This window comes from Thamnophis elegans, chromosome 5 (assembly GCF_009769535.1).
Source record: "Thamnophis elegans isolate rThaEle1 chromosome 5, rThaEle1.pri, whole genome shotgun sequence".
Classification (NCBI taxonomy): Eukaryota; Metazoa; Chordata; class Lepidosauria; order Squamata; family Colubridae; genus Thamnophis; species Thamnophis elegans.
Genome location: NC_045545.1, coordinates 80,359,576 through 80,431,664, shown reverse-complemented (window position 1 = coordinate 80,431,664; position 72,089 = coordinate 80,359,576). Strand labels below are relative to the sequence as shown.

Genomic DNA, 72,089 nt, shown 5'->3' with positions numbered 1-72,089 from the left:
GTGCAAGGTTGGCCTGGATCCAAACCAATTACCTACAGCTAAACCTAGAGAACAATCGTAGAACTGTCCAGCAACAGAAGGGCATTTAATATTTAATAATAATAATATTCACTTTGAAATATATTGTGACATTACAGGTAGTCCTCGACTTATGACCATAATTGAGCCCAAAATTTCTCTTCTAAAGTGAGACATGTGTTAGGTGAATTTTGCCCCATTTTAAAACATTTCTTGCCACAGTTGTTAAGTGAATCACTGCAGTTGTTAAGTTAATAACATAGTTGTTTAATGAATCTGGCTTTCCCACTGATTTTGCTTGTCTGAAGTTTGCAAATAGTGATCACATGACCCTGGGACACTGCCATTGTCACAAATATGAACCAGTTTGCAAACATCCAAATTTTAATCACATGATCATGGGGATGCTACAATGGTCATAAGTATGAAAAATAGCCATGTCTCTTTTTTCAGTACTGTTGTAACTTTGAACAATCACTAAATAAACTGTTGTAATTTGAGAACTAGCTGTATTCAATTAAGTTGGTCAGATTAGTTGTTTTATATTTTTTTTCATTGTTTTAACAATGTGTTGGGTTTTGTAGACCACCAAGAATATTTGGAACGGGGAGTGGGGGGAGAGACCATTTCAAAGTTAATTAAATAAATTAATAAATACCTGCGACTAATTAACACATAAAAACTACAGATGGCCTAAAATATGCCCACCATTATTGAAGGATAAAGGCATTAAGTGCAAGGGTAATAAAAAAAAAAGGTTCCATAGCATTATTTTAATGCCTTTTCCTAAAAGGCATACTCTTAACCGTGTGAAATGCTTTGAAAAATTGAACAACTGCAGATGCAAGAAATGCTATTGCTTTCTTTGTCCCTTATTTTCTTTCATGTCTATGGACCCGTCTAATTTAAGTTCCCCTTTCTAACCAAACAGAACTCCTCTCCATTCATGGCGATTCCAAGCGATAAGAAAAGTTCCCCCTAAAGTGTTTCGCTGTTCGAAATATTCAAAACTTGGTCATCAATAGGCATGGACAGGTAGTTTGGCCTGCAAATTCTGTGAGTTCCCCAACCTACAATAGCATCCAAAACATCTGAAGGAAACACAGATTGTTAATTGCTGTCTAGACAGTTTATTGCAGCAATAAGATCAAAACACAGAATTGTGAGGTTTGGGGGTATGAATCATGCAGACTAAACAATGGTTTTACTGCATTTACAGAGAAGCTGATTTATAATGCTCTCCGTTCAGCAATAAAATCTTTCTATAGGTTATACCAAATAAATTTCGCCTCTTTCACATCCTCTTGTTATAATTCTGTCACCCTGATTTCTGAAGTATGCTTTCACAAACATCTGTGTGGAGGTCTTATCTAAGATTACCTTTCATTCCATATTAAATATATAGTCTATCCATCTAATCTTGCGCAAGAAAGCTACTTGTGTTTTTTGTGACTGTAGCTCTCCTGTGCTTTAATTGGTTTTATTGTTTCAGTACTGCTAACTTAGCACGCTCATGTGAGATTCATTTCTGGTTTTTTATGTAGGGTAGCAACCTAGAGGATAGGCTGGGAAACTGAATGCTCAGAGTTCAAATCTCTGCAATTTTTTTTTAGACACCATAAACCACATTTGTGATTACAGAGGTGAAAGCATGATGATACTGATAGACATTACGGGGAAGGTTATAAAGTTTAGATGCTGCTATCTCCAGATTTCTTATTATTATCATTCTGTGCTATTTATTAATTGCATTTTACAGCTTTGCCTTTTTAGTGTTCTCTGAAACATTTCCTGTTCAGATTGATAATCAAGCTCAGAGAAGAAATGGATGTAAAAATATAATAAAAAATAGTATTTACAACATTTTCTATGATAATGTACATATTATTCTTAGGTTTGCAGCTTTCACAAACTACTTCATACCATAAAAACTACATTGAATCACAAAAATATACATTACAAAGCAAATTAATGCAATGAATTGTAGCAGTACTCCATTAACTTATTAAAAATATGGTCCATTTAAAATAAAAAAATTTGCAGAATGACAGAGAGAAACTCAAGGCAATAGCTGAATTCACATACAAAACTGCTAGGATTTGTATAATTTACAAAGCTATGATGCCTGGTTGTCATGTCACTCTCATACCATATGTTATAATTTTGCAGGCCACAATGGCTGGGTATCAAAATATATTAACTATATAATTTCTTGGAAGGGACTTATGTTTCAAATATATTATTGTGATCTTATGTTACATTTCAACAATCGGAAATGTATGAAGAGCTTTGTATATTTGGGCAATTGCAACAAAGATGATTTTGTATTCTCGGAAGGTTTATGGGTAACAGATTTTTGGTTTAATGACATGTGTCAGCTCACAACCTTCACAACAGCCTTCTGTAAAAAAGAGGCAACATTGAACAATACGATTCCTTTTTATATATAATGTTTATTAAACATTTTCACAGAATTAAGAAAAAGAAAAAAAGATGCATAAACAGGCAACTTCTGTTCATTACAACAAATTTATTATCTTTCCTCCCCCTTTAAAGTTATATAATAATTTTCTACTTTCCATGTTGAACCTTTTTTAATCAGCAAATCGATAAATCACCAGTTCCTCTTTTGCCATTTTCAGCCAAAGATTCATAAGAGGTTGTCAAACAACGATTACATAGGATCCACACCAAATTTCCTATTTAAAAATGAATACATTATTATTATTCTCAACAACAGAATTGTATCACAGCGGCCAGTTGTTTCGCCGGATTTGGCATTGATTATTAGTCGCACCCCACCCAGGGGCCTAGGATGTCGTAACGTATTTTCGTAATATGCGTGCGAATCCAAGCAGTGCGGCTTTTTGCATTTGACTGATGGTGATTTTGTCAATTTTTAACTGTTTTAAATGTAATTCCAGTGCTTTTGGAATAGCACCCAGTGTGCCAATTACCACTGGAATTACCACTGCTGGTTTGTGCCATAGTCGTTGAATTTTGATTTTTAAGTCCTGGTATTTCGCGATTTTTTCATGTTCCTTCTCGGCGACCCTGCTATCACCTGGTATTGCGATGTCTATGATTGTGACCTTATTTTTCTCAACCAGTGTGATGTCTGGTGTATTATGCATCAGTATTTTGTCCGTTTGTATACGAAAATCCCATAAGATGTTGACCATCTGATTTTTGGTGACTGTTTCAGGTTTATGTTCCCACCAGTTTGTTGTTGTTTTAATATTATAATTTTTGCACAAATTCCAGTGGATCATTTGTGCTACTGAATTGTGCTGCAATTTATAATCAGTCTGCGCGATTTTTTTACATCAGCTGAGTATATGATCAAAAGTTTCATCAACTTCTTTGCAAAGTCTGCATTTGGCATTATTATTATACAATTGTATCACAGTGGCCAGTTGTTTCGCCAGATTTGGCATTGGTTACTAGTCGGGCCCCACCCAGGGGCCTAGGACGTCGTAACATATTTTCGTAATATGCGTGCAGATCCAAGCAGTGCGGCTTTTTGCATTTGACTGATGGTGATTTTGTCAATTTTTAACTGTTTTAAATGTAATTCCAGTGCTTTTGGTATAGCACCCAGTGTGCCAATTACCACTGGAATTATCACTGCTGGTTTGTGCCATAGTCGTTGAATTTCGATTTTTAAGTCCTGGTATCTTGCGATTTTTTCATGTTCCTTCTCGGCGACTCTGCTATCACCTGGCGGCATCATCATCATCATCATCATCATCATCATCATTATTATTATTGTACAATTGTATCACAGCGGCCAGTTGTTTCGCCGGATTTGGCATTGGTTACTAGTCGGGCCCCACCCAGGGGCCTAGGACGTCGTAACATATTTTCGTAATATGCGTGCAGATCCAAGCAGTGCGGCTTTTTGCATTTGACTGATGGTGATTTTGTCAATTTTTAACTGTTTTAAATGTAATTCCAGTGCTTTTGGAATTATTATTATTATTATTATTATTATTATTATTATTATTATTATTATTATTATTAACTTTATTTATTAAACATGAAAATCAGCCAACTGAACATTCAAAAATGCATTACAAATACCAGTGACTGGTGCTAATGGTTGATACGGTTTGCTGCCAGCATTCTAGGTATCAACCAAGTACTATGTAGCTGTGTAGTTTCGATGGCCAGGTCGTGATAATTCATTATTTTTTCTAGTTCTTCACCTTCTCATTTTCAATAACTTTTTCCACTTTATGTTCCCATGACTTTCTGGATACAGGTAAATCATATTATTTACATAATGACCAGTGGATTAATTTAGCAACTCGGTCATGTCTAGCTTTGTAATCAGTTTGTGTGATTTTGCTGTATTCACATATTGAATGTGCAACAGTTTCGACTTTGTTATTGCAAAGTCGGCAGTTTGGGTTGTCAGTGGATTTTTGTATCTTTGCTTTCATGGCGTTAGTTTGTAGTGCTTGTTCTTGAGCAGCCAGTATTAAACCTTCCATTTCTTTCTTGATCATTCCCATTTTAAGCCATGTCCATGTCAAGTTGTCATCACATTTTTCTTCAATGTTTTTCAAGTTCTGTCCATGCAAAGCTTTGGTTTTCCCTCTATTTAATCTGTCATCCAGCTGTTTTTCCTTATATTCTGCCTTTGTTTCTGTTGTTTTTATGCTGTTCTCCGTTTTCACAGCCTGCAGCAATTTTTCTGTACTTTGGTGCACATAATCATTCAAACTTCATTTTTCTTCTTCTACAGTTTGGAGGATTTGCAATAGCCCTCTGCACCCTATTTTTCTTGGCATTGTTGTTGTTGTTGTTGTTGTTGTTAATCTTTGCTGAGATTCACAGATTTTGGGGCTGGTTGGTAGCTCAACAGTTCGAGTCCTAACCAAGGACCTAGGAACTGTTAAGGTAACGTCGGAGGATATAAGTTGTTCCAAGTAGGGTGGTTTTTTGTAGAGTCAGAATGTTCAAGTCAGGTAAATTTAGAATTTTTAAATAGCATGGTAACCATTTAAGTATTGCTCCAAGGGCTCCAATTACAATTGGGACAACACATGATTTCTTTTTCCACAGTCACTCAACCTCAATTTGCAAGTCCCGGCATTTCGTGATTTTTTCTTGCTTTTTATCTTCAATTCGTGCGTCACCAGATATCACAATGTCAATGAAACAAACTTTTTTTTTCTTTTCAACTATTGTTATGTCAGGTGTGCCTGTCAGTCTGAATTCTGAAATCCCACAAAATCTTGACTTTTTCATTCTCTAGAACCTTCTCAACCTGATGTTGTTTTTGCTGTACTCAAATCCAAACTTCTGGCACAATTTCCAGTGAATGATCTTAGCAACTCAAGTCATGGCATTGTAGGTAGTCTTTATAAAATTTTGCTGCACCCACTGATCAAGTGGTTGACTGTCTCATCTTTCTCATTACAGAGGCGACATTTGCTGTTGGTGGTAACATATTGAATTTTTGCCTTCATGTAGTTTGTGGCTAAGGCTTGTTCTTGAGCTGCCAAAATAAAGCCTTGTTTCTTTTTTCAGTACTCCTGATCTTAACCAGTTCCACATTAGCCTTTGGTCAGCTTTGCCTTCAATACTTTTCAAGTATTGGCCATGTATAGCTTTGCTTTTCCAATTTTCAGCTCGCTTCTCAATTACTTCTTTCTTGCATTCAGCTTTTGACTTAGTTGTCTTCAGAAGGCCTCCTTTATTTACTTCCTTAATCATTGGTTCTTCACTTTTCTGGATGTAGTCATTCAAGCTGTGTCTTTCTTCTTCCACAGTCTGCTTTACTTGTAGGAGTCCTCAACCACCTTCTGCTCTTGGTAGATATAATCGGTCAACATCACTTTTAGGGTGCAGGGCATGATTCCTTGTCATAAGCTTCCTTGTTTTTCTGTCCAAGTTGTCCAACTCCATCAGTCAATTATTCCTGCAGAGTATCGGATCACAGTTATAGCCCAGGCATTTATTGCTTTATTGATTACTAGTATTAGTATTAGCATTATGATTTGCTATCATTTATTTATTTATTTATTTGTTTGCATTGTTTGGGTTGGGTTGAGAGGGAGTGATTGGGCCAAAGTAATCCAGCCGGCTTTCATGGAGAAGTCAGGACTTGAACTTATGGTCCCCTACTTTCTAGTGTAGTGCCTTAACCACCACTCTTGGGTAAAAAGAGAAAAACCTGCTCATGAAGTTAGGAAGTTGAATCTATAATATTGAGAAAATCAGCTCAAAATGGAGACAGAATCTTTAACTTTCACAGTAGAAACTATTGTATTGATTTTCATTCATTTGTACCAGTGGTGGGTTTCAAAAATTGTTTGAACCTACTCTGTGGGTGTGGCCTCCTTTGTGGGAGTGGCTTGCTGCCCATGTGACTGGATGGGAGTGGCTTGCCGCCCATGTGACCGGATATAAAGATGCCGACGACACTTGTCAGAACCACCTTAAATTACCTCACACACAGCACTGGCATGCAGAAAAATATGATGTAAACTTGTTTTTTAAAAGGCATCTTTGGTTTGCGTTAAAACAACTTCAACACACGCAATGTTCTGATTGCACCACAAACGCAGTAGTCATCCTTACCTTTCACAGAGGCACTGAGTTTTATAAATATGAGCATGATAGTGTAGAATAATCATATCCAAGGACCAGTGGTGGGTTTCAAAAAATGTTGGAACCTCTTCTGTAGGTGTGGCCTGCTTTCCGGGTCCACTGGTGGAACCTCTTCTAACCGGTTCGGTAGATTTGACGAACCGGTTCTACCGAATAGGTGCGAACTGGTAGGAACCCATCTCTGATCTGTACATATCTTACAGACTTTCTTCTTTTGTTGCTGGCCATCCCAATAAATGGCATCACCTACAATAAGGCAGGGACATGGTGGTTCAGTAGCTAAGACCCTGAGTTTGTTGATCAGAAAGGTCGGCAATTTGGTGATTCGAATCCCTAGTGCCGTGTAACGGAGGGAGTTCCCGTTATTTGTCCCAGCTTCTGCCAACCTAGCAGTTCGAAAGGATGTAAAAAATGCAAGTAGAAAAATAGGAGCCACCTTTGGCGGGAAGGTAACAGCGTTCGGTGCATCTTTGGTGTTTAGTCATGCTGGCCACATGACCACGGAGATGTCTTCGGGCAGCGCTGGCTCTTTGGTTTTGAAACAGCGATGAGCACTGCCCCCCTAGAGTCGGGAATGACTAGCACATATGTGGGAGGGTGACCGTTACCTTTACCTTTACAATAAAGCAGGATTTCAGCTTAACAATCTTTCAGTTTCAGACTTGTGTTAACACAAGGATCAATTGCCTACTTTTCTCACTGAACAATGCAGTCAAATTAATTTCACCTATTTGGTCAGAAACTATGGTAATCTACCTATCTATAAAACATATTCTGATAAACTGTCTTTACAACCAAAAGGACTTTGCAATGTCTGTTCGTATCACCGGGGGGGGGGGGAGGCTCATAGCTCTCTTTCACCTTAATGAATCAGTGAGAAAATCACATAGCTGATGAAAACAAGATTGAAGAATCCCTTTGAATCTTAAGCAGGAGTATTAGTCCTCCAGATCAGAAAAGTGAAATGTTTTACCTTTCTATTAAATCTAACCTAAGTGTTCTCACATGAATTATGAACATAGAAATGGCCTTATTTGTGGACACTTTTACTTGCACTGGTTGTCTCAAAGTGCTTTTTCAAAAGGCAACTGGACTTTCGTTATTTTTTCCTTGAAGACATTTTGCTTCTCCTCCAAGAAGCTTCTTTAGTTCTGATAAGAAGCAAAATTGGTTCAAGGAAAAAACAAAGAAAATCTAGTTGCCTTTTGAAAAAGCACCTTTCAGACAACCATGACCTAGATCAGTGATGGCGAACCTATGACACGCGTGTCAGTGCTGACACGCGTAGCCATTTGGGGTGACACGCATAGGATTTCATGCGATTCATCCTCGGCTCCTGCACGGCCACCGAGGATGAAAGAATCTGTGCTGGAGGAACGGGGGGGCGGGACGTGTGATCTCCCCCGCCCACACTCACTTACTGTATCTCCGCCGCCCCTTTCTGAGCGCAGGTGCTGCTGGTAAGGCGTGTGTGCCGTGCACACACACGTCATCAGCGTGGCGAGGGAGGACCCGCAGGAGAGGAGCGCGGGAACAGTCTCTCCAGTCAGGCCGGCACAGAGAGTCTACTCCTGGGACTGTCGGTTACGACCGCACCACAGCAGGGAACAGCGGAGTGCCAACGGGAACTGTGAGCGCCATTAGCAGCAACTATTGGGGTGCCATGGACTTGTAATTGCCCACAATAACTGAGATAAGTGAGGGGGAGGTTGTGTTAGCTTGTTAGGCTAGTTAACCCCTAATTGGCTATCTATAATTCTATCTGCTGTCACTGGCCCACTGATGGAGCACCCAAAAAATAAAAAACAAAGGTTAAGTAAAGGGAGTGGTAGTGGCAGTGGCCGACCCTTTCAAGAGACATGGAGCGAGATGTATGGCATTATAGAAAAAAATGGCAGATCATTTTGCGTTCTATGTACTGAAACGGTAGTAAGCAGAATGTGGAATATAAATAGACATTTTGAAACTAATAATTCCCAGCTCTTGGAAAAAAGTGAGGATGAAAGGAGGGAATACATTTCCAGGAAGCTACACCTTTATAAGAGCCAATCTAACTCCATCCTTAAATTTATGAAAGGCTCTACAAATTTAAACTCTGCAAGTTTGAGCATTGCTCACTCCATAGCTCAGCATGCAAAAGCGTTTAACAAAGAAGTTACTAAGCAGGTATGTTAAATAATTTGTTTTTGGTTTATTAAATACAATTATATATTGCAATTATACATTTTTGTAGTTTAAACTATAAATTGCGCAAAATTATGTTTTTGTCGAAGTGACACACAACGCGAGTTATGCTCGATTTTTTGCCGATTTTTGACACACCACGCCAAAAAGGTTGCCCATCACTGACCTAGATGATTGAGAATCTCCATAAATACTTGTGATGAGTATTTTAATGATACGGATCAGATACATTTCTTTCCCATATGATCATTCCAGAAAAAAACAGTGACTAAAATTACATTCCCTAATCCCATTTCTTAAGAAATAGGCCATGTAGAAAATGTATAGGACTGCATAATAAATGTGAAAACTACAAAGCCACTTCCTCCTTTACATTGTTTTTGTGTTTATTGGTGTTACTTCCTGAGGTAAAAAATGCATGAAGACAAACTGTAAAAATCATTTCTCTGCTTATTTGTTAAGGAAATATGCTGTTCTTTCTTATTCAATTCTTAGGATCTCAATACAAGATTAAAATACCTAAGTAAAATAACACATAATGTATAATTTCATACATGATTCTAAATAGAAAGTATGCATATCCTGAGGCAAAAAAGCCAATTAGGGTTCTGCATATTTTTACATTAAGGATGACTACCACCAAAATGCTTTTGATTACTTCAGAAGCTTCAGTGTAAAATCGAATACAGAACAAAGTTCTCAGAAGATCTTCGGGTAATAAATATAATCTATAAATATAGAGAATATTCTGGATACAAAATCGATCTTCGGAAAACAAAAATAACCACAAGATATTTAAATGAAAAAAAAAATGTTCAGGGGTGGGGGGGGGAGAATCTGTTTGTTAAGATAGCCTATTCAGCGAAATACCTTGCTTTGCATTTATAAAATCTATTAGAGATCACAAAAGTCTCAGAAGATCTCTGAGTGACTCTTCAGATTGGAACAAATGTTGTAAAAAGATTCCAGAAATGTCTCTCTCGGCCCCCGGTCCCTTTGTTCTATATTTTTCCATGGAGCCAACCAATTTTCTTTAAATCTTGCTTACTGGAGTTTGTTATCAAGACAGAAAGAAGCATCAAAGCCACAAGTCTCTAGAGATTTTCTGCAAGACTCGAAGGCCATAAATACACATTTAATCGAAATACAGTCTTGTGAAGTGCTGGAGAACTGTATTAAGAACTTCATCAGCTAAAGAAGCCCCAGATAATCAGGGGGGAAATAATCCTGATGAAGGAGCAGTAAAGGAGAGGAGAGGGGTTTAGTAATAAGGTGGGCACAAGCACTATTCCTGTTTTTTCTTAATGAAAATTGACTCTGCTCCTTAGGTGGGAAAGGTTTGGCTTGTTTTAATTGGAGATGCCACAGGAGTGTTATTTGATCAAGAATGCTTTCCACAGCTGTTGTTTCTTTCTCTCTACCTCAGTCAACATTCTCACAGCAATAATTAATTTAGCACCTATCCCCAAACACAAAACACACAGTCCAGCATTGGAGAGATCTATTTGGTGCAGAGTTTCTTAGTCTTGTTCCTTAAAAGCATTTCCCAATGCTATTTCTAATGTCAATCTTGTGTATGAAGACTATAGCTCCAAATTAGTATCAGAATTTTCCAGTACATCCCCATGCTGCCTGGTTAAGGAAGCTGCACTAACCCCAGTTATAAAGGCTACAATTACCTTATTTATTAATATATTTATACCAGAGGTGGTATCCAGCAGGTTCTGACCAGTTCTGGAGAACCGGTAGCAGAAATTTTGAATAGTTGGAGAAGCAGTAAATACCACCTCTGACTGGCCCCGCCCCATTTATTATCTGCCTTCCAAGTCCCAGCTGATCGGGAGGACATGGGGATTTTGCAGTAACCTTCCCCTGGAGTGGGGTGGAAATGGAGATTTTACAGTATTCTTCCCCTGGAGTGGGGAGGGAATGGAGATTTTACAGTATCCTTCTCCTGGAGTGAGGAGGGAATGGAGATTTTACAGTATTCTTTCCCTGGAGTGGGGAGGGAATGGAGATTTTACAGTATCCTTCTCCTGGAGTGGGGTGGGAATGGAGATTTTACAGTATCCTTCCCCTGCCATGCCCACCAAGCCACGCCCAACCGGTAGAACCAGTAGTTAAACAAATTGAATCCTACCACTGATTAATACCCTGTAGAGTTTATTAATATATTTATACTCTGATTTTTCCTGGGACCCAGTTTGAGTGATAGCATCTAAATGATACTGACTAATGTCAAAAGAAAACTAAGCCTAGGAATACCCAGAGCTGTTGGTTAGGCTGGGTTAAAAATGTTCTCAGAAGGCAGCAGGGGAAAACTGTATCTGGGATCAACTCAAGTCTTTCCTTATTTCAATCCTGTAGTAGCCTTGGCCTAAGAAGTGGTGCCTTTTGTGAATCCAACCTAAAGAGGTTCTTGCCCTTACTAGAGCGAAGATCTATTTTAAAGTGATGCATTTTACAGGTAGTCCTCGGGGTACGACCACAATTGAGCTTGAAATTTATGTTGCTAAGTGAAACATTTATTAAGTGAGTTTGTCCCATTTTACGACTTTTCTTGCCACGGTTGTTAAGTGAATCATTGCACTTGTTAAGTTAATAACATAGTTGTTAAGTGAATCCTCATTGACTTTACTTGTCAAAAGTGGACACATGATCCCAGAACACCGCAACCATCATAAATAGGAACTGGTTGCCAAGCATCTGAATTTTTATCAGGTGACCATGGGGACGCTGCAGTGGCCGTAAGTATGAAAAATGGTCATAAGTCACTTTTTTCAGTGCTGTTGTAACTTTGAACAGTCACCAAATGAACAGTTGTAAGTCAAGGACTACCTGTACTCGGGAACATGTACAATTTAGTAATAATTAATATAATATTTTATACTTTGACAATGATTAAAGGTTGAGACCTGCATGATCCATCATTTATCAAAATAACAAAAGCCGCACTGCATCATTGTAAACTCTTTTTCTTCTGTGTACATGTCACAATGCACTTACAAAAGGACAGAGTTAATGCTGCGTTAGCATGGCATTACTTTCATCGTGCACACATGCACACACAAACACACATGAAATAGATATATCTGGAGTGGGGGTACCGGTTGCTTCAAAAGTTTTCCAGATATAACTGACTGTGAATAATTGCCTGCAATTCATACAATGAATTATAAACAGCAATGGTAAATGTAGAAAGTCTAGAAAAGGGCATCATGGAATGTTAGTTCCAATAACCAACAAGCAGTAAGGAGCCTCTGAATGAATAGAGATAGATGATATAGATCATAGATAGATGAGATGGATGGATGGATGGATGGATGGATGGATGGATGGATGGATGGATGGATGGATGGATGGATGGATGGGTGGGTGGGTGGGTGGGTGGGTGCATGGATACTTGGATGCATGGATGGATGCATAGATGCATAGATGGATGCAAGTATGGATAGGTAGATAGACAGTAGATAGGTAGATAGGATGGACAGACAGATGGAAATGGGCAGGTAACATATTTATTCTTTCGTCCTTCCCAGGTTAAAAAAGGAGTTTTTATCTTCTGCTGAACTTTAGGCTTGGTTTCAACAACCAATCACAGGCAGTAGACATCTTTCTAAGTTAGAACTAGTTTTGTTTCTCTATTTAATTATTATAGTATACCTTACTGTGTCTCCAAAAGGTGCAAGATTGGATATTTGTTATTCTTGCTTAAGAGTGAAGCAACTAACACTTCACCATCTAAGAATGGAACGGAGCCAATAGCATAGTATCCCAAAAGTTCAGCTGCATCAAAAGAAAATCATTTATAGTTTGCATGTTTAGATAAAATGAAACAGTGCTTAGGGTGCTATTTCTGAAAAAAACATTCTGGATCCAGTGCTAGATGAACCTAAAATGCTTTTGAACTGGGCATGATTCCCACTGACCTCACCTCATAAATGCCATGCCATTTTCTTAGCACTGTGTATACCTATAGTTTTCTTTTTAAAGTTAATTTTTATTTAAACAAGTTTTTACAGAATAAAAATACAAATTTCTATTGCATACAAGGAAAAAGAAAGTAAACCAAAGTAAAAGAAAAGTGATAAACAAACAGGAAAGGAAAGGAAAGAAAGAAAAAGAGAAAGATATAAAGGCATGACTTCTTTAGAGCAGTTAAAAATGCATTTATATTTTATCCTCATAATGACTCCCTTCTTCTTATATTTTACCCTTTCTAACCATCCACCCATAAAACACAAGCTTATTTTTTTTCCATTCTTATTTTATGGAATAGAATATTCTCATTTATTTTTCCATTCTCTGTTATGTCCATAAAAGACTTTCAGTCACCAACAAATTTACTTATTGCCTTTTCTCTAATCAAATAAATCAATTTTGCCATCTCATACAGCTCTGGCCTCTAATCCACTTACAGGATGCATTTTTTGCACTTTCCACTCTAGTTTACAGCCCTGGGATTTCTAGTTTGCCCTCCCAAGTACTAACCAGATCTAACTTCTCTTAGCTTTTACAGGTCAACTAGGTGCTACTGCATAGTTGAACATCTGTACAACTTGGAAACACTGAAGTGGAAGCAATAGCCAAAGAAGCAGTGGCTATTACTCCAAGTCATTTCTGTGACCGATTTTTGGTCTTCGGGGCAAACAACATCTGGATTGGGCCAGTTTTTTCTCCTCACCTTGCCTGACCACCTGCCTTCCTCCCCATCAGTAAGAACAATTCTTCTTTTAAACAGAACTGTTCCTGCCGAAAGACCACACTGGCTCTCAATTGCTTGCAGGGCTATATTTATGCAAACAAAATAGTAATTTCTACAAGCAGAAAGGCCAGATCATTTAGTCTCCTATTACAAGCCATTCTTGTGTTTATACCATTCTGTTTAGCTTACGCCTAATGCACCTCCTTGGTCACGCGCCCCCCTGTACATCCCAAGAAATGTTTATGAAAATTCTGTATAAGCAAAATATTTTACTTTGCCTGGGGAGAAGTTCAGATACAGAACAGTTGCTTCCCAATAAAGAAGCGGAACCCGCTCCGTGCATCTCTTAAAAGGAAAACATACATACACAATTCAGCCCACCCACAGGTCTACAGCTTCCCTTTTTTTGTGTTTTTTTTTTAACAGCATGTCAATTCACAGAAATTTCTCTTTGGCTTTGTTTTTATTTTATTTTATTGCTTTTCAATGGACAAATATTCCTTAGAATATAATTTTACGTTTATTTTATTTTTCAGTTGACAAATATTCTCCCAAATAGCCCAAGCTTAACAAAACAAATAAAACCAGTTTGATATTGATATGGTGTTTTTTAGAACAATTCTTGGCTTAAATAGATCTACTCTAAAGTTCATGATGGTTAACAGGCATGAAACATCTAAATGCTTAGAAACTACTGTCCCAGGGCATCTACAGAAGGGATGAAAAAAAAGGCATGATGACAGTTGTTCCTGTGCAATTGAAGGTCTACACCTTTTTCATAAACCATTTCATACATACATAACAAAAATGGGATTGTGGCCCATATTGTGACCATATTCAGGTGCCGGGCTAGCTGCATATTTTCCTGAAATAAAGGTGGCCAGCTACACTTATGCCCTCATCATTTCATGGACATTGTATATCCTTATACTCATAGATACCATATTTTTCAGAGTATAAGACGCACCTATTTCCCTCAAAAAAGGGGGTGAAAATCTGGGTGCATCTTATACACTGAATACAGCATTTTTTTGCCTACCGAAACCCCATCCCCTTTGCAAAAATGGACATGCAGAGGGTTTGGGAGGCTTGCAAAGTGCTCCTGAGGTCTGGGGAGGGCAAAAATGAGCAAACAATGGGCCGTTTTTGCTCCCCACCCCACCCTCTGGAGCACTCTTCAAGCCTCCCAAAGCCTCTGCATGCCATTTTTCATTTTTTGTGAAAAACGGCCCATTTTTTGCTCGTTCCCCCCCCCCCGCAGCCCCCAGGAGCACTCTACAAGTTTCCCAAAGCTCTGCATTCCCCCCCACCCTTTTTTTTTTTTTTTGCAGAAAATGCGACCTGCAGAGAGTTTGGGAGGCCTGCAGAGTGCAAAAACTTTTTTTTTTCAATTTACCGCTTCAAAGTCATGGTGCATCTTATACTCTGGTGCATCTTATAGTCTGAAAAATACAGTAAGTATGAAACACTTGACATGAAAAGTATGTAAACCATACAAATAGTACACATACTGTACAGGTAGTCCTTGACTTACAACTGTTGCTTAGTGATCATTCCAAGTTATAATGGCACTGGGGGGAAAAGTGACATGATTGTTTTTTGCACTTACGACCATGGCAACATGGTCATGTGATCAACATTCAGGCGTTTGACAACTGGCTCATATTTATTACCGTTGCAGTGCCCCAGGGTCATGTGATCACCTTCTGACAAGCAAAGTCAATGGGGAAGCCAGATTCACTGAATCTGCCCTGTTACTAACTTAACAGCTGCAGTGATTCATGTAACAGCTAGGACAAGAGAGATTATAAAATGGAGCAAAAACTCACTTAACAACTGTCTCCCTTAGCAACGTAAATTTTGGGCTTGACCCCTGAACATCATTGAATATTACTGAACATATAAAGCAACTTGAAGAGGTGTGGATAACCTCCCGGTGAATTTAAATTGGTTGGACTGATTATTGATGACATATTTAAAATTGTGACTTGGAAGTTTTGGCTTTTTGAATTAATGAACTCTGGACAGTGAACTAAAAAAGAGATTGACTAAACACAGACGCAACATAAGATGTAAGTGAGGAGAACCTAAACAGAATGGAGCTTTTTCAAAATATTTAATCATATGGCAAGGGTCGGCAACCTTAAACACTCAAACAGCCAGAAAGGTCCTAACCAAAAGTCCCCCATTCAATTATGGAGCTGACTGGAAGTCCGGTTCTCCCACCATAGAGTCTCCTCCTAGCGTGGCATCCTTTTTCCTTTAGCTGTTCTAACCGAAAGCCCTATTAATTGTGGAGTTCACCAGCGACAGGGAGCCACAGCAGAGGGATGAAAGAGCTACATGTGGCTCCAGAGCAGGTGCGGGTTCCTGCCAGTTCTAACCTCTTCTATAGAAGAGGTTCCACAAATCTACAGTGCCACTTAGAACTGGTTCCATCTCCCCCATCCGCACATCATCAAGATGAAGAGTGAGAGGAGGAATTCTGGGAGTTGAAGTCCACAAGTCTTAAAGCTGTCAAGTTTGAACACCCCTGGGGGGGTTTCTAAAGAGTTAGGGGTGCAAGGGTCTTGTAACTTGACAGCTTTAAGACTTGCATGCTTCAAATGCCAGAGTTTCTGGGCCAACATTTTGGTTGCTAAGCAAGAGCGTTGTTAAGTGAGTTTCACCACATTTTATAAGTTGGCCACACCCACCCAGTCACATGATTGTCAAACCACTCCTACTCTGTCACATGGTTGGCAAGCCACTCCCACCCAGTCACATGGCCAGCAATCCGCTCCCACAAAGCAGGCCACACCTACAGAAGAGGTTCTAAAAAATTTTGAAACCCACCACTGCTCCAGAGCCACAGGTTGCTGACCCCTGCTCTATGGAATTCCCCCCGCACATTAAAAAATATAAGATTATACTTCTTACTAGGACTATTAAGACATTTGTAAAATCACTTGGGGACTGAGGCACAGGCAGTAAGAAAGTCCTGTGATGGACGACTACGTTCTGATGATTTACAGTATTTGGTGGGCTGGATGATTATGATTCATTTTTATATCTAGAAGTTATTAATACAGTTGCTTCCGATTTAATTTGCTGATACTGCCTTTATATTATTGCTGTGAGCCACTTAGAATTAGCTGACTGAACTACCATATAACTTTTGCAAGGAATGAACAAATAAATAATATAATGCTTTCGGGATATCCTAGGACCATGATGGCGAATCTATGTCACACGTGCCCGAAGTGGCATGTGGGGCACCTGACATGTGCGACATCACCTGTTCCTCTTCTGGGTTTCTGGCGTGCATGTGCATGCAACATCAGCTGGCCTTTGCATGTGCAGCAGTGCTGGAAACCAGAAGAGCTGGTCTTCTATTTTCTGGTGTGAGTATGCACACTGGCCAGCTGATCAGCACATGCGCATATGCGGCAGTAACCAGAAGACTTGCCAGCTGGTGCGCATGTGCGCGCTGGAAACTGCAAGTTCATTTTCCAGCATGCACATGCCCCTTGGGCAGCTCCTCTTCCTGGTTGTGACTCAGACAAGCCTGTTCGGCACTCATTGCCATGCGCCCGCAGGCTCTCTTTTCGACCCTCGGTACCAAAAAGGTTTGCCATCATTATCCTAGCAGCTGATTCTTTGATTTCTCCAATACACCTGGAGGCTGTGGGGTAGGAAAGGCTAATTTAGTATTGTTTCATTGCCCTAACTAGATATTTTCCCAACCTTAAAGGGGCTTTTCCGTCTGAGCAGCTAGTTTCATTTCTCTACTCTGTTCTGATTATCTTTGAAATGGAGGTCATCAGGAAGAGCTCCAAATCAGAATTTTGATGAGACCAGCATAATCCACTATCTCGCTGAGATCACGGTATAAACTATAGCCTTCCTGGACACTAGTTAAGAACTTCTGTTTTTCTGCCTCATTTCAAGAAAACCATATTCTTTGACATCCTTTTAAAACTCATAACTGCAATAAATCAAAAGCAATTTGGCAAAGTATTGGGATGGCAAGAGGCCTGATTGGATCTGCCCACTTAGTTAAGTTCACTCTTGCTGAGACATCTTTCTGTTTATAAAATAGCTGTCACTTTATTGGGATTAATATATCATACTGACATACCATTCTCTTTGAGTGTCACAATAAAAATACATTTTAATGACAGGCTCACCTGTTAACTTTCCTATTTGCATTCTTCCCGTCCAAGATTTATGGGGTGGGTTTGTTTTTCTGCTGTTTGCTTTTTTTTCCAATTTTTTTTAAGACCTTTCTTGCAAAGTAAACTTGTATATGCTCACTTGCAGTCTAGTTAAAGTTAGCCATGACTGAATCTTCAGTTTTATACACATTCATTTGGAACTGTATAAACTGGCATCTGAGTTAGACATGCACCAAATAATATTAGGAATCAATCATTGTTTTCTCCAGCCAATACTCAAGGAAAGTATTCCTTGCTAAACTAAGCTGCCAGAGGTCTTGTAACAACAACATTTCCTTTATATAGCAGTAGCAATAATAGCAATATACAGTACTTGTTATTCAGTAATGTATTTTTTTTCAGCTCTTTGCAAGAAAAAACCAGAAACCTGAGGAGTCACTACCAGGGAAAGCTACACAATACCAAAAGCACAGTTCCTTCTATTTCTATTCTATTTAGAAGACATTGTGAGCTGTGAAGGTAAAAAAATAGTACATTGACATTTTTTTCAACCAGACACTGCTTTTCATAATAGTTTTTGGCAAAATTGTTTGTTGCTACAGAAATAGAAGTGGGGGAAAATGCTGTCAAAATTGATCCTGTTTCTTTTATGTTAATGGCAAAATTAGCAAATAAAATTGGTTCCTCTTTGATAGAAGAACCACTTGGTTATAAAATATCAAGCAGAAAGTTGGGTAATTTTTTTTTCTTTGAAAACAATTTCCTTGAAAGGGAAGGTTTCCAGATGGATGTTCTAAATAGAAATTTGGGGTGTTAGGAAGTAATGGTTGCCTTGAGTTCACTCACCTAGAGATGGGAAGATACTAGTTTCCCCATCAGTGAGGAAATTGGAATATTAAACTGTTTCCATTTCAAATAATATCTCAACAAAACCAAAACTGAATTGGTTAGGGCTTGTACATTATGAAAAGCTTAGAACCAAACTGCAGATCCAATTAAAATGCTCTAGTTGGTTTTTCATACATCAAGGCCACAGATTTTAAGAACAATGGAGCAGGGGTGAAATTCAGGTTCTAGTTCGGAGAATTGGCAAACACCACCTATGGCTGGCCCCAGAGTGGGGTGGGAATGGAGATTTTGCAGTATCCTTCCCTGCCACACCCACCAAGCCCACAGAACCAGTAGGAAAAAAAAATTGAATTTCACTACTGCAATGGGGGTCTAACCTAAAGAACTGTAAATATTACATTTTTTCAGTGAGTGTGCAAAGCGGCAGAATTAGACTAACTGCACTGGCCACACCTAGTAGTAATGAATAGCTGAATCTTGGATCACATGTTTGCCATACTGTCAACTGATCTGAAGAATCAAATTTTTTCATTCAGAGTAATGCTCATTTTTCTCAATTTCTTGAAAATAAGTGAGATCAGCTACGTTTTTGGCATGTTTCATCTCTTCCCATTGCTCCATGCATATTTTGAATATACCAATCTTTATTGAAGATTTATAAATTGCTTTGTTCAATAAGTCCTACCACAGAAACTATGAAATGTTAAATATTTAAAAAAAATGAAAATGGGAAGACTGCAAATGGAAATTCTGATGGTCACAAACCAACCTGTATAAACAATGAATTCCATATAGGGCTCAGTTCTTTAAATAAAGCACTTTATATTGTCTTTGCATAGTACTAAATGCCCCAAAATACTAATAAATAAAGAGCAATGCACAAGATTTAGTCAACCCACTGATTGTTATAAGTAGCTCAACTGGTATTAAAAGTCACTGTTCACAAAAATTCCAATGCATAAAACTGAATTTTCAACATTACTTCATAAATAAAATATTCACCGGTGGATCCAGTCTTGCAAAATCATAATTCTAACATTTGCATAGAGCCTTCAGTCAAAGGGGTCACTTATATACGGAGTCCTGCACTTGTGAGGGCAACTAGGAGTGATTGTTCCCAATGAAATCAAAGATGGCTTGGTCATCCTTCCTACTTCCTAGCAAGACTTGTCAAGCAATTTACTGATAATATAGTTCCTATGCTACACAGTGATAGCTAGGCTTGTCTCAAAGAAAAATAGGCTAGAAAAGTCTACTTACTGTATTTTTCAGACTATAAGACACACCAGTGTATAAGACGCACCAAGATTTCGAAGAGGTAAGTAAGAAAAAATGTTTTTGTCCTCCTGGGCCCTGAAGAGCACTCTGCAGGCTTCAACAGGGCTGGGGTAAGGCAAAAAGGCCTCCTTTTTCACCGAAACGGGGGCATTTTTCCCTTCCCCCACCCCTGCTGAGGCCTGCAGAGTGCTTCTGTGTTCAGTGGTGGTTTCAAAAATTGTTCGAACCTATTCTGTTTGTGTGGCCTCCTTTGTGGGAATGGCTTGCCACCCATGTGACCAGATATGGAGATGCCGATGACACTTGTCAGAACCACCTTAAATTACCTCACACACAGCACTGGCATGCATAAGAATATGATGTAAGCTTGTTTTTTAAAAGGCATCTTTGGTTTGCGTTAAAACAACTTCAACACACGCAATGTTCTGATTGCACCACAAATGCAGTAGTCATCCTTACCTTTCACAGAGGCACTGAGTTTTATAAATATGAGCATGATAGTGTAGAATAATCACATCCAAGGACCAGTGGTGGGTTTCAAAAAAATTTGGAACCTCTTCTGTAGATGTGGCCTGCTTTCTGGGTTCACTAGTGGAACCTCTTCTAATCGGTTCGGTAGATTTGATGAACCGGTTCTACCAAATAGGTGCGAACTGGTAGGAACTCACCTCTGTTCTGGGGGGGGGGGGGCAAGCAGAAACATCCCTGTTTTAACAAAAAACAGGCTGTTTTTCATCCATTTTTCACAAAAATGGGATGCGGGGGGGTGGGGATTCAGGAGGCCAAAAGACACACCAACATTTCCATGCTCTTTTAGGGGGGAAAAGGTGCGTCTTATATTCCAAAAATATGGTATGTTTAAATTCTGTGTGACTTCTTATCAAGGAAGGAGAAGGAAGAAAATGGGATAGGAAATTCCAAAATCAAACACAGAGTTTCAACCACTAAAACACATTAATCCAGAGATGGGATTCTGGGATGATTCTCATCCTGAAGATATTTTGAGACAGAGAACACAAACTTCCCTTGGTTGCTCCTCTTGTGGGATAAGAATCCAAACAAATCCCTCCAGGTCCATTTTACACCTCTATATGTTCTGCTCTATATGTCAAGCCTGAATTTGATTTGGGTGTGGGATTGTTTGTATCTTTGGGTATTCTAATATGAATTTAGTTTGACACAATTTAGAGCGTTATTTATTATTAAATATTGTTGTACCTGAATTTTCTGATTTTGCAAAAACCACCTTATTGTTTATATACTCAAACGTTACAACTCTTAAGTCTTTAGTTAAGACTCGAACTGTTACGTTTTTCCCAGTTCCAGATTGTGAATCAAATTGAAGATTAATAATAATACTAATAGAATATTCTGACTTTGCAAAAAAAAGAAGCTTACTTGCTTTTTTCTTCTTTTTGTTGTTTCATGCGTTTGCATTTCTTCCATACACAAAAGAATCTTGTTTTTCTTTCAAAATATGAATCAATCAGGGTTTTTCTGCAGAAAGTAATTTAGTTCTTCTTTTGTGATTGCAGAAGAAAGCAACCCTACAAAAATCAATATATAATTTCCAAACCATAAAATGAGGAGGAATTAAGAAAGCTTGGTAAATATAAGAAATTGCAATGTATCCCCTCCTCTCATCAATCTAAACTATATCAAGATGACTGCTAGTATTGTCCAGTGTTCTGGAGATGGAATAGAACCTTAGTTCTAAGTTGCTTCTCTCCTTGATCAAGGTGACCAGACGTCACGATTTTGGCAGGACAGTCACGATTTTCTACAATTTGTCCCGCGTCCCGCGTCGTTATCAAAATGTCCCAATTTTTCATTTTTAATTTTGGTGCCTTCTCGCTCACTCACTCGCTCCCCCATTTTTGCCACATTGCAGCTCGCTCGCTCGCTCCCCCGCCCATTCGCACTAAGCCAGCCCAGACTGCCACTCACTGATTGGCTGGAGTCCAGACTCCAGCCAATCAGTGAGCGGGCTGGGGGTGGAAAAGTTTAAGTTTTAAAGTTTCATGCTGCTCGAGTCTTCCATTTCACCTTCTCCTTCTGCTGCTTCAGGTAAGCAACTCCAGAGGCGGGACTCGGGAGGCTTTGGGCGGCCGGCGGCAGCCTAGCCTTCGCAAGGGAAGGCCTTCCCTTGAAAAGGCCTTCCCTAGCGAGGCTGGCAGTAGCTGCCGCGGCCTAGCCTTCCCAAGGGAAGGCCTTCCTAGCCTAGCAAGGCTGCGGGCTGGCTGGCAGTAGCTGCTGTGGCCTAACCTTCCCCCCCGCCCCCCTCTCCACACCTGCTTAGTGACCCTAGTCTTGTTGTCCCTCCACAGTCCAGTCCAGTGTCTTACCTGTTCCTACAGCTGCTGCCTCTCTGCCTGCCTGCTCCCTGTTGTTTCCATCCATTGCTACTAGGATCCATCGCATCGGAGTTCTGCTGATTAAAAAAAGAAAAGAAAAGAACCCGGTTCACTCACCAGCAGGCAGAATCAAAAGAATGGGCTTAGTGAACAAAGTTACAATGGCATTGAAAAAAGTGACTGATGACCATTTTTCACACTTAGCGACCATTTTCACACTTAGCGACAGTTGCAGCATCCTCATGGTCACGCGATTCGTATTTATGATGGTTTCAGTGTCCTGGGGTCATATAATCACCTTTTGACAAAGTCAAATGGGGAAACCAGATTCACTTATGTTACTAATTTATCAGCTGCAGTTATTCATTTAAGAACTGTGGCAAGAAAGGTGGTATAATGGGCTTAGTAACCAAAGTTACAATGGCATTGAAAAAAGTGACTGATGACCATTTTTCATTCGTTGCCAAACATCAAAATTTTGATCGCATGACCATGAGGATGCTGCAACGGTCGCTAAGTGTGAAAATTGTCGCTAAGTGTGAAAAATGGTCAGTCACTTTTTTCAATGTCATTGTAACTTTGGTCACTAAGCCCATTATACCACCTTTCTTGCCACAGTTCTTAAGTGAATAACTGCAGCTGGTATTTTGTATTTTGGATAGAATCTTTTTTTAAATAGTCTGCTGTGACTGAACACGTTTTTCCTACGGTAAATAAAGTGTGGACATCAGAAAAATCACAATTAAGTGTTGAGACTTTGAAAGCCATTTTATGTGTGAAATATAATTTAACAAATTCTTGTGAAAAATTTCATGACCTTTTAAACAACAACAGCAATCTACTAAAAAAAAATTCACTCAAGTGAGAAATATGCCAAAGAATAAAATAATACTGTACATAATTTTTGTAAATATATTTAATAAATATAAATGTAAATAAATGTATTATATTTGTAAATTGTAGTTATGTTGAAATAAAAAAATATATTACAATACTATTTTTGTGTTGTTATGAAAATTTTTGTTGCTCCATAAAAAAAATTTAATCAAGCCCCCCCCCCCCCCCGGGTCAATGATGTCCCACTTTACCAATCTGAAAATCTGGTCACCTTATGATGAGTTTCCACCCATTGCTTCTTGTCCTGCCCTAAGGTACTTTGGAGAATAGTTTGACTCCCTCTTCTTTGTGGCAGTCCCTGAGATATGTTTTCGTCTCCAATCCCCTAATCATCTTTGTTGCTCTTCTCTGCACTCTTTCTAGAGTCTCAACATCTTTTTTTATATCATGGCAACCAAAACGGGATGCAGTATTCCAAGTGTGGCCTTACCAAGGCATTATAAAGTGGTATTAACACTTCACGTGATTTTGATTCTATCCCTCTGTTTATGCAGCCTAGAACTGTGTTGGCTCTTTTGGCAGCTGCTGCACACTGCTGGCTCATATTTAAATGGTTGTCCACTAATACTGTACCTGTGCATTTTGTTTTTCTTGCCTAAATGTAGAACCTTACTTTTTTCACCACTAAATTTCATTTTGTTGGATGTCAAGCAACTTAGATATTGAACTTCTGGCTCTAGCTAAGAAACATGCATAGGAAAATACGTGTAATCAGCAGCTCAATTAGTTAATTCTAGAATAGGATGGCACATCTACTGCCTGGTAATTCTGGGAAATAGTGTTCAAACAGTTTAGGACACCAGCTGAAAAAACTGATTTAGTTTAGAGACTTAATGGCCTTTTGAGAACTCCTTCTGAAAACTGAACTATCATTTGCATTATTTCTCTTCTTCTTTCATCTATTTTTTATTAAGAGTTTTGAAAAGAAGTTTAAAAATTAGCAAGAACTAACATAAAGAGAAGAAAGGAAAAAAGACAACATGTACCAAAAAGGAAGCAGAATTACATAGGTGCTATAAGGATCCAGGTAAATCCTTAACCTAACTAGCACCTGCAGATTTTAAAAAAAAACCATAGGGAAAACATGCAGAGTGTGACTTCTGGAATTCCTTCTATAGAAAGTTAGCATCCACCCCTCTCCTAGAAGAATGAAATATTTTGAGAAATATTAAAAAGGCAGAATATTATATTTCCTTGGATGAAAAATGGAAGAACATTCTCTTGGAAAGCAGCTCCTACCTTCCTTAATAGCCCACAGTAGATGTCAGCATTTAAGAGATAAAGAGATAGATAGCTCTATTCATGAGCAAATTCCATGCAGTAAGGTCTGAACAAAGGTAGGATTAGCCCTCAGCCACAATAGGAATTGCCCAACAAGCTCCCTCATTGCATCAGCCAAGCTTCAACCAAGCTTAGCTCAGACAAACTCCTAGGATTTGTGTATGGCCCCATGGGAGTCTGACAACAGCCAGTAGAACATGTTATTGTACAGAAACAGGAGGCTCAAGTGCAAAGCCAAGAGAAGGTATAAATACCTCCCCCCCCCTCAATTCCCTGTAGTTAGCTACCCAGAATCACATGTGCTTGGTAGTTCTGTTCATCATTAAATCATCTTTTCCAATCAGCCTCCATATTTCCAGTGTTTTCCTCCCAGCTTGGAACTGAACCAGGTAAATATTTCTTCCAACACTTCTGGCCCTTTAATAATAGGTCTGCTCTAAATCACATGGCCAGAAAGAGGGAGGAGCTTAGAATGGCAGAATCAGCAGTATTCTGAGCCACTGCTGAACAGGTTGTCAACACTTTTGTCAGAATGCTAAAAATGGCATGGCTTTACAAGCCCCACCTCTTTGAAGATGAGACATTGCAAAGCACACAGAAATGGGGATCTGGCCATCTTCATTATGCAGTGATTCTGCTTTCCTGGGTCAAAACCCCTTGCTTCCCACCTGCAGATATTGTGGCTTGGATTTTTTTTTTCTCAGGTATTTGTTTCTCTACAGCTCCCAGCTGGATTGATTTTCAAACTCAGTCTTTTTTGGCTAGCTTCAACCTCCTTACACCAAATTTCCTTTTGGTTTTGTAAAATAATTCTTCAAACCAAACCCCTTTAGAAAATGTTTTTCCGTTTTTCACTTTGGGTTGGTAGAAGAGCCATGATCATCATTTATAAATATCTTTTAGTCTCAAGCTTTCCAAGGTATAGAAAAGGCATGCTAAAATAATGGCCCAGTGTTCCCCAACACTATTGATGAGTTAGATTACATGTCTCATCAATCCACATCCAGGATGTTGATATGCATATTCGTGGTGGGGAGAGGATGATAAATGAAGCTCTTTTCAAGCAAGTTTTCCTTCAAGTCAGCTTGTTTTCCCTCTATCATCTTCTAGGAAGTTGTTTTTTGTTTTTAAATTTTTCAATTCAGCCTTTTCAAGCAGTTATATTTTAAAAGGGGCATCTAAAGTGGAAATTGTTTTCTTTTCCCCCTCTTTTTATTCCTGTGACACAAGAGGAGGGGGAAAAGCTTTCTTTGATTTCTCTGCACTGTCATCCCTGGACAGAGAGATTTACACAAATAAATAAATCAGGAAGTCGTCCAAGTTTTGAGAGCTCAAGTTACCTTTAGATGCAGGTAACATTAAGCTCCAAATGATAAACAAAGGCATGGGGGTGAGGGGTTAAAGGCATGCAGTTTCCCTGCTCCTCTACAATTAATTAGAAGTCAAGCAAGAGCCAAATTCTGTGCATTGGTGAAAAGATGTTATGCTGCAGAAGGGGACATGTTTTGTTTCTTAAAGTATCTTTGCATTTACGATTCATCAAGCCCTAGTACCATCATCAATGCACTTCAAATACTTGCCTTATCCTGGATAAATTCTCATCGAAAAAGGAGAATGAAAAAAGCAAATCTGTCCACCATTCTCTTTTCTTATTTTTGATAAAGCACCCTGGTATATGGGAGGGGACAATGGGGGCAAGAATAATATATTATTTTTTCATTGTCTTGAATATTGCACTGTTGTTATATCACACACATATACCATCCTATTTTCTGCACCCAGATTGCTGGTGGTACTTTGCATTTTTGATGGACAGACTCCAAAATGCTGGTTAATTTGAATATAAAATGTGGTTAATTACAAAAACTACATGCCTAATAATAAGGGTCTTCAGGTTGCATTTCCCTGTATGTTTTCTGTGGAATTCTTAAATGTTCTGGGAGCTTGGTTATTTGCTTGCAGACATTTCATTACCAAACTGGATATCATCATCAAGGAACTGATGATGTTATCTAGTTTGGCAATAAAACGTCTTCAAGGAAATAACCAAGTTCAGAGAGCCCCAAGAACCCCACAATTCAATCCTGAACTACAAATATTATTTTCTATTGGTACTATATGTTTTCCTCTATTAAGCCTATTGTTCACATAGGACTTATTTCTGATTAGCCATTCAGATGCTTCAGCAACAAGGATTATAACCTCCAGTCATTGATGAATGAAATATGTATCAGTCTTTCAACATCGCCTGAATAAATTAACTTATAAAAACATACTATATGCAATTGTAATTTTAAAGAAAAGCATAGATATACATGTAAACATAATATCTTAATTGCATGTAATATTTCCTCAATCTTTTTGTCCTTCTAAGACATAAAATAATATGATGTAAATTTGTTGCAACACGGGAAAGCTTGCATGAAAATCTCTCCCTTCCCCCGCCCCCAAAGCATGTTTTATTTTAATTAAAATTATTCTGACCAAAAATAGTTGCTTAATTAAACCCTTTATGGAATTGGCCATAAAATAAAACATCAAAGATGATGAATCACAAAATAATTGCTAGCTTGTTGAGGAACAGTGTCCAGAATTTATTTCTTATTCTGTGCATCACTTTTGACTCAGTTTTAAAACATCTCTGAACAAGTCTCCAAAAGGTGCTTTGGTGGCTATAATCAAATATGTTTTTGTAGGAGCAAAACTAGGTTTTAAAAACTCCAAAACACATTTAATCATTCAGAATGAAGATCTAGCAAAGGCTTAACTTGGTTGGCCTGAACCTTAGCTTGTATTCTGGTGATTTAGCATGCAAACTCATTCTTTTTGGTTAGTTTATGGTTAAATACACTCAAAGAATGGGATAATTCAAAACCAGACTTTAAGTCTTGTGTGACATAGCTAATTTTACATGGTTCTGAGTTGACATATTGTTCAGTTACCACCCATCTAGATGTTACTTTAGAATATTCTATTCATTCATGGTGAATATTTGATTACATGAGTAATATTTCATAACTTTAACATTTAGTTCCCAATTATCTCAAAGGTATAATTAACTTTAAGAGATTTTGAATGGTAAAAAATTAAAGGCTGGTTTATTCACATCAAGCATGAAAGCCAGCTGGGTGACCTTGGACAAGTCTCTCTCTGTTTCTCTGTCTCTGTCTGTCTCTGTCTCTGTCTCTCTCTTTCTCTTTCCCTCCCTCCCTCCCTCCCTCTCCCCCTCCCTCCCTCCCTCTCCCTCTCCCCTCTCCCTTCCCCCTCTCTTTCTCAGTCTACCTCACAGGGTGGGAAGGGACATTGGAGGTCTTCTAGTTCAATCTCCTGTCCAAGTAGGAGACTCTATACCATTCCAGTCAAATGATTGTCCAATCTCTTCTTTAAAAGCTCCAGTGATGGAGCATCCACAAATTCTGAAGACAAGCCATTCCACTAATTAATTGTTCTCACTGTCTGGCAATTTCTCCTTAATTTTAGATTGAACCTTTCCTGGATAAGCTTCCATCCGTAACTTCTTGCTCTGCCTTCAGGTGCTTAGGAGAATAACTTGTCCTACTCTTCTTTGTGATAGCCCTGCAAATATTGGAAGATTGATCTCATGTCACCCTTAGTCCTGCTCTTCAGTAGACTAGACATACCCAGTTCCTGCAACCATCCATTCATCATGTGTTTTATACTCCAACCATCTAATGATCTTTGTTGCTCTTCTCCACACTCTTTCCAGACTAACAATGATTATTTATTTAATCACATTAATTATACCGTAGGTTATAAATATTGTATTTTTATAGCCAGGAGTGAAATCTTGTGAGCTGTTGTACCTTCAGTGCTAAAATAATTTGACCTGCCTTCAGGGCTAAGTCTTTCCTCTAGAGATGGACTCATTCTTTTTTAGTTATTCATTTATTTATTTCAAGATTTATAAGGCCACTCAATTCAGTGTAAGACACGGTACGGTAAACAACAATAAATCAGAAAGAAGTAAAAACAAAGAAAATAGTCAACCAGCAACAATATATAAATCCAAAATATAAAATGAAAATTGGAGACCAATCATACAACAGAACAACCAAGAAACAAGGGGACTAAGTATTTAACTAAGTTGGAAGTTTGCATCTGAAGAATTGCTCATTCATTCACATGCTTTTGCATTACTTCATATTTATTCCAAATGCATCATAAATTCAGGTAGTCCTTGACTTACAACTATAATTGAGCCCAGAATTATAATCATAAAATATTTCATCATGAATGGGTCCCACATGCCTGATTTTATAACATTTTTTTTTTTGCGGTGGTCATTAATGAATCTCTTTTTTTCCAATGCGTATATTTTTGACACAAACAGGAAATAAACGTGACCCATCAAAACCACGTTCCACAAAAGCGCGGTCGACGAAATCGCGTATGTGACGTCATCACAACGCGACGAAAAAGATCGAAAAATTGAAATAAAAATTAAATTACAGCAAGCCAATTCACATAAAGGTAAGCGTTAGGTTAAGGGTTAGGGTTAGGGTTAGGTTAAGGGTTAGGGTTAGGGTTAGAGCGTTAGCGTTACGTTTAGCGTTAGGTTAAGGGTTAGCGTTAGGTTTTTCGTTAGGTTAAGGGTTAGGTTTAGGGTTAGGTTTAGGGTTAGGTTAAGGGTTAGGTTTAGGATTAGGTTTAGGGTTAGGTTTGGGGGGGGTTAGGGGAAGGTTTTAGCTTTATTTTTACATTTTTCGATCTTTTTCGTCGCGCTGTGATGACGTCACATACGTGCTTTCGTTGACCGCGATTTTGTCATCCGCGGTTTTGTGGTGGAACCGAAATAAATACTGGCAAAAAAAACACCTGTTGAAAATTACAGTTATGTGGGACATTGCAAACAGCAATAAATTTTTGCTGGTTGCCAAGCACCCAAAATGTAATCATGTGATAGCGGAGGAGCTCTGTGTCTGTTGGAACTTCGAAATCTGGTCATAACTTTTGGGGATCCATTGTAACTTCAAACAGTTGCTAAGCAACCAGTTGTAGCCTGAGGACTACCTGTAGGGATTATTTTGGGTTGTTCAGTTGTGGTCATAAATCAAGGGCTACCTGTAATTCCATGGAATTATGTCACACTTCACTCTATTCCTATGCTTGTATGCATCAGATTTCAGGCCAGAAGTGGCCCTTTCCCCTCATCCACATTTAAAGGACAGTTCATTCTACATTATCTTTCAGCCGTTTGGGGTCAGAGGAAACAAAGTCCTCCAGAGACTCAAAAATTTCACTGGAGCAGGGAAATTAACATGTTCAGCTTTTATTTTGAGTGGAGTCCCTCCCCGTTCTCCAAACAAAAAAGTTTGGGGAACAGGGAGGGATTCCACTCAAAATAGATATTAAAGTGAAGTCTTCATGTATCTAATTTCAGAGTTATTTACAAGCAGTCCTCAACTTAGAACAGTTCATTTAGTGACAGTTCAAAGTTACAACAGCACTGAAAAAAAGTGACTTATGACTATTTTTCTCACTTACAACCATTGCTGCATCCCCATGGTCATGTGATCAAAATTCAGCTGCTTGGCAACTGGTTCATACTTATGACCGTTGCTGTGTCCCAAGCGTTCATCTTTTGTCACCTTCTGACAAGCAAAATCAATGGGGGGGGGGAGCCAGATTCACTTAACAACCCGGTTACTAACTTAACGACTGCAGTGATTCGCTTTCTGTGCCAAGAAAGGTTTAGAATGGGGGGAAATTCACTTATCGTATGTCTCACTTAGCAACAAACATTCTGGGGTCAGTTGTAGTCTTAATTCAAGACTGCCTCTATTTTTTAAAAAAAAGTGGGGGGGGGGAGGCTAAAAAGCTACTGCAAAATAATAAATTGCTAATGATCTTTTGGATTTCGAAGCTGGGCAAAATGGGAACAGTTTGCCAATCCACTTCTATATGGCCTGAATGAAAAGTATGAACTAAAATTCCATTTTCTTTTCACCCTATGAATCATGGAATTCAAGTCTTATGTATTCGTGAGTTTTACATAGGAGAAATTTGCAAATCAGTCTGGTTGGACAATATGTGCCTGGAATCATCACTGTCCAAATCTTAATGTGGGTGAAATTAATCCCTGCTTCCCCCCAATCCCTCCTTCCCCCTAGAGCAGGGGATGTTCTTTCATACTGTGAAAAATACATCTGATGCTGTTTACCTTGGATGAGATGAAAAGCTTAGGCGTTTTAACAAACATCCCGGCATTTGTTTGTTTCTCTGCCTAGCCCACATACTTGCCATTCTTCCAGGCAGTGGAGCCAGTTAATGTCTCTTTCAAAATATTACAGTTCCTATAAACCTTTTCAGCTTTCTTTGATACTAGCAGAAGTTTGCTCAAAGATACCTGGTCCAGATATCAGCTCATTTCTTATTATTGAACATGCCGATTCCTCCTTCTATAAGTTGAGTGTAATTGCAATTTTAGTATAGTTAGATCATGTATAATCGGCAGACTGGATTTTTATCATAGATTTTAATTGTTATTATTTTATACTAGAATTTTTAATTGTATATTTACTGAGGGTTTTTATTTGTTCTGGTCTATGACTGTATTAAACTGATTGTATTGTATGGGAAGTTGAGCGATGTGCATTCCAAAACACAGAGAAATAGTTATTGGAGTCTTGTTAGCAGAAATCATGGTAATGAAAACAAGGAAAGCAAACAAACAAAAATGGGGATTTCCTGCGCCCCCCACTCCCTCTGATTTTTCTCCTCACAAAGGAGCTCTTTATTTTTTCCAGTCCATATTGTGCATTTTTGTGAATCAAATCTCATGAAGATAATAATGTTCTTTCTCTCCTGGTTTGTATTTTGCACTAAGACAAAGTCTGCTTAATCAACCACATTTGAGTTTAGCCATCGTATTAAAACATTAGTCATGACTTACAAACCACAGTTGTCGGGTTCGTACAACATGCTAAACCACAAGTAAACAAAAACTACCTTAAAGTTTACAACCCACATTTGGTAAATAATACACAGGCAATCCAGAGGTGGCATTCAGCTAGTTCTGACAGGTTCTGGAGAATTGGTAGCGGAAATTTTGAGTAGTTTGGAGAACCGGCAAATAGGCTGGCCCCGCCCCCGCTGCCTCCCAGCTGATCTTCTTTTGTTGCCTTGAACGGAGCTGGAAAGCAGGTTAGTGGGGAGGGAATGGGGATTTTGCAGTAACCTTCCCCTGCCACACCCACAAAGCCACACCCACAGAACCGGTAGTAAAAAAAATTGAATCCCACCACTGAGGCAGTCCTCACTTTATGATCACAATTGAGCCCAAAATTTGTGTTTCTAAGCAAGACTATTAAATGAGCACCCCCCCCCCCATTTTACGACCTTTCTTGCCACAGTTGCCACAGCGAATCACTGTAGTTGTTAAATTGGTAACACAGTTGTTAAATGAATCTGGCTTCCTCATTGACTCTGCTTGTCAGAAGGTCACAACCCCTCCCCCCCCAGGACACCGCAACGGTCATACGTACATGCCAATTGCTAAGCATCTGAATTTTAATCACGTGCCCGTGGGGATGATGCAACAGTTGTGAGTGTGAAAAACAGTCATACGTCACTTTTTTCAGTGCTGTCGTAACGTTGAATTCCCTCCCTGGAATTGCAGGGCTGCAGGTTAAACTTGGAAGCTGGAGACAAATCTCTGGGGAATGCAATGGAAACTTGCTTCTATATTGCTGCTGAGAAAATGATATGAATATGTTTATGAAGGCATAAGGACTTAAGGTAGAAAATGGACTGAACAACCAAGAAGCAGATGTAGAAAGAGATAAAGATCCTAGAGAGGAATATGGGTAGCAAGTCAAAAATTTAAAAAAAGCATAGCAATTAAATTATTGAAGTGGGCAAGAGATGATGGATAGATGATTTTTTATTTTTGGTGTTGTTTTGATTTGATTTGATTTTTCTCTCTCCTTGACTAGAAGTTAGGTAGGATAGAAAGAAAATGTTTTTTTTTTAAACAAAGGGTGACATGATTAAAAGAATAAGAGAGAAATAAGAGAAAAGGGAAACATTAGTGTATACATTTTTATATAATAAAATAAGAGCAATAATAAGAGAAAACATGGTATAATTGAATAATGATAGACTACAACTTTATATGGATATGTATTACTATTAGAAATATATAAGTTGGTTGAAAGTAATACCTATGACTAATGTTATTAGTTTTATTTTATTTGTATTAGAATGTATGACATCCAGGTACCACACTGTTCATGCATTTATATGTTTATCAAAAATAAAAATAAATTAAAAACCCTTAAAAAGGACTTAAGGTAGAAAACTATATCTGGAGACTGGAAGAACTGACCACTAAATAACTCCACTCTAGAACAGGGGTGACAAGCTCAGGATGTCATGTTGTCGTCATGTGATGTATTGCAACTTTCCCCCCCTTTTGCTAAACCGGGGGTGGGCGTGGCCAACACGTGATGCATCCGGCCTGAGGGCTGCAAGTTTGACACCCCTGCTCTAGACTGAAATAATACAGATAGTCCTCAACTTATAACAGTCCATTTAGTAACCATTCAAAGTTACAACGAAACTGAAAAAAGTGACTTACGAGTATTTTTCACAGTTACAACCTTTGCAGCATCCCCATGATCACCTGATCAAAATTCAGATGTTTGCCAACTGATTCATACTTTGCTGTGTCCCAGGATGATGTCATCCCCTTTTGCTATCTTCTGACAAGCAAAGTCAATGGGGAAACCAGATTCACTTAACAACCAGGCTACTAATGTATCAATTGCAGCGATTCACTTAACAACTGTGGCAAGAAAAGATGTAAAATGGGACAAAACTCACCTAACAAATGTCTCACTTAACAACAGAAAGTTTGGGCTCCATTATGGTTGTAAGTCAAGGACTACCTGTATATTCTACACTGAAATAATACAGGTAGTCCTTGACTTACAACAATTCATTTAATGACCATTCAAAGTTACAACAGCACTGAAAAAGTGAACTTATGACTTTTTCAGTGTTATAACCTTTGCAGCATGATCGTGTCATCAAAATTTGTACACTTGGCAACCAGTTTATACTCATGACCTTTGCAGCATCCCTGGGTCATGTGATCCACTTTTGTGACCTTCTGGCAAGCGAAGTCAATGGGAAAACCAGATTCACTTAGCAGCCATGTTATTAATGTCACAACTGCAGGGAGTCACTCAGGGGTGGGTTCCTGCCAGTTCTAACCTCTTCTATAGAAGAGGTTCCACAAATCTACAGTGCCATTTAGAATTGGTTCCAGCTCCCTCCCCCCGCCCATCCGCACATCATCAAGATGAAGAGCGAGAGGAAGAATTCTGGGAGTTGAAATCCACAAGTCTTAAAGCTGTCAAGTTTGAACACCCCTGGGTGTTTTTTTCCCAAAGGGTTAGGGGTGCAAGGGTCTTGCAACTTGATAGCTTTAAGACTTGCGTGCTTCAAATGCCAGAGTTTCTGAGCCAACATTTTGATTGCTAAGCAAGAGCATTGTTAAGTCAGTTTCACCACATTTTACAAGTTGGCCACACCCACTCAGTCACATGGCTGGCAAGCCACTCCCATCCAGTCATATGGCCAACAAGCCACTCCCACAAAGCAGGCCACACCCACAGAAGAGATTCTTAAAAAAATTGAAACCCACCACTGGAGTCACTTAACAATTGTGGCAAGAAAGTTTGCAAAATGGGGCAAAACTTAACAAAGTGCTTACTAAGTAACAGAAATGTTGGGCTCAATTGTGGTTGTAAGTCGAGGACTAGTTGTACTCAAAGTATGCCAAGGCTCTTGGGCAGAGATAGGGAAGTTATAATCAATGGGGAAGCCATTGGGGAGGGACAATTTTCAAAATCTGCAGGATATCAAATGTTGCAATCCTTGAATGTAGCTCATCTACTGAAGGTGAGCGGTTTGTATCCCAACAAGCCACCATCTTTTAGAATTTGATACGCACATCTGTATATCAAAGGTAGGTTGCTCTCTGTTTGGCCCGGATAGGGCGAACTGGTAGTAGCGGCAGCAGGAGGATCCACCCGCCCAGATGCTTCTGCGCATATGTAAAAGCTTCTGTGCACACAAGCACATGCAGGAGCGCACCTGAACCAGTAGTAAAAAAAATACTGCTATATATGCCACTGTTTGTACCATATCAAATGCTGCTGAGTTGCACCTCGATTCCCAAGGACGTATGGCTGTTGCTGGAATTATAGTTCAGCAACCATAGGTATGTGTCAATCTAAAAACAGTAAAGGTAAAAGGTAATGCTTCCCCTCGCACATATATGCCAGTCAATCCCGAATCTAGGGGGTGGTGCTCATCTCTGTTTCAACGCCGAAGAGCCAGCGCTATAGGAAGACATCTCTATGGTCATGTGGCCGGCATGGCTAAATGCGGAAGGCGCACAGAACACTGATACCTTCCCACCAAAGATGGTTCCTATTTTTCTACTTGCACTTTTACATGCTTTCAAACTGCTAGGTTGGCAAAAGCTGGGACAAGTAACGGGAGCTCAGTCTGTTACGCGGCGCTACGGAGTCAAACCGCCAAACTGCCGATCTTTCTGATCGACAAGCTCAGCATCTTAGCCACTGAGACACCACGTCCCTAAAAACAGTACTTAATACTAATTCCTAAAGTTCAGATGTATGGTTATGAAACTGGTTCATCCTATTTGCTTATTTTAAAATTAAATGTTTGTTTATTTATCAATTAAAAGTAGAAGTCTACGAAGATTCTCAGTCATCCAGGTCATCCCAAAGATGCTTTTTCAAGAGACAACTGGACTTTCTGTGTTTTATTTTTCTTTCACTTCTTGAACTCCAGTGGCCCCTGGAAAAAAACACCTTTGGGACAATTAATAATAGAGCTTAAGAAACACCTGACTCCAACTAACTTTACATATAAAGTCCCACATTAAAAAAAATAACCAATGAGTGTCTGGGAGAGGAGAAACATGCAAAAAAGAAAAATACTGTACAAGAAAGATGGATGTTTTCAGGAATGGAATTGGTTGGAGGAGGCTATTTCACCCAGTGAGTCCAATCCAGTGGTGAAATTCAATTTTTTTTTACTACCAGTTCTGGGGGTGTGGCTTGGTAGGCGTGCTGTGGCTTGGTGAGTGTGGAAGGGGAAGGATACTACTAAATCTCCATTCCCACCCCACTCTGGGGCCAGCCAGAGGTGGCATTTGTCGGTTCGGTTCGCCAAACTATTCAAAATTTCCACTACCGATTCTCCAGAACTGGTCAGAATCTGCTGGATTTCACCCCTGGTCCAATCCCTTCTCATTGCAGGGCAATTGACTGGTTCCTCTTGAGCTCATTGACTGATAAGGTTCATTATCTCCCTTGGAGATTGATTCCTTTCTTGAATTGTGCTTATGGTTGGCTGACTTTTTTTTTTTTTAACATTTGACCAGAATCTATCTTACTGTAACTTAAAACTGGTACTCCATCTTCTGCTCTCTGGAATCAGATGTTAACCTTCTAAGTTGAATCCTTTTAATGTCTTTACAGTGTTCACCAGTCATCTTTTTCTCAAGCTTTAATATACTCTGTCCTTTATATAAATCTTTTGTTTTCTTTGTACTCGTTTCAATTATTCTGAGTTTTTCTTAATATGTTGGGCATAATCTGCACCATACTTGAGATACAGAAGTAGTTGCATTTCTAAGCCATTGACAGTTAGTTTCAATGTTTCAAATAGCATTGAAGTTACAAACAGCATGTTACATAAATGAAACAGTGGATAAATGAACTCTGCATTAACAACTACTCCCACTTTTCTAATCTACCATCATTATCTTGAGCTTTACTTATACTGTATATTTTAAATCATCTGCTCTCTCAGCTGTGTTTCATTTGCAACTTTTTAAACAAAATCTTTTAGCCCTTCATCAGCTGGGAGAAAAATCTTGCTAGAGAGGGAATTTTAAAGCATGAGTATTGGATCTACTCCTTACTCTAGAAAAGGAGTAACTAGCACATGATTTAAAGTGCTATGTGGACTTGCTAGATGACCTTATATAGGTTATCAAAACCAACCTTAGTTCTCCTGTGTCTGTCACTTTTCAGAATGATTAGGTTCACACATTGCAGCAAACCAGAGTTTTAAAAATGTCACTACTGAATATAAGAACCTGTTAAGATAGTAGTTAAGGCATCAGGCTAGAAATCAGGAGATGCTGCCTAAGTCTTGCCTTAGGCACAAAACCAGCTAGGTGATTTGAGCCAGTCACTCTCTCTCAGCCCACGCAGGCAATGTCAAACCACCTCAAAATCTTGTAAAAAAATTGCAGTGAGTTGTCCAGTTAGTTATCAGAAGTCAGGTCTGACTTGAAAATGTACATACATTGAATACACCCCAGCATCTTATTAAGCCAAACTCAAACCACTTTAAGACTTAGGGGAAAGTGTGAACTCAGAGGACAGTAGCAACTAGTAAGCCAAACCCAGGGGCATGTATTCAATCTTTGTCTAACCAAAACATTGTGCAGCTTGTTTGCTTGGGCTTAGATGTGTGAACTATTTAAAAAACAAGTTAATGTTGTCTATTGTGTCTGCAAAACAACTTGCCATTCAAGAGGAATGTATGAATGTGCTTCCTATTTTGTTCTTCATTGGAACAAACTGAAGCACAAACTTGTCACAAACTAATTTGATACTTAGTGTGTTGTGTGAACCCAGCTATGAGGCTGGTTAGGATTTCATTTCTGAGTTTATACCCCACAATTAAGCCAATGAGTTATAGGTTTTGCATACCCAGTTAAGTTTTCTTGATTATAAGAGTTTATGGGTCTTATGACTTTTATGTGCTGGATGTCCTATTTGATTCCAGAAAGCAATTCAAGAATTAACTTCGATGAACTCAGTTCAGGGTGTCACACAAACTAAGAATAGGTTAAACTCAATAAAGCACAGTTCAGTTAACTTTGGGTGAGCCCATTATGGAAATGCAGCCTGTATAAAGGTTGTATATTGTGTGTCATCAGGGAGAATTGTATTTGCAACCTTTTACAAGGTAATCCATTCACAGTTTGGAAATCTTAAGAAGCTTGTCCTTTATCCCCCAAGGACCATCTTATCTTGAACATTTGCTTGATTGTCAGATTCATGCTGGCTTCAACTCCTCTGTACATCCTTTTTTTCTGTCTTCCTCAAAGTGGAAAACCACCCCCCTTCACCCTTTTCAAGGCAAATAAGTTAAAAGAACCTGCAAGCCTAGAGCTAACCCCCTCTAGGCTGCACACATCTGGACGACCACTAGGTGGCAGCCAAGCCAGATTTCACCGACTCTCTCTTCTGCCATCTAGTGGCCTTGGACTTTTTGGCAGAAAATGAAGTGACCTCCTCCCACACATACCTGGAAAATCCAATTCAAGGAAGACATTTTCAGTGAATTAATTTGTTTAAGAAATACATCTGCTCAATGGTCAGTAGTGATTTCACCATTTCCTCTTTTCGTTCTTTTTCTCTAAAACTCGACGGCTCTGATTGCTAAGCCTCTTTCTTTCTTTTTTTTCCTCCACTTTTTTTTTTTTTTTTTTTTTGAGTAAAGAAGCAAGGGATAAAAGTTTGCACGAAAGCTTCCTCCGGAGGAGGACGGGGAGAAAAAAAAATACGTGGTTTTCTTCAGTGTAACGGGGGCGGGTGGGGATGCTTTTCCAGGATCCTTTCCACGCGCGCACGGACAAGCCCTAACTTCTCCATGGAGGCAGAAGAAGACAATGCGAGGGGAAGATAAGGGAGGCAGGGGGAGGTTATCCAGCCTGCCTAAGAAAACCAGTTCTGCCCCGGCTGTTTGTTTACTTTCAAAGATGGACTCGAGAGCTGCTGCTCGGCTCTTTTCCCTCGCTCTCTTTCCCTTCAGGGAAATACCACCCAATCGAGCCGTCCGGCCTCTTGCGCGAAACCCCTCGCCTGCGCGGCGGCGGTGGCGGCAGCAGCGTCCGGCGTCCGGCGTCTACCCTTCAATCACCCGAAGGAGCCGGGCGGACAGGAGCGGGCGAAGGGAGACTACAGTGCCCAGCGTCCCCTTCTGCTCCCTGATCAATGGACCTTATTTGAATAATCTGTGAGCTCTTGGACTCAGGCCAATCAGCTGTCAGGGACCCATGATAAATCGCAATGCATTATTGATAATCATAATTACTCTGACATGCGCATTCCGCTCTTTGGGAGTAATTTCCCAACTCCAGGAATTTGTTGTGAAGAAGAAGAAAATAATTGCTACTATTTTGCTCCCCGATGCGTGTGCACCATGTCGAGGCGCAAGCAAGCCAAGCCCCAGCACATCCATTCGGACGAGCGGCAGTTCCCGGATGTAGCAAATGGTAAGAGGGGGCAGAGCGCTGGTCAATTCCCAACTTTAATTGATGGGGGGGGAAGAAATCAAGCAGGGGGAACGGGTTTGAGGCGTGGGGGTGGGGGGGGCTGCATGCTTTTGTGCGCGTGTGAGGGGCTCCTTCTCCCACCAACCCCGTGTCGCATCGGGGTTTCTTGACCGGGATCCTGAGCCAAAACTCTCGGTATCTGGACCACTTTTCTGTTTCATCCTGATTTCCCACGACTGCGGGAGCAGATCGGAAAGTGTGTATCTTTATTCTTCATATGTGCCCCATATTCTTTCCTCGTTCCTTCATCCAGCTGTGCTGAATCTAGGGTCGGATAAATTTTAATTTATGGGGAGGGGGGATGGAACTCTGAACTCAGACTATTTTTATTTATGGAGGGGGGGAAATCCAGGTTTTCGGAATGGGTGATTCTTCCCCCCCCCAAAAAAAAGCCCCTCTCCGATTGGGAAAAGTTTTTCTACCTCCTCAATGTATTAGGTTGTCTTTAGCATCTCCCCCCCCCCACCCAACATCTTCAGGATTGATTTGAAGCCATCGTAGCCGAAAGCCGCGGCCAGAAGGTAACTCCCTAAATATTTCTGGAAGGGAGGGGTGCGCCGAGAGGAACACTGCGAAATACCTTTTTTTGTGAGATCTCCCCCCCCCCTTTCCCCTTATTTCTGCCTCTTATTTGGATGAATTGCTGTTTCTGCCGTTTAGTAACTAAAAACTCGCCGAGAGAGAGATTACAATCGCTCGGGACCTTTTGTAGCCTGACCTCCAGCCATCTTTGATTTCCGACTTCCTAAAATAACTCCCGTGAGCTAATATGGTGGGGGGGGAGGGAGGGCAGAGAGCTTTTAAAATCTTCCCCAAATAGCTGCATGGAACCGCCACCCTCTCTCTCTCTCTCTCTCTCTCTCTCTCTCTCTCTCTCTCTCTCTCTCTCTCTCTCTCTCTCTCTCTCTCTCTCTCTCTCTCTCTCTCTCTCTCTGTTTCCCTCTCTCCCTCTCTCTGTTTCTCTCTCTCTCTCACGCGGATCTCCTATAATTGATAGCGTGGCTTGATCTTTTCGCAGATTTAATTGATTTTGATATGAGGAGTGGGAGCCGGCACTGGCCGAGAAGCGCTTTTGGTAGTAAAAGCGCAGAACTTGGACGAAACGGGAAAGGGGTGCATTTCGGGATGGTGCGCTGAATTGGAGGAGACCAGAACTTTGAAATCTCCAAGGTTTTGGAAAATTGGATTTCAAATCGATGATCCATCTTTTTTTTTTCGGGGCGGGGAGGGGCGACTGGGAGATGAATGGACCCACCAGGAAGGGAAGGCACTTTAGGAATAATCAGTTTAGTATAGACCACTGAGCTTTATAGTTTCGGACGGGGGGGGGAGCTGATACTTTTTAATATATTGGAAACTGTGCCTAATCGATATGCCTCTCCCGATCTATTTTTTTAAATCTCTCTCCCCGGCTCCAGAGTTTGCATAAATGCAAACTTTGGGTGAAATCTTTAGATCTACTTTTAATGTTAAGCAAGCGAGGAGAGGGTGAAGATCTCCCTGAAGCCCAGATCCGCCATCCCCATGGATAGGAATGCATATTTTGGGAAAGGGTGGGTGAAGAGCTGCAGGAGGTTTGAGTCCCTTTTGCCCCCCCTCCCTTTCAGCCTCCCTCTTTCTTTTGAGTCCAAACGTGCAATTGTTGAGCCCGGTTAATGGTGATTTAAGAAAACGAGCGAGCGAGCCAGAAGGCTATAAATCCCATGTTTAATGCATGACTGTTTTTCCTTTGTGCATCTGGTTAGGATGGAGCTGGCGCGGGAGGGGGGGCACGTTGGAGGTGATGTTTCCACATGTAAATCTCGCTGCCGGCAGCTGGAAACCCACCCCGGAGACTGTCTTGAAACAAAAGGGTTAATAACTTCTTTGGAAGTTGCGTGATGGAGGGGGGGGAGCGAGGGTAATCGGAAGATTAGGTAGATCTTCCTGTTTAAAGTGTGTTTGTGCTCCCGCTGCAGGGCACCCAAGCTTCCAAATAATACTTCTCGAATCAATTTGATCTCCTAACACACGAATTAATTTGCAGCCAAGGCTTCAGCGTTGATGGGTTGATCGCTTTAGCGTTGCAGAACCCTTTAACATGGGAAGAAATGGGGATTGGTTGGGGTGGGGGGGGGGAGAAGAGAGAGAACGTCTTGATAAATCTTTTGAGTATGTTGTCAATCAGGGTGGGAGCATCCGCGCTTTTTAAATCGCGCTGAAATGTTTGTTTATCGTGCGGATCCGCGCTGTTTCGATTGCTCTGCTGCGCCACCTCGAGGATGCGGCCGGCGTCGCACGGCCCATCAGATTAAAAAATGTGGATTTGGTTTCCCTGCCTTGGGGTTTTTAATGCTTAGGGGTTTGAAGGATCGGATGAAATGGACAGCGACGCCGAGACGCCTCTCTTCACAGAATGCTGCTGAAGGTTCGCGGAATGAATTTTCTGAACAGGGTGTAAGCCAGTGATGCTGCGGTCACATTTAAAAAAAAGAGAGACATTGCATTTGATGCCCTTCAAATAAATTGGGCCAATTCCCAGCTAATAGAAAATTGCAGAAGGTCAGATTCAGCCTATTCAGCCTATTAAATCACTGCAAGATACTCGATCTCTCAAATTTCTTTAAATTCTTGCTGAATTTGCATGCAACAAAGCCAAAAACATGCTTTACTCGCATTTTATATAAACCCAGCTAGTGTGGCTTCATTTATTCAAGAAAATAAGCAAATTAAAGATTAACACAGTCTGAACCCACTGTGGTTCTCTCTCCATTCCAATTCTGAAAGGAATGTGCTCAAAAAGGGGAAAAAACCCAGATATTTAGGACATGAGCTTTAACTAATATGACTACTAGTCTGAGATTATAGAAAGCCTCTTGCAAAAAATTAGCTAATACTCCTATACGTAATCAAGCATCTTGTGTTCTCAAAAGATTGCAGCACTTAAGGTGGCAGGGTTACAGTATCAGAAAACACGTTGGCTGGGTTCACACAGCATGCTGCTAAACCTTATTGTAGTTAGTTTGCATGTGCCTTTGTAAACAACCCCCATGCTACTCTGGCTAGTAAATGGTTGAGCGTTCTGTGTGCTGTATGAATGCAGCCTTTGCTTCTCCTTCAATTTGCAACCTCGGGATAAGACTGAGAGGTAGATGTAGCCAAATACCGTAAGGAATTGAACTTGGGTGTGTTTCACATCAGCCTCAGGGGCTGAATAAGAGAGTCAATCTGGTGCAGTGGTTAAGGTGCTGGCTAGACACCAAGAGACTATGAATTGTAGTCCTGCCTTAGGGATGAAAGCAAGCTGGGTCACTTTGGACTAATCATTCTCTCTCAGTCCATCCTACCTCTCAGAGTTGTTGTAGGAAAAATAGGAGGGAGGACCACTAGGTATGGACGCTGCCTGGAGTTAACAAAAATAAATGCTGGATAAAAAAAAACCTAACAATAAATACCCTGTTTCCCTGAAAATAAGACCTCCCCAGATAATAAGCCCAATCGGGCTTTTGAGCGCATGCACTAAAATAAGCCCTCCCTTGAAAATAAACCCTTCCTGTAAATATTGCAACATAGAAGCAGCCAAGAGGCTACCACGCTTGCCACCTCCTGCACCTCAAAAATAATAAGACCTCCCTGAAAATAAGGCCAAGTACTTATTTTTGGGGTCAAAAGAAAATAAGAGCCTGTCTTATTTTCGGGGAAACACGGTACTTCCCAAAGAATGGAAAATGTGTTGCATTAATGTGCAGTCAAATCTCTTGCCCTCTATTTTTGTACTGGGGGGAAGTATTTAAATGGTAGGGAGAAACTTTTTAAAGGTGGGAAGTGGATAGAGGATATCTGACAGATTTGTGCGTGGAACAAGTCTAACAACTTAGCTATATCCAGCTCAGGCACTTTAAGGTATGATAATGATTTTTAAAAAATAATTTAAGAATTCCCAAAGATTTGTTGGAGACATTTTCCTACATCTTGAGTAAAATGAAATCAAGCTCTTTATCTTTTGCCTTGAAATGAAATCCAGATGCTACAGAAATCTGCAAAAGAGAATTAAGTGGATTTCAGGGAGGGCCAGAGTGGGAAGGATGATTAATTTGATGGGTCAAAATAATAACAGGTGATTGTCTTAATTAGCACTTCCCACTGTCCAAAGGATTTAATTGCTCTTTGCAGCTGCTGACTGTCCTTGAGGCAAATTTCTTTTTACTTAATATGTCAGGTATAGCCGATAAGATTCTTCCATATGAATAACTGCAGGGTCTTCAGTTTTTTTGTTTTTGTTAAACTGTTACATTTGAAATGTTGAAAACAAATATAATAACAGCACGGGGAGAGCATTCCTGATTATGCTCTTCCTGATTGCGTCAATTACTTCCTGACATACACTGGTGTGAAAAAGATCTCCAAATATTCCACCTGAAACACCCACGAGGTCATTTTATTTCAGAAAGGAAAAAAAAAAGATTACGCAGTACAAACCTTTCTTAAGGACAAGAAAGTTTCTTTTAGCAAGCGGTACTTTCAATGCTTGCAAGAGAAGGTCAGTGGGGGGAGGTGCCTTCATGATGATTTTCTTTCTGCCCCCACCTTTTTTTTTCCAATTCAACTGAAACATCATCTTGGCTGCAGTGATTGGGCCTTTTCTCCGAAGCCTCACGCAGCTTATGATACTTTTTTGACAAGCTGCTGCTCTAACCTTTGTCTCCTCCTGCCTTCTGTGGGTGGTAAGTTGATGTCAAGCTTACAATTAGGACTCTCCCGCAATTGACCTTGGCAGCAGGATTTGGGGCTGTTTTGGTTGGGCTTAAAACACTGCCCTAGTGTTAAGTGTGGTCTGGAGTTGCCTTGTTTATAATTGGAGGGACTTGGTGGTACGCAGACGCTTACATAGCTTATTTGTCAGTGCAGAGGAAGAAATGATTCTTGGATCAGGTAGAACAACTTGTTTCCTCCTTCTCTTTCTTTTTGTCTGTCTCTTTCTCCTCCCGGGTGATGCCGTGCAAAATTGAAAGGGGTACTCTCTATTATTACTTAAGTACATGGGCTTCTGGCTGTTAATGTCTGGTTTGAAGTCTATATTTCCCCCAGTCTGATTTTTACATTCAAACCCCGTCCAGATGACTAGCTAAGAATTCCTTTATGGATCTTGCAGTATTTTACATAGATAGTGTTATGCTTATCAATGCTTTTTTGATATGTTTATCATAATGCTTTTTAATGCTTATCGAAGGCTCCTAGCAGGAATGCAGGATTAGCCAATAAGGATGAAGTCATGACTCTTTTGTGCATAGATAACCCATCAGTTGTGATCCTGTTTTTCTAAAATGCCATCAGGTCGAATTTTATTTTAAATCTCTTTTGTTTCCTGTATCTGTTTGCCTGTTTGCCTTTTTTAGAAGGCCGCTTGTGGTATAAACAAGGGGGATTCTTCAGTTTGATCCATCCAAATTTGAGAATTTGAACATTTCCCTCTCTAAGTCTTTAAAATCATGTTTAGTAGCATTGTTCACTAAAGCACAATTTTCTTTAAAAGATGTGTTACTGGGGGAAAAGAAAAGGTATTACATTCCTTCAAATGGTTAATGTTATATGGTGTTCCAAGGCAGCGTATTGAAGCCTGTTTCAAGTGGGTGAATTCCTTTCACTTCTGTGTGGCTTATTTGCAACTACAGTAAACACATTTAGCTATCTCCAATCTCTTAACAAATGTGTGGGGTGTTTTGCATTTTTCCTAATTTGGTGCAAGACTTTTAAATCCAGGAGAGTTTTTATCATCTGCTTGACATGTGGTGTGATATTCACAAACTGCTGTGACAGTTTGATTTGTGTTTTAACTTAAATGGCTGGAAGCAAAATCAAAAACCTCATGCATTTTAATTTTTTTTTTATCCCGGTTACAGTGGCCCACAAAAGCTTCTTGGTGACCCACATGTGTAACTAATTAGTATTGATTTAACTCTTAGGCTATCTAATGGTGTTATCTTCATGCTTGGAATATTGGAAATGTTTAACCAAATAAAGCAACACCCTCCCATCCCCCATACTAAGCCCTGCTATGTGCAAAAAATTCTTGGCCAAATATCTACCCAAGAAACAATTTGGAAATAGTTGTTCTTGGCCCTGTGGTTAATGCAGTTTTTTTGCAGAACAAATTAAAAAGCTTGTTTTGTGAGGCAGAGGCTCTGACTTCTAACATGATCTGTTTGTAATGTCCACAATGCTATAATTTTAATAGGAGCAAAACCATCCATATTCTGCCAAAAGAGAAAGAGAGAGAGTTCTCAAAGTACTTCGTCTTGACTGAATTATGCCCTATTTGGGAATTACAATCTCTGCTTTGGTGGACAACTTTTGAAAACAAATTTTTAAAAACCAATCCTCATAATGGAAGTGGGATGAATATAATAATTCTCTGAAGCATGAGAATTCTTTTTGGAACAAATTGGATCCTATCAGCAGTTGTAAGCACTTGAGTAAATTAAATCAGATTATGAAAGGGCACCAGGGAAAACCTCATAGACTTGTGTTAAATACTGATGCCCAATATCGCATGATCTCATCTACACTTTAAGATCTGTTTCCTGTTTGTTGTGAATCTAGATTTCTCGGCTGAGTTTAGTGCATTTGAGTTATTCAATATGTTTACAAGATCTCTAAGACATAAAATGTCTATGCATTTTTTGAAGAGGAACAGAACCTGATATTCACACACTGGATCTGGGGTTAAAATACCCTAGACTACCCTTTCCCAATGTAATTTTTCTACATGCATTGGTATCCTAACTCCCATCATCTCCAGACAATATGCCCAGTTTAAATTTTAATTTTAGCCTACATCAAGACCCAACCGCTATTCTGCATTATTTTCTCACATTTAAGAGAATGAAAGGAGGATGAGCTATTCTTTCTGCTTTCTTATCTAAGTAATACAGAGATTTACATTCTATATTATTACATAAATAATAAAACAAGCTCTTCTCAACTTAACGTTCCTCAGGTACATTGGACTTCGAGTTCTTTAATTCTCAACCAACATGGGATTATAGAATTTGAAGTTCATTGTATCAGCAAGGGTACCAGATTATATTTGTTCAACAGGCTATGTAGCTGTTTGTTTGTTTGTTTATTTATTTATTTATTTATGGAGATCACAAGTTCTAGTTCCAGAGCCATCTGAATCATTTTCAGCCAGCCCACCCACCTCACAGGTAATAGGAAGGTGTGTTGGATATGTCTGCCACCTTAAGTTGTTTATAAAAATAAGGCAGGATATAAAAATAAAAATGATGATACAGTTTGGGCAAAAGAGCAAGTTAAAAATAGGCATGCTAAATTCTATTAAACTTCATTTTTAATGGTGAGGGCTGCTCACATTCATTCCAGTGACTTAATAAAAAACATAATTAGCATTAGGTAAAGGTAAAGGTTCCCCTCACACATATGTGCTAGTCGTTCCTGACTCTAGGGGGCGGTGCTCATGTCAGTTTCAAAGCTGAAAAGCCAGCACTGTCCAAAGACGTCTCTGTGGTCATGTGGCCAGCATGACTAAACACTGAAGGCCCACGGAATGCTGCTACCTTCCCACCAAAGGTGGTTCTTATTTTTTTTACTTGCATTTTTTCATGCTTTTGAACTGCTAGGTTGGCAGAAGCTGGGACAAGTAACAGGAGCTCACTCTGTTATGCAGCATTAGGGATTCAAACCGCCGAACTGCTGACCATTCTGATCGACAACTCAGCATCTTAGCCACTGAGCCACCGCATCCCTTTAATTAGCATTACATCATGTTACATACGGTAGTTTATTGATTATGACTAGATACCCTCAGCGTTCTAAGGCAAAGTTAAAGCAGGCTAGGGCTTAGCCTAATGCATGAACAACTTGTCTGGGTATTTATAGCAATAGCAATAGCAGTAGACTTATATACCGCTTCATAGGCCTTTCAGGCCTCTCTAAGCGGTTTACAGAGAGTCAGCATATTGCCCCCAACAATCTGGGTCCTCATTTTACCCACCTCGGAAGGATGGAAGGCTGAGTCAACCCTGAGCCGGTGAGATTTGAACCACTGACCTGCTGATCTAGCAGTAGCCTGCAGTGCTGCATTTAACCACTGCGCCACCTTGGCTCTTGCTTTCAACCATGAATCAGAGTTATTGCCTTCAAAACCCTGTCTGAGGTTTCTGAGGATACCTAGCTGACCATGGTGAGAAAAAAGAAATCTTGGCTAAATAGGCTTTTGTTGTGATTCAGATGTTTTGTTTCTTTTTGGATTACGAAAGACACTCTGAATGCAGGGGTAGTTTTGATTACTTCTGTTCAGGTCTGAGTCTTGGTAGTGAAATGGGTTCCACCACAAAACCGCGGAGGACAAAATCGCGCTCGACAAAAGCGCGCATGTGACGTCATCACAGCGCGACGAAAACATCGCACTGTGATCGAAAAATGTAAAAATAAAGCGAAAACCTTACCCTAACCCCCCCAAACCTAACCCTAAACCTAATCCTAAACCTAACCCTTAACCTAACCCTAAATCTAACCCTAAACGTAACCCTTAACCTAATGCTAAACCTAACGCTAACCCTTAACCTAACGCTAAACGTAACCCTAACGCTCTAAACCTAACCCTAACCCTTAACCTAACCCTAACCCTAAACCTAACCCTTACCTTTATGTGAATCGGCTTGCTTTAATTTTAATTTTATTTCAATTTTTAATTTTTTTCATCGCGCTGTGATGATGTCAAATGCGCGCTTTCGTCGAGCGCGATTTTGTCCTCGGCGGTTTTGACGGGTCATGGTGAAATGTGCCCAAATTGGTTACTTAGGATCACAGGGATTTGAGAAGAGTTGCATGTGGCCATCCAATCCCAAAGGTGCCTTTTTCAAAAGCCAACTGGACTTTGTGTTTTTTCTTGAAGACGTTCTCTTCTCACCCAACAAGCATCTTCAGAGAAAATAAACACCTTTGAGACAACTAAGACTTGTATGACTGAGAATCTCCTTGGTTTTCCATCCAATCTCTCTTCATTCAGCCTTTCTCCTTAGCAGGAAGCAGTCTACTTCACAACTACTTATGTCCATAACTAACACTTATGTTGTTAAGTGAGACATTTGTTAAGTGAGTTTTGTGCCATTTTGCACATGTTGATGTGGCTTCCAAAGCTGACACCTTTCTCGCCACAGTTGTTAAGTGAATCACTGCAGTTGATAAGCTAGTAACCTTAAATCTTGGTTGTTAAGTGAATCTGGGTTCCCCATTGACTTTGCATGTCAGAAGGTCATAGAAGATGATCACATGACCTTGGGGCACAGCAATGGTCATAAATATGAACCCGTTCCCAAGTTTCCAAATTTTGATCACAGGAATGCTACAAATGTTGCAACTTTGAAAAACAGTTATAAGTCACATTTTTCAGTGCCATTGTAACTTTGTTGTCAGGGTTCCAAGTAACACACCCTACGAAAGAAGACTCCGAGGTTTGAGATTCCTCAAAGATCCATTTTATTAGAGATGTCATGTTGACACATCTGAGAAAACCCAAATCTGAAAGTTTCCAGGTTTTCCCCACCCAAATGAAAGTCCAAGTCCCTGCCCAGCACCCACATGTCCATCACATGGTCCAATCAGGCACCATCCAAAACTGGAGATGTGTCCCGGTCACACCACTCCATGTGCAGGGCAAGATGTCCTTGACTTTCTGAGAAAGGAATGTTATTTTGGATATGTATCTTCCATACTCCATATAACGCCCCCTCCAATTTTCCCACAGCATTAAATGTGGCAGGCTGGAAGGCCCAATGCAAAAGCTGGTTTCCAGGCCTGACAACGGTCTCTAAATGAACTGTTGTGAGTTGAGGACTACCTGTACTGTTAAGATTTAAAACCAGGTCTGCGTGATCTGTGGTTTAGCAAGCTCAGCCCCGCCTTCCCTCTGAACTATTTCTCTATCTATACCCATCTCCTACAGCAAAATAGAAGATGCCTCATCTCTTCTGGAGAGCTGCAAGTTAATGGGTGTAGGAACAATGTGACACAATTTGGTGAGTCACTGTTGTGCTGGTCTAATTTTACTTTTGTTAGATCATTGGAATTTTACTCTTATCTGGTTGGATCATGGTTGACAAATAGCCATTACTCAATAGCATAATCTAATATTAGGTACAGTGGATGGAAAATTGTAAAAAATGGTGGTTGAAGAATTGAAGATCTATTCCTCTTCCTCAAAGCTGCTGGGTTTTTATCTCTTCTCCTAGTCTTATCTTAGATAATCACACTAAAAGTCTGTCTGACTTTTTATTTGCTGATTTTCTTTGCACAAAATTCATATTTGCTGCCCTGGTATTAGGAGGCTCTTCAATTGCTTTTTGGGAACTTAGATTTATCATTCTTTGTATGGAGCAGATAACAGGTGACTGCTTCTATGTTTAAAAAAAATACTGAGCATCTTGCTTCCCTGGATCTTACTAGATCTTGGTTCTTCATAGTTGGGAGATTGGTAATGGATTCATTTCATTAAGTTTGACCTTCGTCAGCATGAATCATCTGGAGTTCATATAAACTGAAAGTGTTCTTCTACGCTGTACCTAAAACTCAATGCCATCACCTTTCTGCATTATTTATTTTATTTCCGTTTTTTCACATTTCTGAACCATCCATCTCCCTCACAAATACATTATAGATCGTGTTTGGTCTTTGAGCTTTAGCATCACAGCTAACCCTGTGCAGTGAATGCATAGAGAGCTCAAATTAGGTTTTAAAAATGTGGCAGACAAGATGCCCTATTCCTTTCTTTCACTGTTCACCAAGTAATTACCAGGTATGTCTACAGGAATGCTGTATATATGTTTGCTTGAATGCAAGGATAACTGCATGGTTTTGGAAGCCTGCTCAAGATTTTGGATGATGTTGAGAACTGCATGCGTGTTCAAACCAACATGAAAAGATGTTCCTTTCAGACCCCTGCTTATTGTTGGAGGTTGTGAAATGGAAGGGGAAGGGCTTTGTTTATTTATTTATTATTTACTATTATTTAACTTCGGTCTTACTGAGATTGACTATTTGAGAGCTATGTTGCAACTCCATTCTCGGTATCTTTTCATATCTTTCAACCAAAGAGGGATAGTCTCACCAGCCTTTCTGAATTTTTGTCAGCATCCACTTCCCCGATAGTCCAAGAGAATAAGCTATGCTTCTCATAACAGAGCTAGAATTTATATTTGGGGGTGGGGAAGTTAGTTCTTGCAAGCTTTTAATGAAAATGGCTAATTCCTGGCTGTTGGTTTAGTTGCAAAGCTCTTGTGCCGGCATTTTCTTTCTTTCATCGCTGATGGCTGCTGATGCATCCATTCCAGCTGCTAGTTTTTGATCATGGTTCTGATCATCTCCCATGTGAAGGAACATATGAGTGTCATAAGAATGTATGACATAAATGTGATAGCAAATTAAAACTTGTTTTGCATCGTTCCATCCATTGACCTAATTTGATTTTTACTAGCAACTAATCAGGTTGAGTCCCTTTCAATCTTCAGAGGAAACTTTAGACTAGGGAAAGTTAGATGCAAATTGATGGCATCTACATAATGTCTATAGGTTAAATGTTGGGTGTTACTTCCAAACGGATCCATCTGGAAGTTGAGTTATGGCCACTAGTCTTCTTTTCTTTTTGTTTTGTAACGTCTTGCTGCTTATCCAAGTAGCTTCTTCAGGATGACTAAGAATCTCTCACTGACATTCCAAATGGATCCTTCCTATTGCGTGCGCGCATGAGTAAACACACACACACACACACACTATTTCAATAGCTTGAAATAGATCTATATTAGTCTCCTTTCATTTATCAGCAAAAATGGAACACAATGATAGATAGATAGATAGATAGATAGATAGATAGATAGATAGATAGATAGATAGATAGATAGACAGATAGACAGATGATAGATAGATTGATTTGTGTTGCATTTTTGCTGATAAATAAATGAAGGGAGACTAGTATAGAACTATTTCAAGCTATAGAAATAGTTTATATATATAAACTGGGACAACATGTCAGTTTTTGAATAAGGTACTGTTTCCACCGTCTTTCTATTTTGAAGAAGACCAAACATTTTTCTAGAACAGATGTGCTGCTGTGGTAATGGAAGAGCAATAGAACATTTGTTTCTTGAGCCAATCATTTAATTTAAAAGTGACGGGAGTTTGGCTCTTCTTCGGAAGGATCACAACTCACTGGGAAAAAGTTGATGAGCTGAGGATCTGTCTGTCATACAACTTTATAAAGAGTCAAGTTGGTGGCCATGACAGCACGATCAAATGGAATACCTGTTAAATACCATGTTTCCCCCAAAATAAGACAGGGTCTTATTTTCTTTTGACTCCTGAAATAAGCGCTTGGCCTTATTTTTGGGGAGGTCTTATTATTTTTGAGGTGCAGGAGGCGGCGAGCTTGGTCACGTCATGGCTGCTGCTGTGTTGCAATATTTTCAAGGGAGGGCTTATTTTCAAGGGAGGGCTTATTTTAGCACATGTGCTCAAAAGCCCAATTTTGGCTTATTATCCGTGGAGGACTTATTTTCAAGGAAACGGGGTAGGAAGCATAGCTTGGGATTGTTGTATTGCCTTTTTTGGCACTCCCCTATGAATACCTCTGCTGGCATTTGTGAGTAGGTTGTGGTTGAGCCTTATTTCAAAACCCAGCACATTGAATATTCATCCAATCATAGTTAAAATAAGGGAGAAATAACTGACCTTTCCATATTGAGATCTGTAGCATTTGCCCAAGCAATGTAATCAATTTTGCTACACATCCACAAGCTTAAAAGATATGTCAATGTGGCAGAGCTTGTATCTTGTGCTTAACTGAATTTCAAGTTTCAACCATAACTGAGTCTGGCAATTATGGTCATAAGTAATGACAGTCGTATTCTGAATTTATGATCTTTTATCAGAGCAGTCATTAAATAAATGCCATGGTCATTAAGCAAACACCATAGTTGTTAAGTGAATCCATTGTTTCCCAGGGGACAATTTTTGCCAGTAAAATGAAATTTCCAGCAAAAACTAAATTATGGTCATGTGACCACAGGACTTTGCAAATGGACGTAAATGCATGCCAGTTGCCGTGTGCCCCAAAGCAGTCACTTGAATGCAGTGGTGGGTTTCAAAAATTTTTGGAACCTCTTCTGTAGGTGTGGCCTCCTTTCCGGGTCCACTGGTGGAACATCTTCTAACCGGTTTGGTAGATTTGACGAATCGGTTCTACCGAATAGGTGCGAACTGGTAGGAACCCACTTCTGCTTGAATGGAGGGGAAATGACACCAGAACTTCAAAACTGTGTCAGAAGTAGCTTTGTAGGGGGTATCTGTCATAATTTTCAATATTCACAAATTGAGGACTGCCTATATTTACTAAATTTAGATTCCTCTTTTTCGGTGAAAACTCAGAACAACTTTCCTGGGGTTCTTCCTTAATTTTATTCACATCAAAATTACCTTTTGAGTGAATTGGGCTCAGAGACTGGTGTCAGGGCCTCCCATGAGTTCATTAGTCAGTTGCTGCATTGGAATGGGGAAAAACTGTCTCTAATTACTGTTCACTAATTTGCTAATAAGCAAGGAGGCTATTGAAGGAGAATAGTTGCGTCCTTCAACCCTCCAATCTGGTTAAATTTCTATGGATTGTTGGGCGGGGAGGCAAGGTTATAGCTATATAATTGCTAGCAGGTGATTGGAATGTCTGAATTGGGATGATTTTTTTAAAAATACCCTATCTTATTCTAGTTTAAATCCTCCTCCTAGTTTAACCACCACATTTTGTTCACCTTAAAATCTCTCCTTTTCCAATAAATTGTGTAGCCTGGAAAACATGCTTGATTAAGTAGTAGCTTATTTTTTTCTGGTTTGTTGATTTGCTAATGATTGCATATTCATATTGTAAGCATCTACTGTGCTTTTTGGATTATAAGATGCACTTTTTTCTTCCATAAAAGAGGATGGAAATGTTGGTGCATCTTATATACCAAATACAATCATTTCTGGCCTCCCACAACCCCACCCTGCATGTCCCGTTTTTGCCAAAAACAGGGTGGTATTTTGCAAAAACGGGTACACAGAGAGTTTGGGAGCCCCCTGCCTGAGGGCTGGGGAGGGCAAAAACTATTTTTTTCTTGTTTTCCTCTTCAAAATCTTGGTGCATCTTATACTCTGGTGCATCTTATAGCCCAAAAAATACAGCGTGGCACGACAAAACCGCGCTTGTCAAAATCACGGTGATAAAATCGCGGCGCTAAAGCCGCGATGTCATCACCGCGCGTCATCACCGCCGCGACAACAGCGTGGCAACAGAAGGGCGCTTTAAAACGGCGCCGCGGCAGAAAGCCAATTTCAATTAAGGTAAGGGTTAGGATTAGGTTTAGGGGTTTGTTTTAGGGTTAGGTTTAGGGTTAGGTTTAGGGTTAGGGTTAGGTTTAGGTTTAGGTTTAGGGTTAGGTTTAGGGTTAGGGTTAGGTTTAGGGTACTGAGTGCTTGGGAATGCGCGGATTTGCCCTCCGCGATTATGTCATCGCGGTAGGGTCGCGTTTTTCCTTAGCGCTTAGAACGGCGCGAATTAGTCTTCGTGCTTATGTCTCCACGGATAAGGGCTTTGCGGATTTGTGGTGGAACCAAAATACAGTACCTCCTTGGGCCAGAAAATAATATCTGGCTTCCAGATAATGCATGAAATATTAATGATTGTTTTTCACTCTTACAACTGTTGCAGCATCCCAATGGCCACGTGGTTAAAATTTGAATGCTTAGCAACTGGTTCATATTTGCACTGTCCCTAGAGCCAGAATCAACTAGCACACATGTGCAGGGGAACCTTTACCTTTTTAAGACTAAGGCAATTTGAGTTGTGTTGGTTTTTCTCCTTCCTTTGACAAAGACATTTATTATTCCACCCATTGCAACTAGCTGGGTGGAAATGGGTTGGCAAAATGTTTCTTCCATCCCTGAGTTTTTAAAGGAGGAGGTACCCTTTTGGTTAGGATTCTTCTGTCCAAACTTCGCAGATAGAACCAGCTGTTGATGGTCAGACACTGTAGTTAGAAGTTTGGCATCCATGTAACTGTAACTGTGCTTAATAACACCCACAACAGCTAATGAGTTCTTGGCCCATCTGTCATTTCAAGATTTTTCTGGGTGAAATAAAAGTGACATTGTAATACTGTAAATCCCAACATCATATCTTACACTCACATCTATTAGCTGAGCCCAATAGACCCTGTAAACCAGGAGCGTCAAACTCACCCACCTCTGGTTTAGTGAAGAGGAAAAAGGTCATGGTATGTCACATGACAATGTGATGACGTGAGTTGGACACCCTTGCTATATTCACACTTTGAAAATTAAAAAAGTGGGTGGCTCAAGTTTTGGATTTTGTGGTCAGATGTACCCATGAAATGGTTAAGCTGGAGTGGTGAAACTTACCCGAGGAAGCTAGAGAAAATTTCATGACTTGGCCTTCTAAGAAACAGATAGTTTGTCATTGGCTATGCCCATGTTGTCATCCACACTATCGAAAGAGAAGTTCTCAGTAGCTATTTGGTAAGAGCATCAATGGCACAATCTCAAAAATTGATATTATGAGTATCGGCTCCCAAAGCTTTGCATGCCACTGATCTTCCCCTTTCCTAGAGTTGCACAAACCTTCGACATTGCTAGGTTAAAGATGACTCTATTTGTACTTTTCTTACTCCCACCTCTCCTTTCCTTTTCATCTTTTGCTCTCCCCACTGGCATTTCCAGTCAGCCCTGGGTCCAAGGAGAAGGAGGGAGCTGGATTGGAAGTTAGGCCCACAAGAAATGGACTCAGCAATGAACACTGTAATAGCAGTAGACTTAGCAGTAGACTTATATACCGCTTCATAGGGCTTTCAGCCCTCTCTAAGCGGTTTACAGAGAGTCAGCATATTGCCCCCAACAATCCGGGTACTCATTTTACCCACCTCGGAAGGATGGAAGGCTGAGTCAACCCTGAGCCGGTGAGATTTGAACCGCTGAACTGCTGATCTAGCAGTAGCCTGCAGTGCTGCATTTAACCACTGCGCCACCTCGGCTCTAAGGCTTATATTTGGGCAGCAATCTGCCACTTGAATCGTAGCATTCATTTTGAACTAGTTAAGAAAAAGAAATTTAAAAGAGTTTGCAGATCACGCTAAGACCTGGGGTCATATTCCTGTGGAGTTTTTAGGTGCGTGAGTTCAAAGAAATGTTTCAAAGCCACTTTTTCCACTGCTGTGTGTGATAAGCCATTTTTGTGTGCCTTGGCATTAAAACATGCAAACAGCTTTCTTTTTGGTGTAGGGGGAACATGAATCTCTTGTTCTGGCTGAACTCGGCAGTTTCTTCTTCATCTTCCATAAAACTTTTATTGGTATAAATGATTCAGTGTCTGTCTGCTCAACTGTGGGTGGAGGAACACAGTAGCTACCTTACGTGTTTGTAATTGGTAACAGTGAAGCTGGCGTCTACTCTTATAATAAGTAAATTATTTTTTTTAAAAAAATAGGCAGCCTTGCTTTGCTCTGTAAAGTTACAATTTTTAAAAGTTTTTTTTTAAAAAAAAACCTGATGAGTGATCTTCAAAGCAATCTTAATTAGCGGATTAACTACAAATATCTCAAAATACAACTTTTCAAAGACGGCTTCTTCGTATAGTTGAGGTTTCCAAGTTTTGCTGAGGCAGTATTTCCTGCAGTCATGGACCACTGAATAACAATTTAGAAAATAGGTAAATTACCCTATTTGCTCCCAGCATAGGAGTTCATTCACACTTTTTTTTTAGCAAACAAGACCTGATTGTGGTTATTTTCATGTGTTTCTTTCCCACCAGCTTTGTCATTTGGCTTTTAAAATTAAACCATGAATCAAAAGGCATTGCAAAATTAAGAATGCTCCTGATCCTATTTGGATCATTTTATGCACCCTTTGCAATAACAACAATGAGTCTTTGCAGAAACGTGCTGGTTAGGAAGGTTCCCCAGTAGAACTCCCTTGTATATTAGCAGACTAGAGGCAAATTGGACTTAAAGGGAGCCTATGTCCGACCATCTGATGGACTTACACAAGTTCTACTTTGAATCACACTGCATTAAGGTAAAAATAAAGTCTCCTTTTATTGAATTTAGTTCACGCTCACTGCATGGGTGTGTCCATACAGTTTTCTTGACAGCATTTCAGAGGTGATTTAGAATAGAATAACAGAGTTGGAAGGGACCTTGGAGGTCTTCCAGTCCAACCCGCTACCTAGACAGGAAACCCTACACCACTTCAGACAAATGGTTATCCAACTTCTTCTTAATTTGACATTGTCACCTTCTGGAACATTTTTTTTTTAAAATTCTCCGTCCAGTTTACTTTTGGGGGGATTTGTCAGTGGCCTCCTTTTCAAGTACTAATCAGGTCCAGCTATTCCAAGATCAGCCAAAGTGGCTTGATGCTGCCACCAGTTGTGACTTGTGCTTTACTGGAACTTATAAATAGAAAAGCAAGAACACTGATGATTCAAAAAAAAAAGTAAAAGGTTGGAAAGGTAGGTAGGAGCATAGGAAGAACCTGGTGATCATTTGCCTGCAGAAGCAAGCAAACATTTAGCATTGAGGACTGCATTCTGATATCTAAAAAAAGATTAAAATCATGGCGACGTGCCCATGGTTTTAATCTTTTTTTAAAGATACGTTTGGCCTGGATGATGGAGTTTTCATTGACATTAAATGTTTTCTCTTTGAGGGTTGTACAAGTCATGGTTATAATGTAGTGACATTAAAATTTCAATCCATTTAGGTCAGTGGTGGGATTCAAATAAATTAACAACCGGTTCTCTGCCCTAATGACCAGCTGGGTAGGCGTGGCTTGGTGGTCATATGACTGGGTGGGCATCGCCAACTCAACATCACTCAGGTCGATGGGTGCTTCACCTTGCTGTTACAATGTATTAAGGGTTAACCGGAGAGGCAGTTTCTGTAAGCAGAGCAATAAAGATTAGGCTAAAAACAATACCAGAATGTTTCCTTCCTGCCTTCCTTACTGGATTAGCCCTGTCAAAAACCAAAAGGAGATTTCTTCCAACAACCCTTTCTCTGAACTGCTTAGAAAGTTAACAACCGGTTCTCCCAAATAGGTGTAAACTGGCTGAATCCCACCACTGATTTAGGTAGAAGTATTGGGCTTTTGGAAAGGAATTGCTTGTTTTAAAATATTTTTTTGTCCTTTGTTTTGCCATCAGGAATGTAAAAATAATAATAATCAGTCATTATGGAGTTATACATGCTATGGCAGGGGTGTCAAACTCGATTTCATTGAGGGCTACATTAGGGCTGTGTTTGACCTGGGGGGAGGATGGGCGTGGCCAGGTTGGGTGTGGACAGGTCGACATCACTCATGTCAGCGCCTGTGGTGGCCCAAGTGCTCTGCCAGTGAAAACAGGCTCCCAAGCTCCGTTTTGGCTGTGACGGCCTCCTGCAACCCTCTGCCAGTGAAAATGGAGTTCGGGAGGGGCGCGTGCAGCCCTCCTGAGTTCCGTTTTCACTGGCAGAGGCACTGTGGGCCAATCCTTCACTGTTTCTAGGGTGGCCCCATGGGCCAGATCTAACCACTCCGTGGCCCGGATCCGGCCCCTGGTTTTGCACTCCCATGTTATGGAATAATGTTTCTCAGCCTTGGCATGTTGGCAATGTGTGCGCTTCAACATCCAGAATGCCCCACCCAGCATAACAGACCAGGGAATTCTGGGAGTTGAAGTTGTGACATCTTCAAGTTGCCAAGGTTGAGAAACACTGTCTATGGAGATTCTCAGTCATCCAGGTCATAGTTGTCCCACAGGTGCTTTTCCAAGAGGCAAATGGACTTTTTGTTTTTTTCTTGGAAGACATTTTGCTTCTCACATTCAATAAGCTTCTTCAGTTCTGACTGGATGGTGGGAAACGGAAGGATTTATACTCCCTGCAGGCAGCTGGTCATTTGCATCATTTTAGCAAGTTCATTAAGGTCACCTGGAGGTTTATCTGTGTCACGAGGTCACCTGGGTGACACGCAAATGGGTGTGGATCCTTCTTGGAACTGTTGAGTTGAGAAACACTGTTATAGAAGCTAGGGAACTACTTGTGAACTGTGGTTTGACAGTGCTTCTGCTAGTAAAATAGGAAACAGTGGAATCTCAGTTTGCTGGAGTACAAGCAAGGATATAAGCAATTCTTCCCAGGTGAAGGCAACACTCAGTTGCTGAAATAATGGTGCTGTGTTTTGCCAGCCAAATGAGACTAAAGAATGAATTCACACAGTCTACATCTCAACCACCTTACTTCGGTTCCTCAGTTTCACATTTCTCATAAACAAACCAAAACACACCTGAGAATGAGAAAAAGAACCTGTATCTAGATAAGATCTTCTGAGAAAGACCCAAATAAACACAAAATTATAATTATCTTTGGGAGATTAGCATTGCATAGCGCATTGTCTTGCATTATGTGTTTGCTACTATTATAGTATAGCCTTTAGTGCCTTTGTACATCATGTATACAGCGAAATTGGTTATTTACTAGTCAGTTCTGGTATCAGTGAAAAAATGTTACTGGACAAAGTGTTGCATATAAGGTGCAAAACGCTCTGTTTCATTTGCCTTCCCCACTTTTTCATGTGCCCTCCATGAGTTTTTCCCACACTAAAAATACTGTACTTTATTCCTTTAATAGCTTACAAGGGAAAGATGCCTATCCAGTCATTCCTTGCAAATTCACTGATTGTGAATTTTAATGTAAAAGAAGAGATTTTATTGCCGCAGCATTTCTGCTAAGAACAACACATCTTCATTGTACAATCAGGTAGTCCTCAACTTAAGACGACCATTGGGAATTTCCAGAATTCCTATTGCCCAACAAGGCAGTTGTTGAGTGAGTTGCACCCAATTTAAATGACCGTTTTTGCTACGGTTGTTAAGCAGATGGCTGCATTTAAGATCAATTAAGCAAATCCAGCTACACCTTGCTTGTTGGAAGACAGCTGGGAGGTCACAAATGATGATCAATGTGACTCAGGGATGCTGAAACTGTAATAAATGCGTGCTGGTTGACAAGCACCTGAGTAGGTAACTGTGGGAAGGCTGCCACAGTTGTAAGTGGGAAGACTGGTTGCAAATCACTTTTTTCCAGTGCAGTTTTAACTTCAAACAATCACTAAACAAATGGCTGTAAGTTGAACACCATCTGTATAGTGCTTTTCCAATGTCAATCAGCTCAAGATATTAGCCTATTTACAGTTTCATTTAGCCGTCCTTTCTTATGAGCATTTCCCCCTTCGGTAGCCATTCTATCAGTTTGAGGACAGATTTTTCAGCCGTCTCCTGATAATGAAAATATTAATTTTGCCACACGGTGGAGCTGTCAAAGAAAAACTAACTCAGTGAAATTATTGCAGTGTTCTATTATATGGATTTCTTAGCATATATAATATCATAGAATCATAGAATAAGAGTTGGAAGGGACCTTGGAGGTCATCTAATCCAACCCCCTGCTCCAGCAGGAGATCCTGACAAAAATACAGATTTGAAAGGGACCTTGGAGATCTTCTAGTCCAACCCCCTGCTTGAGCAGGAGACCCTATGGCCTATAGCATTTCCGAAAAATAGTTGTCCAATTTCTTCTTAAAGAAGCAATGGATGGCAAGTTCCAGAATCCCCAGCTGGAGGAGTCTATCCAGGCTAATGGGAATTTCTACAATCCCAATAAATCTGGAAATGTTCAAATTGGTAAAGATCATCCTAGTTGTTCTCCTGAGCACGAAGCTACTTGAAAAGCCATACCACAATTAGTCTTCATCTTATGACCATAATTCAGCCGTACATTTGTTGCTAAGTGAGACAGTTGTTAAATGAGTTGCTCCTCATTTTATGACCTTTTGGCCACAGTTGTTAAGCAGATCACTACAGTTGTTAAGTGGATCATGTTATTAAGCAAGTCTGGCTTCCCCCATTGACTGCTTGTCAGAAACCGGTTACAAATGGTGATCACATGACCCTGGGACAGGGCAACTGTAATAAATATATGTTGCTGATTATCCAAACTTTGATCATGTGACCATGAGGATGCAGCAATGCTCATAAGTGTAAAAAACGGTTATAGTCACTTTTTTCAGTGCTGTTGTAACTTCACTGAACAAATGGTTGCAAGTCAAGAACCACCTAGAGATCCAAGCACTGGGAAATCAAAATGATGTGAAGCCAATGGTGACCTGGAAAGCAAGTCACCCATCTTAGTTTCACCAACTTTGTCTTTGCCCTAGGACAAGGGTCTCTAAACTTGGAAATTTTAAGGCTTGTGGACTTCAACTCCCAGAATTCCTCAGCTGGCCATGAAGAATTGGAGTCCACAAGCCTTAAAAGTTGGCAAATTTGGAGACCCCTGTCCTAGGATATTTCACAAATTGCTTTAAACTATAGCAGCCATAGAGACTGGACAAAGACCGTCCCCATTCCTGTGTGTTTCAATCCTGCCAGCCAGGGGTCTCAAACCATGGCAACTTTAAGCTTTGTGGACTTCAACTCCCAGAATTCCTCTGGCTGTCTGGCTGAGGAATTCTGGGAGTTAAAGTCTACAAGTCTTAAAGCCAGCCATGACTGGCTGAGGAATTCTGGGAGTTGAAGTCCACAAGTCTTAAAAGTTGCCACAGTTGGAGACTCCTGTTGCAAGGTCATCCCATGAAGGCTTCTTGCTTTTCCAATCCGTGGTGTCATTCCACTCAGATCTTTTCTCTCTTTCTGATGTCTTTCCAGGAAGTCCACAGGATACCCCAGGTGACAGAGGTGAAATGAATGCCAAAAGATGTCGGACCGAAGAAACCCATGTCTGTGAGAAATGCTGTGCCGAGTTCTTTGACCTCACTGAACTCCTCGAGCATAAGAAAAATTGCACTAAAACACCACCTGTCCTCATCATGAATGACAGTGAAGGGGCAGTGCCCTTAGAAGCCTTCCCCAACTGCTCTGGGGAGACTTTTCCAACCGGCCAAATGGATGGTAGGCTGGCTGAGGAGAGTCACCTAAAGAGCTGCCCACCTTCGGCAGAAAAGAGAGAAGAGAAATCTGTATCTGAACCTTCAGGAGTGACGTATCTAAAAACAGAACCCTCCGTTGCCTCCGCAACTCAAGGGCTAAGCTTCCTCCCCAAACCCAAAGTACCAAACACTAATGTGACTTTGCAAACTATACATGGCACTAAAGTGGCTGTCAACCAGTGTACCTCAGAGTCTCTCCCTCCTTCCGTGGCTGGTCTCAGTGCCATCCCGATGATTCTGGAGCAGTTGATGTGCCTACAGCAGCAGCAACTCCAGCAGCTTCAGCTGACGGAGCAGATCCGCATCCAAATTGCCATGATGGCCCCCCATGTCCTACATCCCTCCGTGGCTGCTGCAGAACCCCTCAAAGCTTTGGGGGCTCATATGTCCCAGCAGCTGTCGGCTGCTGTTGCTTTAATTGGACAGAAAGCTGGGAATCCGAGCCTATCCCTGGAATCCTTGAAGCAAGGCAAACTACCTCATTCAAATATCGCTATTCCGACAGCCGTCTCGGTGGCCGGGGGGATTGCCCCTGCCCTGGCCTTGAAGCCTGATGCGGGTCGGAGCTTGCCGGGTTCCATGTCTCGCTTCCTGAGCCCTTTGCTACCTCAATCCTCCAGCTCGGCCATCTTCCAGAATCCCCTTTCCGCTGTCTCCCCAGCCGGCGACCCCTCAAAGAAGGGAAAAGGGAAAGTAGCAAATGTGAGCGTCTCTGAAAGTAAACTGAGCCAAGAGGAGTCCTTCTTCAAACACAAGTGCAAGTTTTGCGGCAAAGTCTTTGGCAACGACAGCGCCCTGCAGATCCACCTGCGTTCCCACACCGGGGAGAGGCCCTACAAGTGCAACATCTGTGGCAATCGCTTCACCACCAAGGGCAACCTGAAAGTGCATTTCCAGCGGCATAAAGACAAATACCCTCACATCAAAATGAATCCTTACCCTGTGCCTGAACACCTAGATAACGTGCCCACCAGCACCGGCATACCTTACGGCATGTCTCTCCCATTAGACGAATCGAATCTCATTGTGGATTCCAAACCTATTTTGACTCCCCTGCCGGGTTCCGTGGGCTCGGCCTTGCCGCCACCAAACAATTCCACCCCCACAAGTAGCAAGGATCCTTTCAGCAATACACTTCTAACCGATGCCCAGCCTAGGCCTTCTCCAGAAAGCGAAGGAGATTCTTCACCGGGTCTGGCCAGTCAGGAATCGGGAGCTGAGCAGAACCAGAGCTCTCCACAGGCTGGCTGCAGTGGGAGCGCTTTCCATGGATGCCGGGTTGGTGAGCAAGGCTCTGAAACCACAAAGCTCCAGCAGCTGGTGGAGAACATTGACAAAGCCACCACTGACCCCAATGAGTGCTTGATCTGCCATAGAGTCCTCAGTTGCCAGAGCTCCCTCAAAATGCATTACCGCACTCACACGGGGGAGAGGCCCTTCAAGTGCAAGATTTGTGGCCGTGCTTTTTCCACCAAAGGCAACCTCAAAACACACTACGGCGTGCACCGGGCGAATACTCCCTTGAAGATGCAGCACTCCTGTCCCATCTGCCAAAAGAAATTTACAAACGCAGTGGTGCTACAGCAGCACATTCGCATGCATATGGGAGGGCAAATTCCCAATACCCCAGTGGCAGAAAACACCCATGATAATAATGACATGGAGGCTACTTCAGCTGAGAACAACGGAGATCCCTGCTGCTTAGAGATCAATGAAAGCATGGAAATGGATGAAGACTTGGAATCACCCAACGGCCCAAACCATTCCTCTAAATCTTGCAACGCTCAAGCTGATCCCTCAACATCTGTTTCTGCCAGTATTTCAGCGCTAGAAAACCATATGAAGATGGTGAATTCGGCTTTGACTTTGCAGCGACAGAGCAGTTTGAAGTCGAGTGATAATGGATCTGCGGAGAGCGACGGCATGACCAATGATTCTTCCTCAGTGGCAGGTGATCTGGACTATCAAAACGGTAGCCGTAGCCCCATCACCTCTGAATCGGCTTCCTTCCTGGCCATGTCTCCAACCAACAGTCAAGCAGAGAGCACCAGATCAAAGTCACCGTGTTTTAGTATCCAAGAAGACGGAACAGTGGGAAGTAAGGCTGAAGGCCCTGAAGTCACACCTACAGAAAGAGAACGGGCTTTGGATCTAACATACGGCAACATTGGTCGAAAAGTCATCAAAGAGGAACCTGGGTTATACTTCCAAAATGGAGAATATGGTGAGTCACTTTAAAGGGAAGCAAAGATCCTAGCAATTACTGTGAAATTAATTCTCTTTTTCATACATGGATGGAGTTAAATGTTTGTAGTCTATGCTAGGACAGCCAATCTCCCAGATCAGAAAATTTCACTTCCATTCATCACCCCATAGGCCATATTTTTCTCTAGTACCTAATATTTGAGGAATATTGACTGTGAAAAATGATACCTGACTATCTGATCAAAATCAGTTGCTCTTGAAACCTAGGAACAATTCCTTAGCTCTCACTAAAGAGGTGAGATCATAATCAGTACCTATCTTGGTTGCATGGCTGTATTGTTCCTTTCCATCCCTTGTGCCATGATTTTCAGGGGCAGCAATATTAAATCTGGAGTCAGCATAGTCAGTGGTTGGGTTCAAATAATTTAACAACTGCTTCTCTGCCCTAACGATTTCTTTCAACAACCAATTCATCAAACTGCTCAGAAAGTTAACAACTGATTCTCCCAAAGTGGTGCGAACTGGCTGAATGAATCCCACCACTGAATGTAGCTAGACAAAGTATAATACAGAATTCACTTTATGAATGACAGGCAAATGTGAATTTATTTCCTAGGCAAGAAAACATTTTATTTCTAGTTTTCTTTTACATCCGATTACTTAAAATCACTTAAAATAAACCCCATGGCTTTGGAACAAGTGGGAAAGTACTGCTACTCAACTTGGCATCATATCACTGTTTTGAATTATTCAACTCCGATTTTTCTTGATGGAATGGGAGCTGTGATCACATTATCCAAACAACATCCTGTTGAAGGCTGGCTTCTTGCACTAAATGATGCAGAATTGTAAATCAAAGTAGGAATCTTGTCTTGTTTCTGAAGGAGAGCCTTTTATACATCACCACCACCCCCAAAAGGAAATGCCCCCACCCCAAAAGAGCAAAAGCAGAATTGTATGGGCTCTAATTTATACACCATGTTCTTATGTTTCACACCAGGCTGAAGAAGATGTTGATCTGTTCACCAGCTGCATCTGGCATTTGGCTGCTAAATGTTGATGGTGAATTGCAAGAGTCTTCCTGTTCTCTCTTTAACTAGACTTAGCTGGGAGGCAGTCCTTCACATAAACAATAACAGCCCTGCCAAAAGAAAATTGTCCTATGTAAAATAGCTATGTAGCTATTCTTCTGTCCTCTAATGTGTACAGTTTGCTTGGTAGCTAATACTCATATATGAAAAATATATGTTCTTAAGTGTAAATAGTGACTGGGTTCATATAGCATGTTAAGCCATGATGAGATTTGCTTGGTTTTGGTTTAGAGACCAAAGTGCGAATTTAACGATTATGGATTGTAAGCAGAAGTGGGTTCCTTCCCATAGTGGTTTGGTGGCCTGGATCGCTGGGCCCGGCAGCGACCCAGGCCTGCCACGCCCCTGAACTGGTTCTACTACAGCAGCACCATCTTGATTTTTGGTTCTGTGCATGCAGATAATAATTTTCATTGCAGAAATTATTCCCCCCCCTTTTTTTTAATGTTCTGCGCATGCACAGACCTATTTATGTGCCAATGTGAACACGCAAGGAGCATGGAGCACAATTTTTGCATGCACCGAACCAGCAGTAAAGCCGACAGCAACCCACCCCTGATTGTAAGATATGATTTATAACTTATTGTTAGTGAATCCAGTCAAAAGTATCTATTGGGCTATCTATAATCAAACAAACTATGACTTAGCATGATTTGTGAACTAGAGTTGTGTTTGGATTGGATTCGAAGTTTGAATTTCCATTAGAACTGATTTTTCTGAGTAAGTTTATTGATTTAGATCCAATTAAGTGTTTCCAAGTAAATTCAATTACTATTCAGATCTGTTCAGAAAAGGAATTTGCAGTGAAGTTTTGAGTCCACTTGATTTTTCAATTTGAACTGAATCTAATGTAGCCAACCAGACCTGTCTAGTGTGAACCTACTAATTTGCCTGTTGAAACATGAGAGATGAATGGGCATTTTAGAGTGTCCACTAATTTAAAAATGACACATCAATTCAAATTATTATCTCACTTTGCTTTTTCCTATCACTCCCCCTTCCCCCCATCTTTCCCAACTTTTTCTTGAACAGCTGAAATAGTTTGTGTGAATTCCAATCAGGGAAAAAATATTTGGCCCAAATTATTGTTGTAAAATTGAGCAGGTTTAGTTTGCCTTCTATTATGCTGAGGTAAATGGAACTTTATGGCTGGCTGGGGCCTCCCTAGTCCTTGCTCAGTTCCTGGCTACCATTCAGATGACTGAATTAAGTGCCCTGTTCTGAACCCAGCCATGTGAAATGTAAATTATAGCTTTCTCAGTTTAGAAAAAGAAATTAGGCTACTGTGGTGTATTCAGAAACATTGTCCAGCTTTTAAAAACCTGCATGATTAATATTTGTGGGAATCATCAGTTATGACCTATATTTGGTGGGTCCCCAAGAGAGCTACTGTGTTTTCCTGAAAATAAGACAGCGGTCTTATTTTCTTTTGACCCCCGAAATAAGCGCTTGGCCTTATTTTCGGGGAGGTCTTATTCTTTTTGAGGTGCAGGGGGTGGCCAGCCTGGTCACCTCATGGCTGCTGTTGTGTTGCAATATTTTTGGGGAGGGCTTGTTTTCAGGGGAGGGATTATTTTAGCGGATGCACACTTATAATCTGGGGAGGTCTTATTTTCAGGGAAACAAGGTATCTTCTCTGCTGTGACACCCACCTTATGGAAAATTAGATTAAATTAGATTACTCCTATTGCTTTTTATTTTTTTTAAAGCCTCAAGACCTAGTTATGCTACCAGGGCGTGGCCTAGTTGGCCTCCTGCACTGCTGGGGGGGGGGGGGCTTTATACATTCCCCAGGCTCCAGAGGCTTTTGTCGAGCCTCTGTGAGGGCGAAAACTGCCTCCTATGGAGGCCAGAAATGAGCCCGTTTCCCACCTTCCGGAACTTCTGGAGCCCATTTTCCCCCTCCCCAAACCTCAGTCCTGGCCCTGCACTTACCTCACATCCAACATAGGCTATGTGGAGACTCCTGGGAGGGGTGGGATGGGGTGGGTGAGGACAGCCAGGGGTAGGAATTCTCCGAACTGGCTATAATGTTAGTTACAGGTTCTCCTGAACCCGGGTGAACCTGTAGCAGCCACCCCTGATTTCAGGGGGGTGGGAACTCTTTCCCCAAAAGCTTCCTCAGTTGATAGAGGACATTATTTAATTGAAAGCATTCCCAGTATACAACTTTGGTGGCATATGCCAACTGGGTACAATCCATGGGAGAGAGGCAATTCCTCAAGAACAAATAGTCCTTGACGTAACAATTCATTTAGTGACTGTTCAAAGTTGCAACAGCACTGAAAAAAAGTGACTTATGACCATTTTTCACAGTTGAAACCTTTGCAGCATCCCCATGTTCATGCGATCAAAATTCAGATGCTTGGCAATTGGTTCATACTTATGACCGTTGCTGTGTCCTAAGGTCATGTGATTTCCCTTTTGAAACCTTCTGACAAGCAAAGTCAATGGGGAATCCACATTCACTTAACAAGTGTGTTACTAACTTATCCACTGCCATGATTCACTTAATAAATGTGGCAAGGAAGTTCGTAAATGGGGTAAAACTCACTTAAACAAATGTCTCACTTAACAACAGAAATTTGGGGCTCAGTTGTGATAGTAAGTTGAGGACTACCCGTAACCTATTCCTATGCCGCAAAGACTGTCAACTCTGAAGCTGGCCTGACTGAAGCCATTTTTGAAGCTTTGGTGTTGCCACACTGGAGCCGAAGGATAGGGAGTGGGGGGAATAGAGATAGTTTATAGCCAAAACAAAATAGTTTCTCCTGGGAACCAAGGACATTCCAGCACAGGTGGCTGAAGAGAGGAGGAGTGATGTTACCTAGCAACTGGCTAGCACCTAGATTGGACAATGTGACTTATTGTTTGTGGGAAAGGGAAACTTTCAATTTTTAATTAGGTGAAAACCATGGGAACTCTCAGAGTTGTTTTTCACCAGTCTGTGCCAATATGATATCTCCAAATAAAACTGTTCTTTGAGGAATCCACCTGCCTTAGAGTTCTGTTTGCTATGGGTGTATTACTTGGAATGTTGACATAGATTTTACAGGTTGTAACCAGCATCTTGAATTGCACTCCAGAAGCAAACTGGCAACCAGTGAGGCTTACAAAAATACCAGATAAGCATACTGAGGCATGCCCATAAATGCCTTCCACTGCTTTATTATGATCCAACTAAGGCTTTTGAGAGATTTTCAAGTGAAGCCCCATCTAAAGTGCATTGGGGCAACTAAGGGATGAAAGTAATGTCTGGGTGACCTTGGGGAAAGGAGAAAAGATACCAGCCTCTCAGGGTTTGACATCACAGCCTGTTCCATCGAAGGGCTTTGCTGGGTTAACTGCATACCCCGTACTGTCAAATTATACAGGTATTCCTCAACTCACAACCATTCATTTAGCAACTGTTCAAAATTATGATGATCCTGAAGAAAAGGGACTTCTGATGAGCCTTTTCACTTTTGCATCTGATTCAAAATCTGAGTATTTGGCAATTGTCATATATTGTTGTGATCCAGGCTTCCTTAAAAAGCAAGAAGCAGAGTCTTGGTCCTGGCAAAACCCCTTTTATTTACACAACTGTGAATTTTTTTCATTCACAGTCCGCAAGACTTAGCAAACAGTCTTACAAAGGAATATTTATCAACACGAACCTTATCTCGTTTGGCAAGGTGCCAAATAACTAGTTTCCAAACACAGGGCATGGCAAAACCTGGCATAGAGTCTCTTATAGTCACAAACAGAACTTTCCACTCTTGAAACGACTGAATGAATGAATTGTTTCCTGCAAAAGCCCACTCCCCGTTCGCTCCTTTTTTGTTTTCTATGGGAGGGGCCAATCACCTCCAAGGTGGGGCTTTACTCTCAAGTCAACCCTGCTTTTTTAGTTGTTCATGTCTTCTGGCAGCTCTGCGCATATGCACACTGGGAACAGGCTCCAGCTGTTCCTCTGCCTCACTGCTGTCTAGCTCCTCTCTGCCTCCTCCATTTGAGCTGGACTGGTCCATGTTCCTCCCAACCTTCTCACTGTCTGACTGTGCTGCCAGCTTTGCTGGCCCCGGTGGGCCATATAAATTATCACAGTTGCTTCATCCCGGGGTGTCACTATTGCCATTTGTGACTTACTCGGGACTTTTGACAAGCAAGGACAATGGGGAAAGCCAGATTCACTTAAAAATCACGTGATTTGTTTAACAACTGCAGCAACACAGGTGGTAAACTGGGCGTGACTCATTTAACGACCACATGGCTTAGCGATGGAAGTTCTGGTTCCAGTTGTGGTCAAACATCCAGGATTATCTATGTACACCTCAAGTCTTCACCCCACAAATTCCTAATTATTTTCATCTCCATCGGATCTTTTCTTCTCTCAGTATGACTTGTTCCTATTCACTCAGTTATTTGTTTGCATAATAAAATTGGGCTTGGAGAATTTTTATGAATCTTGTGGTCTAAACAATACATCAACAGACCTTTTACCTTTTTGTTTTTCAGGCCGGAGCAGCATTCACCCATCATTTATCAGAGCACCACCGGCTCTCATAAAAATGGAGATGTCTAGCGATCGCCCCATTAGCACCAGCCATTTTATTGCCCCTCCTGCATTAACACCCAGTGTGCCTCCTCTACTGGTGCCACCCCACCGCCGTACAGCTAAGCAGCATATCTGCACTACGTGTGGTAAGAACTTCTCTTCGGCAAGTGCTCTTCAGATCCACGAGCGGACGCACACAGGAGAAAAGCCGTTTGCGTGCACCATCTGTGGAAGAGCTTTTACCACAAAGGGGAATCTCAAGGTGAGCAATTGGAAGGCAACGATACGTATGTTCAGCTGCTTCTTCACGATCGGCCTTAGGTTGTGGTAGATATTACAGGATAGGGGTGGGTTGCTGGGGGTTCGCAGGGGTTCAGGAGAACCTCTAGCTAAGATTCTGTGCAGTTTGGAGAACCCCCAGATCCCACTCCTAGCTGGCCCTCCCCTCCCATGAGTCCCTACACAGCCCATTTTGGATGCAGGGTGTGCACAGAGGCTCAGGAAGAGCAAAAAACAGGCCTACCAGAGGTTCTGGAGGGTTAGGGTCTCCAGAGGGCCTCCGGAGTCTGGGGAAAGCCATTTTTGCTTTCCTGGAGGCTCAAGGAAAGTCTCTGGAGCCTGGGGAGAGCAAAAATGCCTCCCCCCATCATGGTGCAGGAGGCCGACTAAGCCATGCCCACCCAGCAACCGGGCAGAGAACCCCTTGCTAAATATTTTGAAGCCCACCCCTTATCATATCCCATATTCATTAGAGGTTCTCATCTCTTCCCAAAGGAGGTCTTTTAAAGAGGCAACTGGGTTTTCTTTGAAGACGTTTCACTTCTCATCTGAGAAACTTCTTCAGCTCTGATTGGATGGTGAGGAATGGAAGGATTTATACTCCTTCCTGAGGAAGCTTCTTGGATGAGAAGCAAAACGTCTTCCAACAAAAAACCAGAAAGTCCAGTTGCCTTATGAAAAAAAGCGTCTTTGGGACAATCATGACCTGGATGACTGAGAATCTCCATAGATATTCTCATCTCTTGTTTCTCCTCCTCAGGACTCCAAAGGTGCTTTTTCAAGGGGCAACTGGTTCTGGTTTTCTGATTTTTCTTTGATGAAATTTCGCTTCTCATCCAAGATGCATCTTCAGCTCTTCTTGGAAGAGAAGCAAAAAATCTTCAAAAAAAAAATAACCAGGAAGTCCAGTTGCCTCTTGAAAAAGCACCTTTAGGACAACTATGACCTGGATGACTGAGAATCTCCACAGAGATTCATAGAGATTCATGCCTCCTTTCTCAGGGATGGGCAACATTTTTCTCCCATGGAGATTACATGTTACACGTCCTTGGATAATGGATAAGAGTATGTGATAGTACGGCTACAAGCTACCAAAGGATGAGGCCAGACAGAGGCAGAGGGGGTGGGTATACTCCTTTTTCAATTGTGTAAGAGACAGTTAGCTATCACCAGAGGTGTGAAGTGCAGAAGAACCTTCAAACCAGACTCAGGGCCATTAGTTGCTTACCAGATATACTTCTCCCCAGAATAAACTTCTGGAATGGTAGTAATTGAGGGAGAGAGTTTTACTCATGGTAGCAGGGGTGAGATTCAACTGGTTTGGACCGGTTCGCCGGTTTGAGCGAACTGGATGCTAATTTTACATCTGGTTCACCGAACCGGTAGTTCCAAGGACTGGCTGGCCCCGCCCACCCTGCTCCTCCCCTCCCAGGAGTCTCCTGTTTTGGATGCCAGATAAGTGCAGAGCCCACACGGAAGTTCTGGGAGGGTGAAAAACAGCCCTCCTGGAAATTCCAAAAGTCCAGAAACAGGCCTGTTTCTGGCCTCTGGAGGGCCTCCTGAGCCCGGGGGATGTCATTTTGTCCTCCCAAAAGCTCAAGGAAAGCTTCCGGAAGCCAAGGGAAACCATTTTCGCTCTCTTGGAGACTCAAAGAAAGTCTCCTGAGCCTAGGGAGGGCAAAAATCAGGCCTCCCTCCCGGAAGTCCAGAAATGGGCCCGTTTCCGGCCTCTGGAGGGCCTCTGGCACCTGGGGGAGGATGTTTTTGCCTTCCCAGAGGCTCGAGGAAAGGCTCTGGAGCCTGGGGAGAGTGAAAATGCCCCCTGCCCCCACCTTGGTGCAGGAGACCGAGTAGGTCCTGCCCACCCAGCAACCGGGCTGAGAACTGGTTGCTAAAATCTTTGAATCCCAGCCTTGCACTGTAGCCACTGTCCCTGAGCAGGGATTTAAATCTTGCATATCCATCCATTTTAGCTCTTCCAGGTTTGCCTAGATTCATACCCACAGAAGTCTAATGTTGACGTTCTTTTCCATAAGGTCCATGTTGGAACTCACATGTGGAACAATTCTGCCAGGCGTGGAAGAAGGCTGTCGATTGATAACCCGATGGCTTTGCTTGGCAACGATTCGAAGAAGGTATCAGAAATGTTCCCTAAAGATGCAGCGAGCCCTTCGCTGAGCCTTGATACATCGGCATGGAACCAGTATGCTGCAGTGCTCAGTAATGGCTTGGCCATGAAAACCAATGAGATCTCTGTGATCCAAAGTGGAGGCATCCGTTCTCTTCCAAACACCATTGGGGGAAGTCCAGCCATCAATGTAGCAATGAATTCTGCCCCCATTTCCAAGATGGATGGTTCCCAGGCTGTGATTGGCTCAGAGATGGAGAAGCCGAGCAGCACGGCTGAAGACAATGTGCCAAAACACCAATTTCCTCACTTCATAGAAGAGAACAACATTGCTGTTAATTGAAAACCAGGAAGCTTGAAAGGTGGCAGGATGGATTTTTTTAAAAAAGAAAAGAATCACTATCGGAATATATATCTATATCTATATATTTTTAAGAGATGACACCGCAAGTATCCTTATTTTCTTATTGATGTGCAAATGATTCTAATGCTGTCTATGGAAGCATTGCCCAGAGTACAATCATGCCCTTGTTTTGCGCAAAACAAAAGTGAAGCCAGTTTAGGATCCTCCTTTTTCTATGCGGGTCTTGCAAGATTCTTCTTACGTGTGGGAAACATAAACCTGTTAAAAACCTTCGATGTTTTACAATGTGAAATTCCAAAGGTTATAACATTTACCTCTATTTTTTTTGTTTGCTTTGTTTACTTATTATTATTAAAAAAATTTTTTTGAGATGGCTTAAGTAAGAAACCATTTGGGGAAATTGGAGCAGAATAGAAGCAAATCTCTTTTTGATATTTTGGAGCGAGGAGGGGAAATGGCACTCATGGAATTCGTGACTGATAACGTGGAGAGTAATGATGCGGGTAAATATCCTAGAATGCCATCCTTTGCAGGGGTTCCCCTTTTCGTTCATTTTGTTTTGTTTTTCATTTGATGCGGTTTTGAATGTAATAGTGTTACGATGCCTGTTGGACGTGAGGATCTGATATACACAGAACCCTGTTTAAAAACCAAAACTGAATG

At 40.9% G+C, this 72,089-nt stretch overlaps 1 protein-coding gene across 1 annotated transcript; it reads left to right on the top strand.

Annotated features, from left to right (window-relative positions):
* The first annotated feature begins 38,627 nt into the window (after positions 1–38,627).
* Positions 38,628–71,405, top strand: SALL4 (spalt like transcription factor 4). Its single transcript, XM_032218795.1, has 4 exons — positions 38,628–38,700; positions 60,542–63,046; positions 68,616–68,917; positions 70,971–71,405. Exons 1-4 carry the CDS (start codon positions 38,628–38,630, stop codon positions 71,403–71,405), a joined length of 3,315 nt encoding a protein of 1,104 aa, XP_032074686.1.
* Positions 71,406–72,089: the final 684 nt, after the last annotated feature.

Excerpts from the sequence above, each read along its gene's own strand:
- SALL4 (XM_032218795.1), top strand. The coding sequence starts at position 38,628 with ATGTCGAGGCGCAAGCAAGCCAAGCCCCAGCACATCCATTCGGACGAG. Across the intron at positions 38,701-60,541 it reads GTTCCCGGATGTAGCAAATG|GAAGTCCACAGGATACCCCA; the intron begins GTAAGAGGGGGC and ends ATGTCTTTCCAG. Across the intron at positions 63,047-68,615 it reads CTTCCAAAATGGAGAATATG|GCCGGAGCAGCATTCACCCA; the intron begins GTGAGTCACTTT and ends TTTGTTTTTCAG.